At 48.6% G+C, this 62,721-nt stretch overlaps 2 protein-coding genes and 2 long non-coding RNA genes across 4 annotated transcripts in view; 1 reads left to right on the top strand and 3 right to left on the bottom strand.

Annotated features, from left to right (window-relative positions):
• Positions 1 to 19,741: 19,741 nt before the first annotated feature.
• On the bottom strand, positions 19,742 to 29,383 carry LOC144162871 (uncharacterized). The gene is made up of 3 exons (XR_013320786.1): positions 29,281 to 29,383; positions 26,748 to 26,840; positions 19,742 to 19,870 (listed from the first exon to the last, which is right to left on the bottom strand). It is a non-coding gene; the product is annotated as an uncharacterized LOC144162871 (long non-coding RNA).
• Positions 29,384 to 29,614: 231 nt separating this feature from the next.
• Positions 29,615 to 38,651, top strand: LOC144162038 (uncharacterized). The gene is made up of 3 exons (XR_013320582.1): positions 29,615 to 29,720; positions 32,150 to 32,242; positions 38,528 to 38,651. It is a non-coding gene; the product is annotated as an uncharacterized LOC144162038 (long non-coding RNA).
• A 4,052-nt stretch (positions 38,652 to 42,703) lies between these two features.
• LOC144161693 (neprilysin-1-like) lies at positions 42,704 to 52,226 on the bottom strand. The gene is made up of 3 exons (XM_077692316.1): positions 52,157 to 52,226; positions 46,617 to 48,411; positions 42,704 to 42,980 (listed from the first exon to the last, which is right to left on the bottom strand). The coding sequence occupies exons 1-3, from the start codon at positions 52,224 to 52,226 to the stop codon at positions 42,704 to 42,706; spliced, it is 2,142 nt and encodes a 713-aa protein (XP_077548442.1).
• Positions 52,227 to 58,962: 6,736 nt separating this feature from the next.
• LOC144161692 (neprilysin-1-like) overlaps positions 58,963 to 62,721 on the bottom strand; it is a 7,462-nt gene continuing 3,703 nt past the window's right edge. Inside the window, exons 2-3 of the mRNA XM_077692315.1 lie at positions 61,487 to 62,721; positions 58,963 to 59,236 (exon numbers count right to left, since the gene is read on the bottom strand). The exon at positions 61,487 to 62,721 is cut by the window's right edge and continues 584 nt beyond it. Coding sequence (XP_077548441.1) covers positions 58,963 to 59,236; positions 61,487 to 62,721 — 1,509 coding nt within the window. The remainder of the gene's footprint in view (positions 59,237 to 61,486) is intronic.

Below are 62,721 nucleotides of genomic sequence, written 5' to 3'. Positions count from 1 at the left end.
AAGAAGCGAAAGAGAACCAAAACATTGCATGATCCGCTATCAGCTGCGCAGCGGACATCCCGTAAGCGCCGCGGAGAAGCGGCGGCAGGCGGCGCAGCGATCACGAAGCTCGAGGCGTATACGCGGCTCCCTCAGTGCGCCTGTCATGTGCGCCACGCATTTTCGCGTCCAATGTATTAAGAAGCGATAAAAATAAAGTGCCTGCAACCGCTCTAGAACTTCAGTCGCGGCCAGCTGCCCGACGAGCAGACGAAATCCCGCCGCCTCCACCGCGGAGCGTCGGAGTAGAGTGTACTAGAAGTTTTAGAGTGGTCCGAGCGGCGGCCTCTCCCATTGCTCCGCCGGGTCGACTTTCGCGCAGAAAATAAAACCGGTATAGCGGCGGCGCTGCTGTCGTGAACAACTGAACAGCCGGCGCTCCCCGGCACTAGCTTATTTCGGATTTATTTCGGATTATGAGGTTTAACGCGCCGGCGCTACACAGGCAATGAGGCAAGCGGTACTGGAGGGCTCCGGATTAATTTTGACCACCTGGGGATTTTTAACGTGCGCCGAAATCTTGAAGACACGGGCGTTTTTCGCTTTATCCTCCATCACAAAAGCAGCTGCCGTGGCCGGGAATGGAACCTGCGCCTTTGGTCAGCTGATTTACAAAGTAGACGCAGAAACGTTATGACTCAGCTTGAGCAAACTTTAAACTAGTACGACCCACCATAAAATTACCGACCTCCCCCCTCCCCCCCCCCCCCCCCCCCCCATCCAACGATAGTTTCTCATTTTTATACGTTTTCTGAAAACGTTGATTGTTGATATACAGTAATATCTCGTAAACTCAAAGGCGAAAAATTAGCTGAAAATTTTTAGATAAGCGCGGAGTTTCGAGTTAAGTCAAATGCAGAAAATTTGTAGCCAGGTCCCTGAAATAACAGCTAGTGCTGCTAACAAAAGCACCATTGCACAGGGGAGATTTCGTAATAAAGGCGAAATAATTCGCAGGAAAAAGAAACGTTTTTTATTGCAGAAGAAACTACTGTGTTGCGCTCGGCTGTTTCGCGTTCGCATCTGCATCCCAGAAAAGCGTACCCGAGAATTCTCAACGCATCGCATGAATTGGTGGTCGCCACCGCTACATTCTACCTTGTTACAAAGCAGACGCAGCATGTATGTTGTTTCTGCCGTTGTATGCACTTCTGGAGGCTCCTCCTCGCCCGCATGATCAGTTGCGTCGTCCACAGCTATTTTAACGATGTACGCGCCAGACCAGGGCCGTACCCAGAGGGGGGTTTTGGGGGTTCGAACCCATCCCGAAATATTTTCCAGGCAGCACGTAAACAATATTTACTGTTGCTTTCAGCAAAACTACCCCCTTCCCAAAATTCATAACCCCCTCCCCCCCTCCGAAAAAAAATGCTGGGTACGGCCCTGCGCCAGACAGCATCAATTCCGGTAACGGGGACGCGTAGTCCGCGTAAACTTGCACTTCACGATCGCGTTCGGTGAGTAGTGGGGGTAATCATTCGAACGGGGACCTTATCAGCTGCCTGCAGCGGACTTTGCCTTGTGTCCTCTCTGCCAGTATTTCGACACATCCGTGGTCCTCCGAAAAAACGTTTGGAGATAAAGCAGGCTAATGCGTAGCGCCTATGGGAGATAAACATACGGCGAGAAAAAGTTTCGAGAAGATATTTTGAGATATAGCAGAGTTCGAGTTAAAGAGGGATTAATTTGACGGACAGGCACCAGGAATGTTCTTCCCTTCCCGTTCTTGACTCTGCGCATGAAGCAAAAGCGGAGGGGCGCACATTCTATGCTGCAAAAAGTTTACTGTTTTTTTTACGTTCCTACTTGGAACGAAAATACCAAAAACCTTCTTCTGGGATACCCCTACCGTTGATGCTTGTACTGTTGTTAGTGGGCTTTCTTATTTTATTAACCTGCTATGTCGCATGCAGGCACTTGGTAAGGAAGTGTGCACTGAAAACGAAGTGCCAAGTCTGCAGGACCAATCCTACATGCCAGGGGACGATGCCGCTGTGTTTACTACCTCTTGTAATTTGGGGGTAATTCTGAATCCTTCCGCTTATTTTTTAAAGTTTATTAGCGATCTCTAGGACGTTTTTACCATTTGCTTCAGCGGCAAGGAGCTTCACCATGACAGCGTTATGGATGTGCTGAAGCCCTTATTCACAACAAACACCTTAACGGCGTTGGTTGCGTCCAGCACGTGAGACCTTGACAGCAAATTTGGTTTGGTCTGTATACATTGTGACACGGATTCATTTCTACATAAAATGTTTAAAAGTTCCGTGATTACATGCGAAGGTGGGAGCAACACCTTAAACTTAGCCGTTGCTAATGATCGAGGGCGAGTTATGAAAATGCGTTGGCCAAGAATGTCAATTCAAATCTCCATGTTAGCGTTATTCCTAAACCTTTACATATGCAGACTTTGCGCATGATTTCCCGCGTTACATTTAATTTGCTGTGCTATTGAAAATGAAAACAAAATGTTTATTTGTTCCAGCTCTGTTTATTTGAACCTCCATGTTAGCGTTCTTGAATCTTTACCTCTATAGTAGACGTGTTATATTTCATTTTTGTCGCGGTCAGTATATTTTCTGATCTATGTTTTGCATTTCTTTTATGTGCGTGTAACTGTATCCTCAGCATACTTGTGAATTAAATTTGTTGATTTGATTCAACTCCTTCTTGATCGAATCAGGTGAAAGGTGGTGCGATTAACAGAACTTTGCGGGAATAGTTCTATGAAAGACGGTCATTGGTACAACTGAGCTAAACACTGGGCTATCCACTTTTTAGTTAAAAAGATAACTCGCTTGCACGTGTCATTTTCTGTTCGGCCACCACGGTGACCCGTAATTATCCCAAGCGGGCCACTGCTTAATACTGCTATAATAACAACTCACGTGATAAAAAAACAAACGCAACTTATGATATTAACCCACATAACTGCAGTCCGAGCGTAAATTGCAAGACAATAACTAAGAAATTCTTCTGAGAAGCTAACATCCCAGTCCTCATATTTTTTTTCGTGTCATGTCCATCAGGCAGCACAATAAGGACATAATCATAAAGCAACCATGAACTGGTTCATATTACGCAATTCAACGCAAAATACTTCTTATGGGAAATTTGAATAGCGAAAATGTCGCTGCAATTACTTGATTTATAATCCGTTACGAATGCTGCACCGAAGGAAAATCCGTAATTTTCCTTGTTGTCGAGCGAGAAAGGCAAAACTAACGCAAAATGAGCTGCAGCGTTTATTTTTCATTTTGTTACCCACAGTCCACTGTACCTACAGTACATTTCAGCAATTGGACGACCGGCAGAACAAATTTCCAGCGCTCCGCGCGTAAAGCGTTTCCTGGCCCGCCCGGCCACGCGTCTACGCGGCCGTGCGCGCGGCCAGCCGCCGCTTTCGCTTTCAATGGTCGTTGACTACAGCGCCGCCGCTATTTTCTGCGCGAAACGAGCACCTCTCCGAGCGCCCGGTCGGGCCACAGTCGGAGGGTTTGTAGCTCGCGAGTAGAAGCTCCGATCTCCCATCGGAGGCGGTGCGCCGGAGAGAAACCGTGACGTAGGGGTCACGTGGTGCGCACTCCTAGGAGCGAAGCGGATTGGCGGTGAGCGCGAACACAGGCGGCGCTGCGAAGCGCGCCTCCGTGACGTCAGCTTAGGGATTCTCGCATTTGTCGTCTGCTTCACTCAGGATCGCTCTCCCTGCTGTTTCTTTGCGCTCGGTCAACGTCGGATGCTTGTCCGCACCAGAATTGGCGTGTGGGTAACTTTTTATCATAATAACAGGCTTAAAATCGCATACACTAGCTCATGGTGTCAATTAAAGTATTGTTTTGGATACCGCTACGGCAGAAACATTGCCGGCGCCAACCCATTCAGTGCGAAGCCGGTCCTGTGCGGAGCGCGAAGAGTCCGAGCTAGGCGTCAGCTTCTCATGTAAGCATTCGAACAAAAGGAACAGTCAGCTGCTAATAACCGACAACAGCGAAAATGGAAGACCAAAACAAATTCTAGGCCTTCAGAGCTGTCGGCTTTGGCAGAAGGCATCACGATTCCCGGTAATCATATGTAAGGTAAAACAGTTTTTTGCGACCTTGCCGAACGCTCGAACGCGTTTTGTCAAATCACTTTACGTTGTCAAGGCATGAAAGTTTGCCGACATGCACTATACACTGCAAAAACTGTAGGTTGAGTTCCAAATAACCCAGTGTGTATATACGCGCGTGCTGATTCTATACCAGGCATCTAACCAGTATGGAGGTTCATTGTGCAAAACAAGTCACGTCTTCGTTAAATTTATAGTAACACATATATGTTTGTTAAGACCTGGACGGATATTTCAGAACATTTTGCACAGCTGTATCTTCCCGATATTCGGATATGCGTTATAGGAAAATTGCACTCAAGAGGAGGGGGAGGAGCAAGGGGAGGAGGAGAAAACTTTAACAATTAAATCGATCTGGTTAGTCGGCCGGGTCCTCAGTCCAGGACAAGAGAGTAAAAATAATTTCCTTCAAATCATAGAACGCCATCCCCAGTAGAATAGGATTTCTTTTCGCGCCTGGAAGGGTTGAAAAGCAATAAAGAGCTACTTGGAATTCTTCTTCGGTTTCGAGTCTTGTAATATATGCAGGTATACTATTTATTACGTTAGTTAGCGAGTATATCATGCCTTCAACACCGTAATCATGTCATCATTGTTCGAGTTGAGAGTCAGTTCGTTATGATAACGATATCGTTGCGATAGAAATTCGCAGTACAAAAGCCGCCTTCGAGTACTGTGGACCACGTTGTTTAGGGCGCGATCGCGGTGGCGTAGCACAAACCTTCTCATTGTATGTGCATATGAATAAACAAAGCACACTGCGGATATGCACCTTCTTGCACGCAGCGGTAATGAAAGCCAATTTGTGAAGAAGGGAATGTATGCCATACAAAATGATGGAAATATCCACACGACCTTTGTGAGGCTCCCAAACATCCCAAAACCTCCTAATAAGAAGTTGGTGGCGGCGCAGAAAAATTAATGCGTTGGGCAGAAAAAAAAAACCAAGAAATATTAATCCGACACAAGACAACAACGAAAGAAGCAGAAGAAAGCCGCTTTATTTCCTGCTGTGCGATGAGCGTGTAGAGGCCGCTGCTTGGTACGTAGTATTAGACTGTTGAGTCTTCATAGGAGCACCTCAAACATACTGCACGGAAGCCTACGTATTTTGAATACTTAACGTGAAGCTCTGATCGCTGATCCTCGCGAATAAGCTAGAAAGGACGAGTTACACACGATCTTCTGACCGATACTCTGAAGAAAGTTGTTCTCTATCTCTTCGTGTGTTGCAAACTTGTGGGGGATACAGCTTCAAATTATTCAGATGCGTCAGAAGCTGGCAAAATAACTGAGTCGCTAGAAATACGCTTTTTAACGCATTACAGCAACGAAGCGGGCGATTTCTAGCCCAGGCACTGTTGCCCCTCACAAGCGGAGTGTAGCAGACGACAGCGGCGCGAATCCCTAAGCCGACGTCAGAGCCAGGGGGCGCCACTCAAAGATCTCACCGCCAATCTCCGGTAGCGCGCTAGCGTGCCATGCATGCGCAATGGCGCTCCCGCTTGCTATCGAAGCGGAGCGGCCCGTCAGAAACGGTCAGCTAAAACTCTAGGACGCAGAAAGTGCCAAAAAGTTGCTTGATTTTAGCGACGTAAAAGTAAAAGATCTTCGCTGCATGGTCATCGACCCTAATAACCAGGTGCTGCGAGTTGAAGTGCACTGGGTTCTGTATGGTGTGCCCGACGACATGGTGCGAGCCGCGTTTGCGCCGTACGGCGTAGTGTCTGACGTCGCAAGAGACCGGTGGCATGTGTCTGGGTGCGGCGACAAGGGCTCGACGACGCGCCTTGTCTCGCTGAAACTCAAGGCTGGCGTCACACCCGACGACGTGCCCCCCCAGCTCCGAATCGCCGGGTACAACGCACTCATAGTCGTTCCGGGGCGTCTGCCGCTTTGCCTGCGGTGTCAGCGTTCTGGCCGCGTTCGACGGGAGTGTCGTGTTCCGCGCTGCACTCGCTGTCGCCGTTTTGGCCATGAGGCCTCACAGTGCGTGCAAACTTACGCCACTGTCGCCGGACCAGTGGGGTGTGACGACAAGTCTGAGCACCTCATGGTTGAAGCTGAAGCGGAAGAAGTCACCGCTGTAGGAGGGGGAGACGAGCCAGCGTCGACGCATGAGCTCAAGGACCCGCCGACGTGCACGTCACCGGCCCAGAGAAAAGAAAATTACCGGCCGCGCCTCAACACACATGAGGTGTCACTGCCACCAGTCAACCAAGCTGCCCAAGGAGGAGCCATCCTGGAAACCAACCAAGCGGACGGTGGGAAGGAGCCTGACGATGACACCATCGATGTGGACATGAGCAAGGACCTCGCTAGCAGCACCTACGGAAAGCGTGGACGCGAGAGCAACGCCGAAGTGACAGAAGGCGACAACGCGCCTTCCGACGAGCCACCTTGGAAAGCGGTGCCGGGGCGGCGTTCCACGCAGAAGCCCAAGCGTAGCGTTCCACCGGACAAGAGGGCGACAGCGCGATGCGCCGGCGAAGACGCCGACGCCGACGAGTGGTGTGCGCCGGCGTGCCATTGCACCAGTGTCGGTCATCGTTGTGTCTTTGCGACTCCTGTCCCGTAATGCAGTCGTTTATTAGATGCGACCGCATCTCATTCACTGCCTTGTCCCTGCATCCGGCGTTGTCGTCGTCGGCGTTTGCCCCTCCCCCATTCTCCTCGCCGCGCCAGCTGCGCTCTCCGCCGCTCACCCCCTCTCCTCTCCGATAGCTAACACTCTCTCGCGAGGGGCATTGGATTGGATTCGCTTGGATTGGCTTGGCTTGGATTAAAGTGGATTGTGTTGGATTGTGTTGCGTCATAGCCGCGGCAGACGCACTGGCGCCAGCGCGTCCCCTCACCGTTATGCGCGTTGTAAAACGCGGTGCCTGCGCCGCTCCGCTCCATCGTTACAGCGGCGTTCCTCTGCAACGTGAACCCCCAATGCGTCGCATCTACACAGGGGTTCCCGCGAGAGGAGGTGGGAGTTTTTCTGCGCTGCTTTTGAATCCACGCCCCGTACCCGTGGTGCTGTCAGTAGTGTATGTAGGGGCAGGACTACGTAAGCATATTGTCGTGGTCGGCACAGGTGCCATAAATTGGTATGGGGCGCATGACAGCTTCTATGTGATTTCGACGGTGCACTTGGCTGACTATAGCGGTTCGCTCCTCTTGCAGTCTCCTCCTGCAATCTCCTTTCAGCCCTAAAGGTGACAACAATTAACGTCAGGGGATTGTCGTCAAAAAGGAGACAGTACCAGCTTAACCGCCTTTTTCTGGAAGACGATATCGACATAATCGCCGTTCAAGAGACGAAAATTGAAAGTCAGGAGCAAACGGACCGGATGGTGCAAACTTTCAGAGCATGATATAACGTTTCTGTGTTCCACTCGGTAGGCGCGTCTGCTGGATGTGCGTTTTTTCTGCGTAATTCTGTAGGAATTTTTGAAAGTGTCGCTGTTTGCGAACGCGGTCGCTTTATTGTGTGCGATTTTTTGTACTCGGAAAAGGCATGAAGAGTGATTTGTGTATATGCGCCAAATAAGAAAGTGGATCGCCGCCTTTTTTTTTTTTCTTTGAAAGTTTGAAACTTCGAGAGGCACGTAATATTTCTTGGTGATTTCAACTGCGTCTCTTCAAGCGCTGATAGAGCAAGAAAACAGCCGACACATGATTTGGGTGCGATGGCTTTGAATAGCCTAGTGCATGAGTTTGGCCTGGAGGACGTCGCGTGTGTTCTGTCAAATATGAATGCACCACAGTACACACATTTTCAAAGTCACGCAAGATTGGACAGAGTTTACGTATCACTGGGTCTTGTGCCTCTGTGCGAGGCCTACAACGTGAAACCGCTGTCCTTCAGCGGCCACAGCATGGTGACTTTTACAATAGGTCAGAAGCAAAGAAAAAAATTACACCATCTTCCCGTGGGGAACCCTGATGAGGATGCGAAGCATCATGGGGGTTCCGTGTGGTCCCATTGTGTTGCCGTTATGTTGAGTGATCTGGTGTCTAGTAGCGCCAGAGGGAATTCCGCGTCCGGGTCCACACTCGCAAAGGCGCGGAAGTACTGTTGTTTCTTTTGAGTCCGACAAGTCGGATCCAACATGTTGGATCCGACTTGTCGGTCCGACACGCGAGTCTGTGTCGGGCGGCCATTTTCTTTTGCATTCGGGAGCCGGACGCCGCCAGCAGTGTCGGGCCAAACACGTCACTTGAATAGAATATTGTGATTGGTTCGTCCGACCTTATAGTACTTTTTGTTTACGCTCAAACAGCTATTGTGGTAATTTGAGAAAATTTGAGTTTATTTCCCTCAGCATGGCGCATATGTTGATCTCGCTAGACTTAATCAGCCAGCAGCCGTAACGTTTATGTAGACGCAAGCGCAATGGAGAGCACCGTGCATGCCCGGCGATGCTGCAGCTTGGCTCGGGTTATGAAGCGGCGACGGCGCAAAATATATTCTTCCCGTTTTTCCGAATATCATGCGGCAAGACTGTTCCTTGAAGCATAACCGCTCTCCCAGCGATGTAACATTCGTCCACGTACGTAGCAGCGCTCTATGATTACGCATAAACAAGCTTTCGATAGTTCAGCGCATGCATCGCATTCTGATACGGTGCGCACGGGCTGTCTATTTGCGTCGTTGCGGCAAATGTTAGCGCTTCTTTCGTCAACTGCAATGAGTGCTGGTATTTTAAATTCTGCGACGCAGGGTACAAAATTTTGGTATGGGAATATCGGCAGCATAGTTGTTACCTTAACATCATGTCCGCATCTCTTAAACACATATTTACGTACTCATTTTGCGATTACTCGCCTGTGGAACTACGGCAGCCAGCGATCGCATTTAGTCACTCGCAAAAACCGGAATAGTTCCACCGACCGGCGCCGCGGTGTTTTCTTTTCTTAGTTTTTTTTTTAATGGCGATGCCGGCTTTGATCTGTGTGTTCTACAACGAGATTACCTTTTCTGGACGACTGTACGAAGGCTCCCATCCAGGTCAACAGTTCTACTTAGTAAATAACTTCCACAGAAAACACAGCTAGGCACATTTAACGCTTTGCTGCATGTTTCAAGTACATTTGTTTACAGTTAATTATGCTGATTCCGACACTACAGATTTTGTTTGCAAATTAGCACAGGGTTAGAACCTGGTCCGGGGTTTGTAAAAACAGGCGTCCATACACGTCTGCATATGCTGGCCATATACCAGAACGCATGAGCGATTCATACAACAGAATGGAAGTTTTTTTTTTTATCCCTCACTGGAGCAGGCCAGTCCCACCACCTGCACTTACTGGGGGGTAACAGCCGTCTGGCCAAATTAATTTCAAAAAATTAATTCACATACTGCCTCCCACCCTCCCCGCTCCTTTCTTTCAGCCTGGGTTACTGCTTGTTCATCGGATTGGAGTGACTAGCTGACATTTTCCTCCTACTTCTAATGGTCCCCATGGTAGTGCCCTTGGTCTTTCCTTTAAATTTTCTGTAATGAATTATTTCCATTGTAAATGAGCCTAGACAGATTTCGCTATATATTGGCAATTTCACTATTTCTTATAATATCCCCTCCTGGAGTCATGTGTGGGCTACGGGGTTAAAACCGGATGACTGCAGTCTCCCTTCATATCGTCAACAAAAAGAATCCACTCACACTTTTTTACCCTTTTTCAGGAAAACTTGCCCGAAGCTCAGAAATGTACTCGTCTAGCTATTGTATAAACTAGCAACTTGAGCTGAAGTCATATAAAAAACAATCTTTCCTCATCTTGTCGTGAAGTCGGTTTAATAAAGCATAAACTCACCAATACTCCAGCAAAAGTTAGATTATTTTTGTACCCTACTTTAATTTGATAGAAACTTCAGTATGCCTGCACAGTCTCAGACCCCTATAGAGGAAATAATATCGAATTGGTTGAAAAGGCTCTAAGAAAGGCTGTTGACTTTATTTATTGTAAATATAATCGCACAAATTCTCTTTGTGAGATCATGTAAGCTTATGGGATTCGAACATTAGTCAAGGAGAAAGTTTTTGCATCTTACGTTTCTTCACTGTTCAGAATTCTAACTATGGTCGCACGGATTCTCTTAACGAGCTCATGCAAACTGGTGCGATTGAAGCACTAGGGAAAAAAGAAGTCTCAATGCCTTCAATTTTTTGTTGTTGTTTTGCTACAAACTTGGCCTAGATACAAGACCACGACATACTTCAAAATAATATTCATCATTACCATTTTCATTCTTTCACCCGTTATACACACCGGTTGAAATTTTTTTTTTCCCACATGTATTATCGACTGGAAAAATACACCTGAACATATGTCTTGATTAATTTGAATAAATAGAAGCAAATGTTTAGTTTATTTTAACCTTTTGTTCTTTCTCATTGCTGCCACGTGTAGTATCCTGAACTGCTGGTATCTCTGATCTTGTTCACACCTTTATGCCCCTCCTTCTTGGGCCTCTGGTTCGCAGTATGCACTTCAACAAAAATTTAAAAAATTAGTGACAAGGGCAGCTCGAGGTGCTGAAGAAAAATTGGCCCCACACTAATTGCAGAAGACTCACGGCAGAACACGACATGTATACCCCACACAAAATAAAACTCGCCGATCAAATTTTATTTCAAAACAAGACAGCTATGCACAAAAACAGATAGGCCCCAGAGATTTATAGATACATGAATTAATAAGCCTTAGTTATAAACAAAGCTGGCTACGTTTTGTTAAGAGCAGTGATGCCTCAATGAGTTACCAAGATCTAGTTCATTTCCGTAATTTCCGCTTATAACGCGGTCTTCTGTTTTGAAATGAAGCCTTTTTCGGCCAAAGTTAGGCAAGTAAAGGCACAGCAAAATGAGTTCCTTTGTTTAATGCTACCAAATGTACTAAGTATTACAGAATTGAAACACACAAGGTTAAGTGAACAACACTACATACAACAATAAGTTAAGTTTATGCAGACAAAAAAAAAAATCAGCACTATATGACGCTAAACTGCAGCACGGTTTATTGACATTTCATCGATAGACACACAACTCGTAATGATCAAATAGTCCCATGCATGTTGAACCCTTTCATTTCGCACCATTCATATTTTTCTTCTCCTGGGTTCCTTAAATATAAATTGATACTTGAGCATCATCACATACACTATGTTCTTGCAATCAGTAAAAATTCTATGCACTCAACACCAATACAATGGCTTAAGAGAGAGAGAGAGAATAACTTTAATGGAGACCAGCGATGTTAGCCGAGCCGTCGGGCTGGCTTGCTACCCTAAATGAGAGAAGAAAAACAAACAAACAAACAAAATAAAACGTGAAGACGAAAAGATGTCTTTTGATGCGGCCAAAATTTTCAATGACAAAACTTTGTCCAGTTCTGTGCTCCGAAGAAACTCCAAAGGAGCTTTGATTGCACGTGCAGCATGACTGGGACTCGACCATAAAGGCAAAAAGCAAAAATGCTCATGTCGAGATTTTGGCATATTTTAAAGATATTTAGGAGGTCAAAATAAATCCGGAGTACTTTAATACGGCGCGCCTCATAGTCCAAGTGTAGCTTTGGTGCATTAAACCCCATAATCAATCAAATCAATGTAACCAGTTGAGAGGTAGAAAACACAGTTCATTTGCAGTGCCTTGCTTTATCTTTTTGCAAAAACACATGCCCGCTGCCAATAAAGCTGCAAGTTACTATAATGCCAATACCATCAAAGTACTCCTCATAAAATCAAACGCTCTTACAATCACAGCTAAAACAGTCAGCTTCCGACCGTTCTAGTGCCCTTTTCCACTTCTCCCTACGCTTGGCGCCAGACAGAAGACAAAAGTGTTACACCCGTTCATTTGTGCCTCTGCACCTGGAATGGCAGGTCGACACACAGCCTAATCTAGGCATTCTCGAGCTCAGGACACCTGTCGGTTACTTTATGCACAAAGCGCAAGCACATGAGCTTAGTGCAACAGGGATGGTGTAGTGGAAGAACCACGTAAGGCAGACCGAGGCCATTGCTGCATGAAATGGGGCTGAAAGCTGTAATTGCGCGGGAGCCTTCCAGATGATGATAGTGATGTTAGATAAATGATTTGGGAAATGAATACTGAAGACATTAGCTCCACAAATGGCGTTGCTTGCTGCGTCAGATAGGGTGAACACAGTAAATGAAAAAAAAAATGTGGAAAGAGTACGTAGAAACAATGAATAAGAGGGAGAATGAAATAAATCAGGAACATTTGAAAAAATGGCAGTAGTAGGATAACAGATCTCAGGATCTCAAAGTTATAGAACGTCGACCAATCTAGAGCCTTTGTCCGTAGAGCAGTGTCAGCATGACTGCTACAGTTCACAAAAGTGATTCAGTTCTGAAAAGTTTTTTCGTAGCAATCGCACAAGAGTTCTTTTCGCTGTCTCGTGTTGGGTTGCATGCTGCGTGCAGTAGCACAAGAAATGACACATGTTCTCTTTCATAGAGTAAGGGCGTTCTGCATTCTGCAGCCCGTCCAGCCTCTGAATAAGCGTTTTGGAAGAGGGTGTTCACTTTGTGGAGTGATTTTTTTAGTTTATTTTTTGATCTTCTGCTGTTGAATGAAGCTGGACCCTCAAGCAGGTGGACAAAAGGCTGAAAGTTGGTACACATAAAAACTGAGTGGAAGAAAAATGAGAAGTGAGCAAATGGTGTGTTAAAGCCAGGGCCTTTGACACTTCTGAAACCTCTACCAGTTGGTATACAGTTGTTCATTTATTTTTAAGTGTGATAGTATGACCACATGTTAAGCTTTTTTGCACAACTTCAGCGTCATGCAAAAAGTCAACGAAAGAGGGCATGCCATGCAGTGAAGCTAGAAAATTTGAATGTCATGCGGCAAAGCCAACTTTTACTGCTCAATTATTCCCAAATTTTCAATACTCAAAAACATTCAGCACTTTGAATGAATAAAGTGCACTGCAAATCAAATAGCAAACAGCATTCGCAAAGTGTTTGAAATTTCAGAAATTTCCACGCCTCTATTGTATTTTTCTGCGTTTGGCGGGACCATCAAATAAATGGATGGACATTAGAAGAAGGCGCTTCCTTGGAAGCCAATGTCACTATACCACTTGATAAGGCACTTTCTAAACTCCCCAGAATTGTGTCAGGACTACTGACGCTGTGATCAAAAACTACGACCAGCTAGGGATAGCAAAACTTACGGACAGTACGAGTGAAGCTGATGCCGTTTACTACATGCTGCACTAGGCTGTTGCAGGTTACTCTCCCAAGCTTCAGGTGGTTTTTGACGTTTCATCGCACAGTAACTCACCGAAATATTTCAACAACTTTGAAAGTGGACTGAACCTGACCTCCGATTTAGTCAGTCTATCGGTGTATGCAATAGGCTTTCGAATGCGTGGTGGTGCTATTTGCTTAGCTGCACCGATGCCATCTGCACGGTTGCATTTCGCCGCATGGGCCGCGGCGTTCCTGATGTGAAATGTGGTTCGCAGTGTTGTGTTGGCAAGAACGTTCATGTGGACAGCGTTTTTTTTTTTCGAGCGATTTGTGGATTTGCGAATGCCTTGTTACAAGTAGTAGTCAGCATTGTTTTTGCGTCGAAATTCCAGACTGTGCTGTGCACGCTTGCTACAACCTAAGATCCGAAGCAGGTCGCATGGCAAAAGCAAGCGTGTCACTTTTTTTTTTTTTTTTGCTGCTTCGGAGCCAAGGATAGAGCAACGCTCGATGACAGTCCGCCTTCATGCGACGAATTTACAATGAAGTTATCGATAATGGGACTAATCAGTACTGAATCTGTTGCACCTGTTTCGTTCCAAGTGGAAACGACGGGTCTTGAAGCTTTCACCTCACACTTTGTCACATTTTTGAAACATTGTGCAGTGCTCTCTGCACCGCTGTCCGCACCTGTCTAACCGTTGGACAGGCGCTGATAACGTAGTCCGCTTTGCACTATCTCCGTGTGATCCCCATGCATTGATTTTCTTATTTTTGGGTTGCTTCAAAGGACCGTGTCTCGAGTTAGGAAAATTTTTCCACCCAAAGCTGCAACGAGGCACTGGCTTTACTGAGCCACCCAGGCATGCTGCGCGCTTCTTGGGGAGTGCGAGAGACGGTGAGGTGCTCTGGCAACAGTGTTATGGTGTGTTGAACGTATGACTGACGTCTACCTAAGCTCCCAATGATGGTGAGCAATTACGCAGAGGTTCTGGGTGGAAGCAATCGTGACATATGCATATAAAATTAGGTGCAGCCACGTCGACAAAGATTCGACCGATAGTTTTCAAGTGCTTTTTTTTTTATGTAGACGAGGTGGAAATTATAAGCAAAACAAGATTATGGAACACGCTTTGAATACTGCAAAAACAGCGCAGAGACAAGCGATAAACCATATTGCTCTAGTTTGCCAATCCATAAGTCGTCATCTCTGCGCTGTTCTTGAAGTAGTCAAATTGTATAGCCAACGTCAAGCTTTAGTGCATAAGCACAGAACGCGCTTGGTCATTAAAGAGCACTCGAAGACGACAAAAGAGTTGGATGCCCACAATTACCTGAAAAAAGGTTGCATTTCATGTACACGTATTCACCTAAAAACACTGGAAGTAGACAAGGCTGCGGCTGGATGCACAGTCGGGTTAGCCTCATTGATAAAGTATGCCGGCTACCTTAACACATCGTGTTACAAGCATGTGCAAGGTATGAGGTGAAAGCTTTGACGGCCGTCGTCTCCACCTGAAATAAAATGGGCACGCCTGATTTGGTACTGATTAAACCCATCATCGATAGCTTCTTTGCGAATTCGTTGCCTGAAGTCAGATCATCTTAAGTACTGCTCTAGCTACCGCTTCAAAACAGAAAAAAAAAAGCGAAACGCTTGCTTTTGTTGTGCGGCCTGCTTTCGGATCTGCGGTTGCAGAAGTGTGCACAGCACAGTCCGAAATTTCGAAACAAAAACAATGCTGACTACTCCTTGTGACAAGGCATTCGCAAACCCACGAATCACGCAGAAAAAAACACTGCCCACGCGAACGTTCTTACCAACACCACGCCGCAAACCACGTTTTGCATCGGGAAACATGCTGCCTGCACGGCAGAATGCAACTGTGGATATGGTGTCGGGGCCGTCGTGTAGGTAGCATTGCTGCACGGCCAAAAGCCCAGTGCATACACCCTATTGCTGAACTCCCGAAGACACCAAGTGGCGCAAGGGTCGGATATCAAACAAACATTTTTAAAGGTTGGCATAAAACCGGTGGACAAAGATGCATTGCGTTTCCTGTGGTTTCAAGCTATACCAAAACCGGGTGTACCACTTTCACCAGTTTTGACTTGCTGTATGACCCGCATCCCTTTCAGAGTGATGGCTAACCCATTTCTACTTCCCGAAATGCTTCAACACCACTTAAACAAAGAGCAGTACCCTCAAACTGTGAGACATACACGGATGACGTGCTCACAGGAGCTGGAAGCGAGAAAGCTGCCGTGAAGCTGTACAAAAATGCCACTGAAATGTTTGAAGCAGTAAAATGCTATTCCAGTGATTTCAACGTGACTCCCGGGCTACCATGCATCTCGGTTATTTGTCGGGTGTGCTGAAGGTTTTGCGACGTACGTGGGACCCGTGTGCCGACCACTTAACATTCTCTCTATGTATGGATTGTATTCATGGCATAGAACCATTCACAAATTGGCCCATGCTACAAACAACGGCGTGGATATGTGACCCACTAGGGCGCAACGTGAAAACTTGGAAGTGTTGGTAAGCATGTTGAACCCTAGCGTAAACGACATGACAAAGCAGCGCTTCGTGTGTCCTGTTGCTATCGTACTGCGTCTTGTCATTTGCGCTGAAGTTCAACATGAACCACTGGGAAGGGAGGGGGAGGGGGGGGCTTTCTTTTTTCATTGTCCATGCCAAGGTCCTGTTCCACGAAGTGTGGCGTAAAAACATCGACTTCAACACGCTACCTACCAACAGCACGGCGGCCTGGAAGGTAGCTAGACGGACTCCCTATCTCCCTGAGGTTCAAGTACCCCGGTACTACAGGTCGCAAACAAATGGAGGGAGGACGGACTGCTTTCACATTTCTCCTGATACCCGTCCAATGCCATATGAGGCAGTTGCCTACCTCACCCTGGAGGGTGAAAACGGTACAAGATCGACAACTCTGGTAAGCAAACAAAGGGTTGCACCAGGCAAGGAAATTACACTGGCGAGACTGGAACTGATGGCATGCCTGCTCGCTGGTCGATTGTGTGGCTATATTTTGGAAGCCCTCAAGCAACAGCCATCAAACATCTACCTGCGGACAGATTCAACAACAGCACTCTATTGGATTCATGAAGATGTTGGCCGCTGAGAGCAGTTCACACGCAACTGAGTCACTAAAATTCAACGCCTCGCGAACAAGTGCGTATGTAGACATTATCCGGGAAGAGAAAATCTAGCTCGCGACATCCCAGCCATGCAGCTGGCCAAAAACGCCCTGTAGCGGAGCAAAGCACTGTGGATTTGTCCCGCATGCATATTGGGAATGAGTGGTTCCGAAAGCGATATACGATGAAATCGAACTAGGGGAAAGGAAGAAAACAAGATCATTGCCAGCGGCAGCATCGCCACCTACTGAGTCGGGCGTGATCGATCTGGAACACTATGGCAAAATCTTAAAGCTAATCAGAGTCACAGCTCGGGTTTTTCAGTTTATCACTAGAACCAAACAACAAAGCAGCAAATTGGGACCCCTCATATCCGACGAGCTTAATCAAGCTGAACGATACTGGATATGTTGGGAGCAAAAAGGGATTCTCAAAAGAAGTCACGTGTGCCGCCCAAGGAACACGAATTACCCCCAACTCCGCTTTAAGAATGTTCACTGATGATTGACAGTGCTGGCATTTTAAGAGTTCAGGGAAGACCACAACATAGCCAACTTTGGTGTGGCTTAAAGCAAACAACTATAACAAAAGCGTAAATGGGCATTTGAAAAGGTTTATGATAGAAACCATTTTGTGAACCCGGTGTGTAAACACTACTCATAGGAATATGTCATGACTGCATGATTACATTACAATAACCATGTGCTTCATTAGTAAAGGTACTTTTTCGGATAGTGGTGCATGGAAGCTTTACCTAGCGCATATATGCGGCATATGTAAACAAGCAACAGCTGCAAGTGAAATGACCACGAAAACTAGTCCCAAACGGAAACAGCATCTCGCATGAAGCACACATCACGTAACCAGGCAGTGCTGAACGCGAAAAAAAAAGCACAGCCTGGACACACACTGCAGTTGCTGCACCAAGCACACTTGCCACCACATCACGCGGCCACTAGAATAGGCGAACTAGCGGAGCACTCACGACGCTGGTTTGGGAACGCCGCAGTCCACCAGCGGCACTAAAGCACTGGGAACACCCTCACATTTCAAAACGCACAAACACCGCCACACATCGCTACCAACTGCGCAGATATACAACGGGAAAGTTATGTAAAAGGTGCACCCCTCGGATGCGATGTGTTTCTTGCAGTATCGGAGCTAGCGGCGCCGCAGCTTCACAGACACACATTCAACTCCGGGAGAACTGCGACGCACCACACACGGCTGATCGCGAGAGCCGAACTTCGACACATCAAACAGATAACAGCACGGCGTACACACTTGATATGAAAAACTTGCACTGTACACAAGCGTTGACCGCCACTGCGCGTTGCTTTCACTCACAGTGACCATATTTTGAACGTTATCGATGATCCAAGCGCGGAGACAGACCTTGACAGCTCGGAGCGCGCGAGAGCGGGGCCACGATGAATTTGGACTTATCAATCGTCTCGCGCTAGCGATGAGCACGACGAGCGTATCTCTACACAGTTGATAAAGAACGAAAACACGGCGAACCACTCTGCAGACGCTGGTACTGGGGCATTTCCTGCCTCGGCTCCACACAAAGCACGAACATTTGAAAAGACGAACGATAAACGCGTATCGCAGTACCGACTCAGGACCGGGGTGGTCTGTCGTGACTTCTGCAAGTCGTTGTCGTTTTTGATATCACAATCAAGTTGTGCGACGTACACCGTCCCCGCAGCTCGCCGCCGCCATGTTGCCGAAGGCCGATGGGCGGAGCCAACTCCAGCCGGACGGCCCAGCCGGATTCGACCTCGGCGTCCAACTTGGCCCGACAGGGCCCCCCCGACGCGTATTCCGGTTTCGGCGATGCATCACCCACGAAAGGGAGAAAAGGAGGAGTGCGAGAGGGAAAGGCGAAGGGTTGCGGGGCTGTTCTGCCGGTGTGCACACTCCCCGCTCTTGGCCCGGCGGCCGGCCGGCAGTGAATACCGAAGCGTGCGCCCTTTTCACTTGCGCGAACCGGCAAGTGTTTCAATCGCGCGTTGGATTTCGCCTTGTGGGACGGCTGCGCTGTGATTCAACCACATTCCTAGATCTGGATATTTTAACGAAGTTAAAAGTGCTTCAACTGTGCCTGTGTTGGATTTCGCGTCCCCTTGTGGTGCCCGCCGCTGTGCATTTCGAAGTGCTTCAACCGGGTCGTTTGATTACGTTTAACGCTGCAACAGTGTTCTAGGTAATATTACCTAAATACTTTGACATCCGTGCTGTTTTGCAATCGCAGTGTAGCGTTCGCAAATCGTCGCGTGAACGGTTGCTACGCAAGCGTGCATCCCCAGTTCACCCTGTGATCAGCCGCCGCTGTGAAAGTCGTCAACCTTTATTATGAATGAATTCCTGGAGTGTGACAAATATAAATTTAGCCTAATGCCCCATAAAGTTGGCCCGAAGTCACGCTAGGAATACGCGATATGTATAATCACTTGTCGCCCACCTTGAACATGTTGTACTCAGATTTTCTGACGATTGCTTTCAACCTTGTCACGATGGTTGGCACTGTGCCCTGCTGCTTTTTATGCGATGGCACAAACCGGGTTGCTTGTTTTGTTTTTTTCTTTATCGTATATCTAGCGCTCCGCCCAGACGAAACGGCAGTTGGCACTAAAGTTTTGCCCAGGCACAATTAAAACTGTCAAATACTCCTGCTCTGATCTTCGCCTCTTAGATTTAGACACGCAGGACTACCTATTTGCACCGGCTCCTCTTCGCGATCGTGTGTTCACGGGTCTTTTTCTTTTTTGCTTGCAAGCCCCAATGGTGCTAGCACCCACATTTATTTACGAGTTGGACTATGAAGCCTCCACTGATGACTTACGTTTGTCCACACACACTGACCAAAACAAGCTACAAGGGGCTTTGGTATCCAGTATTCTTACGCTGGAGCATGCTTCAAGGCATGTGATCACGAAAGCACCTAAGTTTACAGCAAATACAGGTTCTCAAATTGCCTGAAAAACTGGAACATAACATTAAGCCTTATAAATATTTACCTAGTATGTGTGCGAGTTCTGCATCAATTGCTAAAAAAAAAAAAAAATCCCGCAACACATGCTAATGAACTGATCATGAAAAAGTGACGTAGTGAATAGTAAATCTGTCTGCTGAAAACAATTTTTTAATAAAACTACAGATTTGAATATAGATTACATGTTGCAATGTATGGGCATATGAAACAGCAGAAACCAAGTCCCAAAGCTCGAAAATTCTTTATTAAATGCTTTATAACCTCAAATATACATACAATATTTTACATGCCCATCACGGTTTAGGCCAGGAACATCTTGGCTCAAAACTTTCGACAATTTCTCAGTCAGCACCTGCAACACCAAAAGAAACAAATAAACGCTTCCTTTTACAACCACACCGCAAACGTCAAGTGAATCTAAATTCACAATTGATGGTGTATTTTGTCCCATATATGGCTACATTAATATGTACACAAAAGTTAGTTTAGTCTGCTTTTGAACTATTCTAACTGCTTATTCTGAATTTTTTTTCTACGTGACACCAGAGATCCTTTGCTGATGCAGTCTTGTGTCTAAAACCTGCTTTAGTCCCTTCACACCAAATGGTATTTGACTTTTTTGAGAATTTGTACAAGGCCAAATCATGGCTTACACTAGTAGGATTAAAGTTCTGAGCTAGACTGCTTTGATCTCTGATCTCGTTAACAAACTGCACTGCCTTTCCCAATAGCTAAGCAGGTGCTTACAGTGTATCTGACAGAACAGCTGTCACACAATGGCCATACAGGACAACTGGGTCGGTTTATCAGTCAGGAATTATACGAGGGGGCACTAGGCTGAGCCCAACTCATCGCACCACTGCTGCAAAAACAAATTGGAAAAAGATTCTATTTCGGGGGTTGTAGTTGCCGAGGCCACTCTTGGGCTTCATTATGAAGCGTGACACAGTGCTAGGTTCGATCCACGTTAATCCTGACATTTGGGTATCTTAACACGCACTGAAATCTCCACACACGGGTGTTTTCGATTTTTTTCTTTTTGCCTTCACTAAAAAAAAAAAAAAAAGGAAAAGAAAAAGTCCTTGGGCTCAGCTGCACAATGCTTTAGGAACTGCGGCTGCTGCTCAGGCACAAGTTGGAGCCATTACTTGACTAGGCACAAATCCTCAAGAGTTGAAAACTGATTTCAGCGCAAAGCGGCAAAACAGCACTTTATTAAAAACAAGAGAAGTGGGAAAGACCTTATAACAACACGCGCTAAAGAACAACCTTTTTGAATAAACACAGTGTCACTTTGTAAATCGTCAATGCCTGGATAGCATATCCTTCATGCACAAGTATACTTAGTTGCTCCTTTAGACCGACAACGATGGCCAGAAGAAGTCAGGCTGCTGCCTTGCACGCCTTGTACTTGCTGCTTCGCCTTAATATTACCATAAGTTAGGAGCCAAGTATCTGAAATACCCATCTGTTCGATGCTTTGAACGTGCCGTGTAGGTGTTGTCGTGCAGTAATCCTCATTGGACGACGAGAACGAATGCAAATTAAATGACTCGCGAGCGAAAAATGACGTTACCAAAGTTGATCAGTTCACAACTCTGGCACCGCTTTACCATTGAGCCAATGCTGTCGACTTGTTTGTAAACAACCTGTAATTTCTCCGCGCCACGTAACATCATTGATAGTGGTTGCGGACTGAAGTAGCGTAGAAAACCGGGCTAGTTGGTGCAGATTCATATTCGCAGCGCACAAATAACGGGACAAAAAGGAGGATAACAGTGGACAACCAACGAACCAAAACTGAATTTTTGTTCGTTGAGAGACAAACGCTCTCAAGTACTGCTCTCTTCAAGATACGCCAATTCTGCATCTAAAAGTGCTAAAGACGAGCGCTAACACACGAGTCAGACATTTTTTGAATTTTATGTGCTTCCACTATACTTCCCTCACCTTTTGTTCATCGTGCAAGAACAGTACCGTTGTATCATGAAGGAAAAGCGTGCAACCACAATCTTTGCAATGGGTGGGAAGAGGGCCAGAAGGCACTCAGTGAACTGGCCAACATCAAAGCGACCACCATTGAAAGGAATGCAATAAACCACATTTAATCTATAAGGAACAACCTGTTTCTCATGTTTCACACCACAGCTGTTTGCTCGGCCCTTATTACTAATATTCTTTTCGATGGCGGGACAGCTGCAGTTTAACTTAATTTTGGCTGAAAACACCACATTGATGTTATATCTGCTCCCCACTTCTTTCAAGCGGTGAGATACATCGTGCAGGTACGAGATTACAACTATCTCTTCCTTCACAACATCACAAGCAGGAGACAAGTTTTCTTCACCAAATCCAACAACTGAAGACAGGTCGACCCAATGACTCCGTCACCGTAGCCAGCATTTTTGGGTCCAACTAACTGTTCACCAAAGCTAGACTCAATTAGGTGAAAACAAGACTGAAAACAAAACAAGATGGCTGACCTGAGGCAGTTGACAACAATCCCATATTTTGCAATCCTAGAACGTGCTGATGAAGAGTTCAGTAAAGGCTTCTTCGATCGCGGGCTATAGAGCCAACATACATGATTCTGCTCGAATTTTAACAACAGGTCCAAAAACTGGATTGTTCTTTCGTTTAGCGCCTTGGACATAAAGGTCAGCCTAAATGCGTGACGTTTGAATGCTTTTAAAATGTCTACCACTTTTCTTGTAGGGTCATAGTTTCCACAAAGTACTACGTAATCGTCAACATACATGAAAATTTTATTTGCCAAACCCTCCAAGTCACGTTCCAATACACGGTCAACATGAGCCAAGAAAATGTCACTAACAAGGTGAGGAACTTTAGAACGTCTACAGATTCCAGATCTCTGCACAGACACCGTCACACCATCCTACAATAGTTGATGCTAAGTAGAAACGCAGAAGCTCCAAAAAGGATTCCACGGAAATCCCGCAACTTTGCATAAACTTAACCTCGCCGTTGTAGACAGTGATACACTCTTTCACAGAGACCAAAACTTGTTCATGTGGAAGGGAGTAGAAAAGGTTTCCAGCGTCAATGCTGAAAGCAGAGCACCAGCCTGGATTACTGCGCGCGCAGTAACCTCATTTGCGCGCTGTGAAGAGGAAGGGGCTTGCGCAGCGTGCCCTATCCTGGTCCTCTTGCACTGCAACATCTGCTACCTCAAACACGGAGCTGCGCAGTGGACGCCAGGTCGGCACAGAAATTTTGGCACTCCATGGAGCCCTCTGGCCGACTATGCCACTTATGGTCATCTCCCATCCCTGCGACCGCAGCACTTTCTGCGGCACTGACGTTGATGACTGGACAAGCACCTACAAGAGTGCGAGCACTCATAACAGATGGGATGCAACCTTGGGGCTGGCCAACGTAATATTTTACCTCAAGGGCCCAGCCAGACTATTGTTGGTTTGAGACACACGAAGCAGACCTGACAAGCTGGGAAACCTGCAAATTGACATTACGTGAGCTGTTCGGAAAGCTTGTTGGCCACCAACTAGCCGCGAAGGAACTTTCTTCCCATGCCAAAACCTCGATGGAGTCATCCGTCGCCTATATTCAGGATGGTGTTGCTCTGTGTCACAAGATAGATGCCGACACGTCAGAAACTGGCAAAGTAGGCCATGTGCAGAAAGGAATTGCTGATGGCGCTTTCAACCTGCTTGTTTATAAGGACTGCACCAGCACAGACGGCATCATTACAGAGTGCAGACCGTTTAAACATCTTGAAAAGGGCTTCGCAACCTCTGGAAAATGTTTCTTTGGTTATCAACGTAACTAGTTGATGCATTTCTTTTTGTTATTCCCCCCACTGTAATGCCAACAGGCGCTGTGGGTACCAAATAAAGTAAGAAAGAAACAAGCGAAAGCTCACTGTATTGCCCCACAGTTCACTCGACTGCCTAACACGGCTCCCACATCCTATTACGAGTATACCACTCCACTGGAATTTGCCCTTCTTTGTTCGACGACTTAATGAAAATAGTACGCCGTGAGCTGGAGGCTACGGCTATGGCTGGCCTACTAGCCCCGACCCGTGGATGAACGTCACCTTTTACTCCCTAATCCATGCGATATACAGCAAGAGCTCGCAAGCCACACCATTCCACGCATTTGCTCTGTAGCTCACCCGAAAAACGCTTTCACTGTTCCTCGTGTCTTAACTGGTCCCCACCAATATGCCCCACGCCATTTTCAGACACAAAATTCCGAAGAGTGGAGTACTCCTGAAAACAAGCCAATATGCTTCCACTGCTGTCAAAGTGGGCATGTGGCCCGCTACAGCTTTCGACATTGCCACGCTAAGCCTTCGCCTCACCAGAAGACTACCTAATCAATGCAGCTCAAGGAGGTAATACTGCATCTGTGACCTGGACGACAGATCCTCTATTAACCAAGGAGTCTAAGCCCAATTTACTAGACATTACTGTTGATGGTGTTGCAGCCCAGGCTCAAACTGACACAAATGCTCACATCTCTGTAATGAGCTTAACCCTCCGCTGGCATCTCCGCAAAGTTCTGACGCCACCCATGCAAACATTTGTTCGAGTTGCCAATGAGAGCACACCTTCAATTGCCGGAATGCGTACCGCCTGAATATGGATTGCCGACCACGATAGTGTCGTTCTCTTCACCGTCCTTGAAAAATGCCCCCATGACATTATCCTCAACGTCCATTTTTTTTCGAACCGCTCTCACTGACTGTTCTTGCGGGACTTCTCTCTTTTGAATTTTCTTCTGCCAAAAATGCTCAAAAGCACCGTTCTCGTTTCACAGATTATGTCCATTTGCTGTCAAATGCTGTAACATACATGCCCCTGTGATAAAGCCCACCCGTTTCTCACAGTTATTTCTCACCAGATTGTTCGACAAGCCGAGCGGAAGCTACTACAAGCACGTATCCTTGAGTGCCGCCAGAAGCTACGAGCTTTGGAGAAGCAAACCTTCTTTGCACGCCGGCAACTTGAGTATCTTATTCCTGAGGACTTCCCAGATGTGCAGCTGCACACAAACTTCACTGCTAGCATGGCAGAAGGCCGTCATAGAACGTCGCAAGAGAGGAAACTGCAAGCACTCCGGCCGGACGTGCCACAATGCACCCAAGAGGTCATCAACCTATCTCCGTACACACCGAACGAAGAGGAGGCTAAGGTTTTGTCCCGTGGTTTGAATTTTAACACAGAAGCACCCCCGGAGCCAGGAAAGGTGATTTGTGCGGTTGAACGCGCGGTCGGCCAGCGTCCCTCTGAAGTACGGCAAGAAGCGCGCACCCGTGCTATTGGTGTGCTCTCTGGTTTGCGAAGACATTGTGCAAGACTGCATTTATCGGTAGCGGAGAGGCAAGCCATCAGGAGCCTGCGGAATAACAGCAGTATCGCAATCCTTCCTTCTGACAAAGGCAATGCCACGGTCTTGCTAGATAGCAGTGACTACCACACGAAGATGTTGGCCCTTCTCGAAGACCAGCAGACATACGCTCCTCTAGCCCGTGACCCAACTAGCAGGTTACAGTCGAAGCTTCAAGAACTGCTAACCAGGCTTTTCAAGCTAGTCCCTCCGCACCACAAGGGCCTCTACTACAGGTTACTGTGCACGAACGGTTCAGCCCCGGCAATCTACGGTCTGCCTAAAATCCACAAGCCTGGCGTTCCTCTTTAGCCTGTCGTCGACTTCTCGAGGTCACCGCTCTACCGACTATCAGGCTACCTTCACCAAGTGTTGAGCCCTCTAGCCGGTAAGACGCCAACGCACGTCGGAAACTCGTCCTCTTTTGTTTCGAAGCTGAAGGACGTAACTCTAACTGAAGACGACGTCATGGTTTCGTTCGACGTCAAGTCTCTTTTCACTAGTGTCCCAGTGGATCTGGCAGTAGCCATGTGCGAAAAAGCACTAAACGCGGACATTAGTCTTCCCGATCGCACTCCCTTTGACGTCCCCGAGCTCTGTGAGTTGCTTATGTTTTGTCTGAGCAACACCTATTTTTCTTACGGGGGAAGCCCCTATCAGCAGACCCATGGCACGGCGATGGGTGCGTCCATATCAGTTACTACGGCCAATCTAGTTATGGAGGCTTTAGAGGGGAAGGTATTGGCAACCTTCACACCGGCACCAAGGTTTTTCTGCCGCTATGTCGACGACTGTTTTTGTATTTATAAAAATCAAGATGTCCCATGTCTCCTGACAGCCTCAACGCCCAGAATGTGCATATACAGTTCACCGTGGAGTTCGAGCAAGACAACATGCTTCCCTTTTTTGGATGTTCTTGTTCGCCGCGATGCGGGCGCTCTCTCCTTCACACACACGGGTCGTTACCCCAGTTTTGAATCTTGCCACCCTCTCGGCCACAAGACATCCGTTGTGTTGTCCTTGATAAAGCGCGCCGTACGCATCTGCTCAGATGACAGTGTACTGAAACGTGAATTAGGAACGATTCGCCGCAAACTAAGCGCCAATGGCTATCCTAAGCGACTTATTTGCCTGACCAAGTATAAGATACTACAGCCAAGAATGGCCAACAACAGGACATTACGAGCACGCGCAGCCATCCCCTACGTCCCAGGAATAAGCGAAGCATTGTCGCGCGTCTTTTCAAAATACGACATGCGCATTGCCCATGTACCGACCAGCAAGCTCCGCGACGACTGAAAGAGCACCAACGTGATGTAAGAAATCATAATCACATGACGAATGCCATTGCGGAGCACGCGCACAAACATTCCCACAAGATTGACTGGGAGAACACCGCAATTTTAGCTAAGGAAAAGAACACATCATCTTGGCGTCTGCTAGAGTCACTTTTTATCCAATCAACGCCAGCCGCAATGAACCGGACAGATGGGACTTTGCCTCCCGTCTACGCATGCTCTCTACGTCATGTGCTGCCTATGTAATTGACGACGACGGCTTGTCTTACGTAGTGAACAAGGGACCCGTATGTGGTTCTGAAACGTCAATATATTTTTACTCTTGGTCAGTGTTCGCTTTTCTTTTGCAAGTTATTATATGGTCTTCCCTATTACAGACGCGCTGCTTCTGTGAAACGTCACTCTGCCGCACATCATCATTACTGTGGTAGAGAACCAAACCTGCCTTCCCTTTCAGTTTTTCAACTTCAGTTTCACACCTCAAGTCTTTCCCAAGGGGATTTCGCTTGCAATGCTGTGAACTTTCTGCCATGAATGCTAGCACCCCTGCAGATTTACCTCCTGCAGTGCAGGCATCCCATCAATCAAGGCAGTGGCTGCTTCAGACCTCCCACCGGATCATACCGCCGATCTCCCTCGTCTTCTGGATTCCTGCAAGGACATCTTCGACTTAGACAACCATCCACCAACCCAAACTTCTGCAGTCACTCATCATATCAACACCAACGATGCTTCACTAGTGTACAGGTGGCCCTATTGCGTATCACTTGCTGAACGACTCGTCATCCAAAAGGTAAAAAAAAAATGCTCAGTAAGGATACAGTCGAACCATCTTCCAGTCTGTGGCTGTCTCCAGTCATGTTGGTCAGAGAAAAAGATGGGACGTAGTGCTTCTAGATGGATTATGCAAACTTAACTATTATGAAGGAAGGCCTCATACAGTGGGATGTCATTGATACAATTCTGCATAATACATTTTTCTTTTCATTCCAAGCCAAAATCCCTTAGAAATAATGCATTTTCGTGCATTTGATACGATCACATTTTTGCTAAAAATTGGGTAGCACGACCACGAAAGTGAACCTTGACCATTTTTAGAAACCTTACATTTATTCTTCGGTATACTAGCTCAAACCCCATGTCAACAACCCATGACCTGCATGGCAGCGCCAGTCCTGTGACAAAAACACTGCTGCCGGGTGTGGGCGCTCTGTTCAATGAGGATGATATGTGAGGCGAGGCACTGTGCCATCTAGTGAAACATATCATAATCACAGAGTTTCTCAGTTTGATCATAATCGAGGAAGAAAGTTTTAATGCTCTTGGCAGGCGGCGACTTCCCTCCCCAACTTCTCGCCATGCTCTGTGCTTCCCGTTCCGTTCTTTGTTCTCTTTCTGCGCTGTTCCTGTGTTCGGTGGTGTTGCTTATGAGGCCATTTTTGTTCTTGTTCTATTTGACTAGTCTTGTTCTCCTTAGGCTGCCTTGTTGCTGTGCGGGGTGTGCTGCCAGGTTAGTGGCAATGTCGAGGAAATGGAAGGCACTCAGTATAAAAAGAAAAAGTGGAAATTGTACAGAAATTGGAAGAAAACCCGAAGAGGAAATGCGTGGATTTGGCACACAAGCTCGGTTTGCCAGTGTCAACGCTCAACACTATTGCTGGTCAGCAAGAGGAACTTCAAAAGAATCTGCAAGTTTACGGCCCCGATGCGAAACAAGCACAAGGTGCGAAGCATGACCAAATGGAAGACATCCTGCTCACATGGTTGGAGGAAGTTAGAGCGGCAGGATGAACGCCGATAGGTCAGTACTACGCGAAAAAGTTGACAACACTGCGCTCTCCTTGGGCATTGAGGACTCCAAAGCGTCTGGTGGCTGGCTTCACCAATTCAAGGCACAACGTGAAGTGTCATACAGAACAGCGTCCGCCGAAGTGAAAAATACCAGCAGCTTTTTTTTTTTATTTTTACATTTCCGGAGAATTTTCTCCCAGACTTCGAAAAGAAAGTGCAGCACAAATTTACCAGCTACTCCACTGTTGCTCAATAAAATTGAGTTGCTGACGGAGAATGCAGATTTTTCTATTTTTTTTAACAAACTCTTTGGATAATACGATTTTCACATAATGCTTTTTATTTCCCGGTTCCCCTGAAAAACGTATCAACGAGATTTCACTGTACATGATACATAGACAAGATGTGGCAGGCAACTTGTGAAGGGAGGTAACTTCGGGCAACCAAAGCCTGATTAGTCATGCTAATTCCTCCTATATTTCAATATGGTCTAACACCAGCTACTCCACTTCGGCAGAGCCAGTGGGGAACATTTCAACACTACTGTCACTGTGCACTGCAGAACGAACATCCATCCCGCATTTAAAAACCCTGCACACGAAGCTGCATCGCGCAAAGTTGTTCTATGGCCACTGAATGTCCTCGCTGAATGTCAAGGAAGCGTCCTCACCGACGCGCTTTGGCGTCGTCTATCAGCGGATTCGTATGTATACAAGCGTTTACAGCAAGAACGGTAAATATATTACTACGCCCTTCAAGCACATGTCGGCAAAATGCGATTACTTCGCCGCGTTCGCAGGATTGAGCCGCACAGTAGAGAACACAGTCGTAGCATACTAGCAGGAATGAACGCATCGTACGGCTTCTTCCACGTTTCGTCACCCCGTGACTACAGTTTACCTCAACACCAATTTATAACGCACGCCCTTAAAGAGCTTACACTCTAAAAAGCGCTACAACCTTTCTGGTAACCTTGAGTGAATGTAAAAGCGTAGCCACCGCGCACATCACGTCGCAGCTAGCGCCGTCTTCAATGCGAACGCGGTCGTCGACGCGGCTACGTGAACGTGCCGCTGACAGACTCAAGGAAAGTGTATTTGGGGGCTCTAGAACAACGTATTTAAATTTAGCCCATGTTTGCGAATAACAAATGATTCCTTGAGTGCTTTAGTTACATTGTCATTCAGAATGTGCCTAGCCAGTTATGTCCAACATACGGAGAGCGCACGGCGTTTGCAGTACACGGACAGGTATATAATTACCCGTCCCTCTTGACATTAGCCCTTAAAAAATATCTTACCTTTCGTTTATGACGCAAAAAGATGCCGAGGAGAAAGCAGCAGGTTTCGTAATCTACAAGAAATCGATGCTGGCTTGCGCTACTTGCGCTTTGAAACTCGTACACAACAGGCAAGTGGCTTCGGCTTGACATGGCTTGACCAGTGTTGCTTTTGCCTTGCGCAAACTTAATTCAACTAAAATTCTCTGTTACGCGACTTTTATACTCTGTTACCTCCGCAAATAACAAATTACGAGCGGCTATATTTAGCCGGTCGTGTGACAGAGGTTTTTAGTTAAATTAAGTTTGCGCAAGGCAAAAGCAACACTGGTCAAGCCATGTCAAGCCGAAGCCACTTGCCTGTTGTGTACGAGTTTCAAAGCGCAAGCCAGCATCGATTTCTTGTAGATAACGAAAACTGCTGCTTTCTCCTCGGCATCTTTTTGCGTCATAAACGAAAGGTAAGATATTTTTTAAGCGCTGGTATCAAGAGGGACGGGTAATCATATACCTGTCCGTGTACTGCAAATGCCGTGCGCTCTCCGTATGTTGGACATAACTGGCTAGGCACATTCTGAATGACAATGTAACTAAAGCACTCAAGGAATCATTTGTTATTCGCAAACATGGGCTAAATTTAAATACGTTGTTCTAGAGCCCCCAAATACACTTTCCTTGAGGCTGTCAGCGGTACGTTCATGTAGCCGCGTCGACGACCGCATTCGCATTGAAGTCGGCGCTAGCTACGAGGTGATGTGCGCGGTGGCTACGCTTTTACATTCACTCAAGGTTACCAGAAAGGTTGTAGCGCTTTTTAGAGTGTAAGCTCTTTAAGCGCGTGCGTTATAAATTGGTGTTGAGGTAAACTGTAGTCACGGGGTGACGAAACGTGGAAGAAGCCGTACGATGCGTTCATTCCTGCTAGTATGCTACGACTGTGTTCTCTACTGTGCGGCTCAATCCTGCGAACGCGGCGAAGTAATCGCATTTTGCCGACATGTGCTTGAAGGGCGTAGTAATATATTTACCGTTCTTGCTGTAAACGCTTGTATACATACGAATCCGCTGATAGACGACGCCAAAGCGCGTCGGTGAGGACGCTTCCTTGACATTCAGCGAGGACATTCAGTGGCCATAGAACAACTTTGCGCGATGCAGCTTCGTATGCAGGGTTTTTAAATGCGGGATGGATGTTCGTTCTGCAGTAGACAGTGACAGTAGTGTTGAAATGTTCCCCACTGGCTCTGCCGAAGTGGGGTAGCTGGTGTTAGACCATATTGAAATATAGGAGGAATTAGCATGACTAATCAGGCTTTGGTTGCCCGAAGTTACCTCCCTTCACAAGTTGCCTGCCACATCTTGTCTATGTATCATGTACAGTGAAATCTCGTTGATACGTTTTTCAGGGGAACCGGGAAATAAAAAGCATTATGTGAAAATCGTATTATCCAAAGAGTTTGTTAAAAAAAATAGAAAAATCTGCATTCTCCGTCAGCAACTCAATTTTATTGAGCAACAGTGGAGTAGCTGGTAAATTTGTGCTGCACTTTCTTTTCGAAGTCTGGGAGAAAATTCTCCGGAAATGTAAAAATAAAAAAAAAGCTGCTGGTATTTTTCACTTGGGCGGACGCTGTTCTGCATGACACTTCACGTTGTGCCTTGAATTGGTGAAGCCAGCCACCAGACGCTTTGGAGTCCTCAATGCCCAAGGAGAGCGCAGTGTTGTCAACTTTTTCGCGTAGTACTGACCTATCGGCGTTCATCCTGCCGCTCTAACTTCCTCCAACCATGTAAGCAGGATGTCTTCCATTTGGTCATGCTTCGCACCTTGTGCTTGTTTCGCATCAAGGCCGGAAACTTGCAGATTCTTTTGAAGTTCCTCTTGCTGACCGGCAATAGTGTTGAGCGTTGACACTGGCAAACCGAGCTTGTGTGCCAAATCCACGCATTTCCTCTTCGGGTTTTCTTCCAATTTCTGTACAATTTCCACTTTTTCTTTTTATACTGAGTGCCTTCCGTTTCCTCGACATTGCCACAAGCCTGGCAGCACACCCCGCACAGCAACAAGGCAGCCTAAGGAGAACAAGACTAGTCAAATAGAACAAGAACAAAAATGGCCTCATAAGCAACACCACCGAACACAGGAACAGCGCAGAAAGAGAACAAAGAACGGAGCGGGAAGCACAGAGCATGGCGAGAAGTTGGGGAGGGAAGTCGCCGCCTGCCAAGAGCATTGAAACCTTCTTCCTCGATTATGATCAAACTGAGAAACTCTGTGATTATGATATGTTTCACTAGATGGCACAGTGCCTTGCCTCACATATCATCCTCATTGAACAGAGCGCCCACGCCCGGCAGCAGTGTTTTTGTCGCAGAACCGGCGCTGCCATGCAGGTCATGGGGTTTGAGCTAGTATACCGAAGAATAAATGTAAGGTTTCTAAAAATGGTCAAGGTTCACTTTCGTGGTCGTGCTATCCAATTTTTAGCAAAAATGTGATCGTATCAAATGCATGAAAATGCATTATTTCTAAGGGATTTTGGCTTGGAATGAAAAGAAAAACGTATTATGCAGAATTGTATCAATGAGATCCCACTCTATAAGGCCTTTCTTCATAGTAGTAAAGTTTGCATAATCCATCTAGAAGCACTACGTCCCATCTTTTTCTCTGACCAACACGACTGGAGACACCCACAGACTGGAAGATGGTTCGACTGTATCCTTACTGAGCATTTTTTTTTTTTTTACCTTTTGGATGACGAGTCGTTCAGCAAGTGATACGCAATAGGGCCACCTGTACACTAGTGAAGCATCGTTGGTGTTGATATGATGAGTGACTGCAGAAGTTTGGGTTGGTGGATGGTTGTCTAAGTCGAAGATGTCCTTGCAGGAATCCAGAAGACGAGGGAGATCGGCGGTATGATCCGGTGGGAGGTCTGAAGCAGCCACTGCCTTGATTGATGGGATGCCTGCACTGCAGGAGGTAAATCTGCAGGGGTGCTAGCATTCATGGCAGAAAGTTCACAGCATTGCAAGCGAAATCCCCTTGGGAAAGACTTGAGGTGTGAAACTGAAGTTGAAAAACTGAAAGGGAAGGCAGGTTTGGTTCTCTACCACAGTAATGATGATGTGCGGCAGAGTGACGTTTCACAGAAGCAGCGCGTCTGTAATAGGGAAGACCATATAATAACTTGCAAAAGAAAAGCGAACACTGACCAAGAATAAAAATATATTGACGTTTCGGAACCACATACGGGTTCCTTGTTCACTACGTAAGACAAGCCGTCGTCATCAATTATATAGGCAGCACATGACATAGAGAGCATGCGTAGACGGGAGGCAAAGTCCCATCCGTCCGGTTCATTGCGGCTGGCGTTGATTGGATAAAAAGTGACTCTAGCAGACGCCAAGATGATGTGTTCTTTTCCTTAGCTAAAATTGCGGTGTTCTCCCAGTCAATCTTGTGGGAATGATTGTGCGCGTACTCCGCAATGGCAATGGCATTCGTCATGTGATTATGATTTCTTACATCACGTTGGTGCTCTTTCAGTCGTCGCGGAGCTCGCTGGTCGGTACATGGGCAATGCGCATGTCGTATTTTGAAAAGACGTGCGACTATGCTTCGCTTATTCCTGGGACGTAGGGAATGGCTGCGCGTGCTCGTAATGTCCTGTTGTTGGCCATTCTTCGCTGTAGTACCTTATTCTTGGTTCGGCAAATAAGTCGCTTAGGATAGCCATTGGCGATTAGTTCGCGGCGAATCGTTCCTAATTCACGTTTCAGTGCACTGTCATCGGAGCAGATGCGTACGGCGCGCTTTATCAAGGACGACACAACGGATGTCTTGTGGCCGTGAGGGTGGCAAGATTCAAAACTGGGGTAACGACCCGTGTGTGTGGGCTTCCTGTACACTGAGAAGGAGAGAGCGCCCGCATCGCGGCGAACAAGAACATCCAAAAAAGGGAAGCATGTTGTCTTGCTCGAACTCCACGGTGAACTGTATATCCACATTCTGGGCGTTGAGGCTGTCCAGAAGACATGGGACATCTTGCTTTTTTAAAATACAAAAACAGTCGTCGACATAGCGGCAGAAAAACCTCGGTGCCGGTGTGAAGGTTGCCAATACCTTCCCCTCTAAAGCCTCCGTAGTAGCTGATATGGACGCACCCATCACCGTGCCATGGGTCTGCTGATAGGGGCTTCCCCCGTAAGAAAAATAGGTGTTGCTCAGACAAAACATAAGCAACTCACAGAGCTCGGGGACGTCAAAGGAAGTGCGATCGGGAAGACTAATGTCCGTGTTTAGTGCTTCTTCGCACATGGCTACTGCCAGATCCACTGGGACACTAGTGAAAAGAGACTTGACGTCGAACGAAACCATGATGTCGTCTTCAGTTAGAGTTACGTCCTTCAGCTTCGAAACAAAAGAGGACGAGTTTCCGACGTGCGTGGGCGTCTTACCGGCTAGAGGGCTCAACACTTGGTGAAGGTAGCCTGATAGTCGGTAGAGCGGTGACCTCGAGAAGTCGACGATAGGCCAAAGAGGAACGTCAGGCTTGTGGATTTTAGGCAGACCGTAGATTGCCGGTGCTGAACCGTTCGTGCACAGTAACCCGTAGTAGAGGCCCTTGTGGTGCGGAAGGACTAGCTTGAAAAGCCTGGTTAGCAGTTCTTGAAGCTTCGACTGTAACCTGCTAGTTGGGTCACGGGCTAGAGGAGCGTATGTCTGCTGGTCTTCGAGAAGGGCCAACATCTTCGTGTGGTAGTCACTGCTATCTAGCAAGACCGTGTCATTGCCTTTGTCAGAAGGAAGGATTGCGATACTGCTGTTATTTCGCAGGCTCCTGATGGCTTGCCTCTCCACTACCGATAAATGCAGTCTTGCACAATGTCTTCGCAAACCAGAGAGCACACCAATAGCACGGGTGCGCGCTTCTTGCCGTACTTCAGAGGGAAGCTGGCCGACCGCGCGTTCAACCGCACAAATCACCTTTCCTGGCTCCGGGGGTGCTTCTGTGTTAAAATTCACACCACGGGACAAAACCTTAGCCTCCTCTTCGTTCGGTGTGTACGGAGATAGGTTGATGACCTCTTGGGTGCATTGTGGCACGTCCGGCCGGAGTGCTTGCAGTTTCCTCTCTTGCGACGTTCTATGACGGCCTTCTGCCATGCTAGCAGTGAAGTTTGTGTGCAGCTGCACATCTGGGAAGTCCTCAGGAATAAGATACTCAAGTTGCCGGCGTGCAAAGAAGGTTTGCTTCTCCAAAGCTCGTAGCTTCTGGCGGCACTCAAGGATACGTGCTTGTAGTAGCTTCCGCTCGGCTTGTCGAACAATCTGGTGAGAAATAACTGTGAGAAACGGGTGGGCTATATCACAGGGGCATGTATGTTACAGCATTTGACAGCAAATGGACATAATCTGTGGAACGAGAACGGTGCTTTTGAGCATTTTTGGCAGAAGGAAATTCAAAAGAGAGAAGTCCCGCAGAACAGTCAATGAGAGCGGTTCGAGAAAAAATCAACGCCGAGGATAATGTCATGGGAGCATTTTTCAAGGACGGTGAAGAGAGCAACACTATCGTGGTCGGCAATCCATATTCAGGCGGTACGCATTCCGGCAATTGAAGGTGTGCTCTCTTTGGCAACTCGAACAAATGTTTGCATGGGTGGCGTCAGAACTTTGCGGAGATGCCAGCGGAGGGTTAAGCTGTTTACAGGGTGTGAGCATTTGTGTCAGTGAGAGCCTGGGCTGCAACACCATCAACAGTAACGTCTAGTAAATTGGGCTTAGACTCCTTGGTTAATAGAGGATCTGTCGTCCAGGTCACAGATGGAGTATTACCTCCTTGAGCTGCATTGATTAGTCTTGTGGTGAGGCGAAGGCTTAGCGTGGCAATGTCGAAAGCTGTAGCGGGCCACATGCCCACTTTGACAGCAGTGGAAGCATATTGGCTTGTTTTCAGGAGTACTCCACTCTTCGGAATTTTGTGTCTGAAAATGGCGTGGGGCATATTGGTGGGGACCAGTTAAGACACGAGGAACAGTGAAAGCGTTTTTCGGGTGAGCTACAGAGCAAATGCGTGGAATGGTGTGGCTTGCGAGCTCTTGCTGTATATCGCATGGATTAGGGAGATGGAAGGTGACGTTCATCCACGGGTCGGGGCTAGTAGGCTAGCCATAGCCGTAGCCTCCAGCTCACGGCGTACTATTTTCATTAAGTCGTCGAACAAAGAAGGGCAAATTCCAGTGGAGTGGTATCCTCGTAATAGGATGTGGGAGCCGTGTTAGGCAGTCGAGTGAACTGTGGGGCAATACAGTGAGCTTTCGCTTGTTTCTTTCTTACTTTATTTGGTACCCACAGCGCCTGTTGGCATTACAGTGGGGGGAATAACAAAAAGAAATGCATCAACTAGTTCCGTTGATAACCAAAGAAACATTTTCCAGAGGCTGCGAAGCCCTTTTCAAGATGTTTAAACGGTCTGCACTCTGTAATGATGCCGTCTGTGCTGGTGCAGTCCTTATAAACAAGCAGGTTTAAATGGCCTACTTTGCCAGTTTCTGACGTGTCGGCATCTATCTTGTGACACAGAGCAACACCATCCTGAATATAGGCGACAGATGACTCCATCGAGGTTTTGGCATGGGACTTAGCATCAACTATTGTAGGATGGTGTGACAGTGTCTTTGTGCAGAGATCTGGAATCTGTAGACATTCTAAAGTTCCTCACCTTGTTAGTGACATTTTCTTGGCTCATGTTGACCGTGTATTGGAACGTGACTTGGAGGGTTTGGCAAATAAAATTTTCATGTATGTTGACGATTACGTAGTACTTTGTGGAAACTATGACCCTACAAGAAAAGTGGTAGACATTTTAAAAGCATTCAAACGTCACGCATTTAGGCTGACCTTTATGTCCAAGGCGCTAAACGAAAGAACAATCCAGTTTTTGGACCTGTTGTTAAAATTCGAGCAGAATCATGTATGTTGGCTCTATAGCCCGCGATCGAAGAAGCCTTTACTGAACTCTTCATCAGCACGTTCTAGGATTGCAAAATATGGGATTGTTGTCAACTGCCTCAGGTCAGCCATCTTGTTTTGTTTTCAGTCTTGTTTTCACCTAATTGAGTCTAGCTTTGGTGAACAGTTAGTTGGACCCAAAAATGCTGGCTACGGTGACGGAGTCATTGGGTCGACCTGTCTTCAGTTGTTGGATTTGGTGAAGAAAACTTGTCTCCTGCTTGTGATGTTGTGAAGGAAGAGATAGTTGTAATCTCGTACCTGCACGATGTATCTCACCGCTTGAAAGAAGTGGGGAGCAGATATAACATCAATGTGGTGTTTTCAGCCAAAATTAAGTTAAACTGCAGCTGTCCCGCCATCGAAAAGAATATTAGTAATAAGGGCCGAGCAAACAGCTGTGGTGTGAAACATGAGAAACAGGTTGTTCCTTATAGATTAAATGTGGTTTATTGCATTCCTTTCAATGGTGGTCGCTTTGATGTTGGCCAGTTCACTGAGTGCCTTCTGGCCCTCTTCCCACCCATTGCAAAGATTGTGGTTGCACGCTTTTCCTTCATGATACAACGGTACTGTTCTTGCACGATGAACAAAAGGTGAGGGAAGTATAGTGGAAGCACATAAAATTCAAAAAATGTCTGACTCGTGTGTTAGCGCTCGTCTTTAGCACTTTTAGATGCAGAATTGGCGTATCTTGAAGAGAGCAGTACTTGAGAGCGTTTGTCTGTACAGTTGCTTATAGTGGGTTCATGTGTCATGTTTTTATCTGTTTTATACCTTCGATGGCTTTATATTTGTCTCTTCAATAAAAATTCGGTTTTGGTTCAGTGGTTGTCCACTGTTATCCTCCTTTTTGTCCCGTTAATTGTGCGCTGCGAAGATGAATCTACACCAAGTAGCCCGGTTTTCTACGCTACTTCAGTCCGCAACCACTATCAATGACGTTACGTGGCGCGGAGAAATTACAGGTTGTTTACAAACAAGTCCACAGCATTGGCTCAATGGTAAAGCGGTGCAAGAGTTGTGAACTGATCAACTTTGGTAACGTCATTTTTCGCTCGCGAGTCATTTAATTTGCATTGAGGATTACTGCACGACAACACCTTCACGGCACGTTCAAAGCATCGAACAGATGGGTATTTCAGATACTTGGCTCCTAACTTATGGTAATATTAAGGCGAAGCAGCAAGCACAAGGCGTGCAAGGCAGCAGCCTGACTTCTTCTGGCCATCGTTGTCGGTCTAAAGGAGCAACTAAGTATACTTGTGCATGAAGGATATGCTATCCAGGCATTGACGATTTACGAAGTGACACTGTGTTTATTCAAAAAGGTCGTTCTTTAGCGCGTGTTGTTATAAGGTCTTTCCCACTTCTCTTGTTTTTAATAAAGTGCTGTTTTGCCGCTTTGCGCTGAAATCAGTTTTCAACTCTTGAGGATTTGTGCCTAGTCAAGTAATGGCTCCAACTTGTGCCTGAGCAGCAGCCACAGTTCCTAAAGCATTGTGCAGCTGAGCCCAAGGACTTTTTCTTTTCCTTTTTTTTTTTTTTTTTTAGTGAAGGCAAAAAGAAAAAAATCGAAAACGCCCGTGTGTGGAGATTTCAGTGCGTGTTAAGATACCCAAATGTCAGGATTAACGTGGATCGAACCTAGCACTGTGTCACGCTTCATAATGAAGCCCAAGAGTGGCCTCGGCAACTACAACCCCCGAAATAGAATCTTTTTCCACTTTGTTTTTGCAGCAGTGGTGCGATGAGTTGGGCTCAGCCTAGTGCCCCCTCATATAATTCCTGACTGATAAACAGACCCAGTTGTCCTGTATGGCCATTGTGTGACAGCTGTTCTGTCAGATACACTGTAAGCACCTGCTTAGCTATTGGGAAAGGCAGTGCAGTTTGTTAACGAGATCAGAGATCAAAGCAGTCTAGCTCAGAACTTTAATCCTACTAGTGTAAGCCATGATTTGGCCTTGTACAAATTCTCAAAAAAGTCAAATACCATTTGGTGTGAAGGGACTAAAGCAGGTTTTAGACACAAGACTGCATCAGCAAAGGATCTCTGGTGTCACGTAGAAAAAAAATTCAGAATAAGCAGTTAGAATAGTTCAAAAGCAGACTAAACTAACTTTTGTGTACATATTAATGTAGCCATATATGGGACAAAATACACCATCAATTGTGAATTTAGATTCACTTGACGTTTGTGGTGTGGTTGTAAAAGGAAGCGTTTATTTGTTTCTTTTGGTGTTGCAGGTGCTGACTGAGAAATTGTGGAAAGTTTTGAGCCAAGATGTTCCTGGCCTAAACCGTGATGGGCACGTAAAATATTGTATGTATATTTGAGGTTATAAAGCATTTAATAAAGAATTTTCGAGCTTTGGGACTTGGTTTCTGCTGTTTCATATGCCCATACATTGCAACATGTAATCTATATTCAAATCTGTAGTTTTATTAAAAAATTGTTTTCAGCAGACAGATTTACTATTCACTACGTCACTTTTTCATGATCAGTTCATTAGCATGTGTTGCGGGTTTTTTTTTTTTTAGCAATTGATGCAGAACTAGCACACATACTAGGTAAATATTTATAAGGCTTAATGTTATGTTTCAGTTTTTCAGTCAATTTGAGAACCTGTATTTGCTGTAAACTTAAGTGCTTTCGTGATCACATGCCTTGAAGCATGCTCCAGCGTAAGAATACTGGATACCAAAGCCCCTTGTAGCTTGTTTTGGTCAGTGTGTGTGGACAAACGTAAGTCATCAGTGGAGGCTTCATAGTCCAACTCGCAAATAAATGTGGGTGCTAGCACCATTGGGGCTTGCAAGCAAAAAAGAAAAAGACCCATGAACACACGATCACGAAGAGGAGGCGGTGCAAAGGTAGTCCTGCGTGTCTAATCTAAGAGGCGAAGATCAGAGCAGGAGTATTTGACAGTTCTAATTCTGCCTGGGCAAAACTTTAGTGCCAACTGCCGTTTCGTCTGGGCGGAGCGCTAGATACGATAATGAAAAAAACAAAACAAGCAACCCAGTTGTTTGTGCGACCGCATAAAAAGCAGCAGGGCAGAAAGTGCAACCATCGTGACAAGGTTGAAAGCAATCGTCAGAAAATCTGAGTACCAAAATGTTCAAGGTGGGCTACAAGTGATTATACATATCGCGTATTCCTAGCGTGACTTCGGCCCAACTTTATGGGGCATTAGGCTAAATTTCTATTTGTCACACTCCAGGAATTCATTCATAATAAAGGTTGACTTTCACAGCGGCGGCCGATCACAGGGTGAACTGTGGATGCACGCTTGCGTAGCAACCGTTCACGCGACGATTTGCGAATGCTACACTGCGATTGCAAAACAGCACGGATGTCAAAGTATTTAGGTAATGTTACCTAGAACACTGTTGCAGCGTAAAACTTAATCAAACGACCCGGTTGAAGCACTTCGAAACGCACAGCGGTGGCACAGGCGGTGGGTATCACAAGCGGACGCGAAATCCAACACAGACACAGTTGAAGCACTTCTAACTTCGTTAAAATATACAGAACTAGGAGTGTGGTTGAATAACAGCGCAGCCGTCCCACAAGGCGAAATCCAACGCGCGAATGAAACACTTGCCGCTTCACATGGAGGAAAGAAATGGGTATTCACTGCCGGCCGGCCGCCGGGCCAAGAACGGGGAGTGTGTGCGCCGGCAGAACAGCCCCGCAACCCTTCGCCTTTCCCTCTCGCACTCCTCCTTTTCTCCCTTTCGTGGGTGATGCATCGCCGAAACCGGAATACGCCCCCCCGACAGAGCACGACAGGCCCAGCCGGACCATGTTGTGCTCTGTCGGACTCAAAAGAAAACGGGCTTTACGGTGAGTAGGCGGTGGTTCTCGAGGCGCCGAAACTCGTCGATCATGTTCTTGTCGATGTTGTCGTCTCTGTGGTAGAATCGGTAGCATCAAAAACTCGCTGTAGCTGGGATACCTGGAAATTAAATGTCAAACTACTGAATGATGAACCATTCACAACTGGTGTAAAGAAGAGATTAGAGCAGGCAATCTAAACAGAAAGTGGGTCACTTATCACTGTCAGGGAATAGCTAAAACGTGACGTTAAGATAAGTGCAATAGAAAGATCGTCCGTCGTACGTCATAAAGAAAAGGAGGGAGAAAAACAACTACAAAGCCAGTTGCACTTCTTGCTAGGCATTTAGGCTCAACAGCCTGGAACTTTTACAAAAGAAACTTTGAGGTCATTGACATCGAGAAGTACAGGGCTGCCATAGTACGCGCACGCGCATAGCGACTCTGGTTGGGCGAAACGCCAACCAAACGTTTCCTGAGTGACGAAAAGGGGTATGCGCAAAAGAATGACGTTAAAGCTATTCGATACAATAATGTGGTTTCTAGGGACTCCGAAGTCGTGGAGCGCACATTTTTTGAACATTATAAGGAACGGCTGGGAACTGAAAAGCAAGGCAGTCAAGATTACAAGCTAACTTTCTTGCCGTCAATGCCAAAGTTAAGTGATGATGACAGTGCAAGCATGGAGGCGCCGATCAGTTTGCAGGAGATAAAGCCATCGACAAATTATCCATAGGGAAGTAAGTCACCGGGGCCAGATGGATTGGGAACCGAGTTTTACAAGTTCTTTAAACACGATATAGCATTAATTTTGTACAGGGTAATAACGGAAGCGTATGAATCCAAGAGAACACCGCCTTCGTTCCGGAAAAGCCATATTGTGTTAATTCCTAAAACTGATGATCCTGAAAAGCTGTTGGCGGCAGAGTCGTATCGGCCAATCAGCCTAACGAATGTTGATTACATATTTACGTAATGTTTTGTTCTTGTTCAATAATGGTGACAAGTATGAACATTGTCCCCGGGAGAGGACGATTAGATTTGGCTGTGGGTATATCAACCTAATGTGCAGCTTCAGTTTCACTTTGGCCGTGTGGCTGAATCGCGTTACAAACCAAAATTATCGCGTTCAAGCAGCTCAAGAAAGACTATCGTCTTTAAGCGAGGTTCGGTAACAAATGCAGAAACGGCGCCGTTCATTCCGCGAGCTCAGAGTTTGAGCCCTATAATGTAGTGCTTGCGCTGGTGGAACGCGCTAACTGGTGCTAGTCCCAGTGCACTACAAGGGCAGTAGTATCCAAGCGGTCCGTTTATTCCATGACGTCAACTTTGCTGGTGCGCCCTTCTCAAATTACGCATAATTGAAACTTACGAAAGCAGAGTTGACTATTTGTCACTAAGTTGGCCCCGAATACAACGGACATTGCGCGAACATATTCAGCTCCCGGGCTGACTTCGCATACCGAGGGCGAAAGGTAAGCGATTTTTATTTTTAAGCAGGCTAACGTGGAAACATACTACTCACGTAGGTTGCCCCCCCCCCCCCCCCCCCCCCCCCCCATGCTCGACAACCCTTCCAAGCGGCCAAGACAAGCCGATCATAGTGGCCCGCGCCCTCCACGACATACACGTCATCAGGGATTTATTAACACACCCCCGAACACCCCCGAACACACCCCTGGAAAGATTTCACAACCACCGGCACCTCGCCCAGGGATTTATATACCCCTCAACAGGCCCCTAACACCTTTCCAGAAGGATTTCGACACCCATCCCCCTCCCCCCAAAAATAGAAATTCTGGATGAACCCCGGGGCTTCATTCCAGCAGGAAACGTGAAAAAGCTACTCTCAGGGCGTCCACATACGACCGGCAGCCGCACATCGATTACTGGGATGTTCTAGCAAGCTCATGTCAATCGCATACAGACACTCACCTTCCGATGTCTCATCCCTGTAGCCGATTACCAGAGAAGCCACGCCAAAAACAAAAAAAAGAATCGGAAGCAGCAGGAGTTCGGTTCGCAGCAGTTTCAAAGACCTCGCTCTTGAAAGTGGCAAGGCGAAGTACCGTTTTTGAGTGCAGTGACCGCCAGCGGCAGAAAGAGAGCTTGTCATACAGCGTTTCCTCCACTACACGGAAGAAGAGAATGGCAGACTCCAGTGCAGAAGTATAGCGAGGACTGGTTGCACGGGCAGAGGCAGCCCTGCAGTCGTCCATCCCGAGAGCTCCGGTCTAGGGGCTCATCGTGCAAATAAAGCTACTTGCTTCCCTAAATGCACTATTTTGTTGTTTGCGGGATGCAATTAGCTGAGAGCGGTTCAGAAGACGTTTCTGAGTTCACGTTTTATCTCAAAGATACACAATAATATTCAACAATCAGTCGGTGGTTCGGTATTTATATTGCGACGATCGGTTTTTAAATCCCCCGCGGTATTTTGGCAAGAAATTCACGCAGCAGAGTGGCAATGCACGAACGACGGAAGACGAGAACGGGGAGGAAATGAGAACGTATAAAGAAATGTCGCAGGAGAGACTTCTCCTCCGGTGCTCTGTTGTCCCAGAAAAAAAAAAAGCTTCGATTCAGGCGCAATGTTGTCCGCGTGCCGTCATGCGATCGCTGTCCGCACACTTGAAGGCTCGGGCAAACTCAGAGGAAAGCTTGAGCGGCATGTTACAGCGGGCGGGACGTGACACGACCGTTTCGGCCGAACCTGGGGCGTTGTCGCGACGGGTGGTCGCGACTCCGCAGTGCCGGAGGCAGAATCCGACGAAGAACTCCTGCTCGTCCGAGTGCACGTGTGGGAGGGCGCGCCGAGGTCCTGCGCTCGTACCCTGCTCCTTCCACGCCTCCCAAGCCCTGCGTGCACGAAGCTTGGTCACGTGCAGCCCGCGGTATGAGCGGACTTTAGAATAATACATTTCTTTTTCGCAGGAATAGGTGTGGTTGTAGGTGCATGCAACCCCACATAAAAATCCCATCATGCATAGGCTAAGGAAATTTCTTTTTCTCATAATTTTTCAAAATTTTCGCTTTCCGAATTATGGTACGGCGTATATCTGTCATAGTACCTGGAAGTTATCATCACATACATTATGAGCCAGGAAATTATGGTACAGGACAATACGGTGCCGGGAAAATATGGTCCGGGACTTAATGGTTGCAAATCAATTGTGCGTAAGGGGAAGAACATTTTCCAAAGCCGATACGGCGTACAAGATATTTCGGTACACAGAAATTGTTCTGGGTAACCTGTTCGCCCGCATGACTGGGAAACAAGGTGACCGTTCGAATACGGGGTCTACATTCATCAGTCATTTACTTTTTTGTGACAAGAAAGAGCACTATACATACACAACCTGAGAGGAGGCTACGCACTGCCAAGTTTGGGGGCGGGTATTCGCAACATCGTTACGAATCCGGTGTTCCCGAGGCCTCGACGTTCCCCGCACTGCCTCCCGCGATCCCTCCTGCCTCCACACTTGGGGCAGCTGCAGGATCGCTTCACTAGGGGGAGACGACCTCGAGCCCATACACTTCTCGTTCAAAACATGCGGGGGATCTTGAAGCGGCAGCAAAACACAAGAGATGCTGAGCGGCCACGACACATTAACCAAGCATGCTGCTTCACTAAAACATAAGCACTGTCACTACGCTGGGGGAACAACGCGCGGAATCCGCTAGGCACCCCAGAGCAAGCGGCTCCCGCTGAAGCCTGCAGAAGTACGGTACAGCACTTTTCGAAGGGAGATGCCCGCAATCTATTGTTCCATTAAGGATTTCCGCTACTTCCTCGAAGGTCGCGAGTTCTACATCTTGACAGACCACAAGCCCCTCACCTACGTATTCAACAACAACAGTTTCTCCTACTCACAATGGGAAATTCGTCAGCTCTGATTCATCTCTGAGTTTTCTACAGACATCCACCCCGTTCCCGTGGTCGAAAACGAATCAGCCGACGACTTGTCTCGCGTCAAGTCTGGACTTCGAGGCGATGGCTGCGGCTTAGCGGGAGGACACTGAGTTGACGAGACTGAAAGGTGGGGGATCTTCACTCGTGCTTTCGGAGGTTGCACTTCCCTACGTCCAGGGAACGATAACCTGCGATACCTCCCAGGCCGCGACCTTTCGTCCCACTGAATTTTCGCCGAGTGGTATTCAACACTTTCCACTCCATCAGCCACCCAGGTGTCCGCGCCACCCAGCGGCTGATAACAGAACGCTTCGTTTGGCCGGGAGTCAACGCGGACGCGCGCCGTTGGGCTCGGACATGTGAAACTTGTCAGCAAGTGAAGGTGACTCGCCACACTCGGGCTGCACTACAGGAATTTCGGACTCCTGAGTCGCGGTTTGAACACGTTCACCTCGACCTGGTGGGACCGCTACCGTCATGCCAAGGTTTCAGGTACCTGCTGACATGCATCGGCAGATACAGCCGATGGCCCGGAACTATACCAATTGCGGACATATCAGCTGAGACCGTCGCGCAGGCCTTTATTCAGACATGGGTGTCCCGCTTTGGCTGCCCCGCCCGCATAACAACTGACTGTGCACCATGGACGGCAATTCCAGAGCAACCTTCTTTCCCGCGCTTTCGACCCTCCTCGGCCCGAGGCTGCAGCATACAACCGCCTACCACCCCGCCAGCAACGGAATGGTTGAGCGCTTGCACAGGCACCTCAAACCTGCACTTACAGCGAAACTCTATCGCCAACACTAAAGCTACCGCTCGTTCTTCTTGGACTACGCTCAACAGTGAAGGAAGACCTCGGCTTCAGCGCAGCGTAAATGGTGTACGGCTCAACAGTGCGCCTCCCGGGAGAATTCTTCTCCGACCAGACACTTTCCGCCCCAGCAGCCTCCGACCACATCGAGAACATGCGCTCATGTCTTGCGATACTCAAGCCAACAGCACCTCGCATCGCCCGCAACAGAAAGGTTTTCACTTATCGCGACATGGACTCAGCTACGCATGTGTTCGCGCAAAATGACGCAATGAAGCCGCCGCTCACTCCGCCGTACGACGGCCCTTTCAAATTTTTGGGACGTAATAACAAGACCATCGCTATCGACGTGCGGGGCAAATGAGAAGTCGTCGCTGTCGACCGCGCCAAGCCTGCTCATACTGAGGTTTCTGTTCATGCAGCCTCTCACGTACGTTTTCACTGATAACCACTGAACTCTGACATTTCGCCATTCAGCCGGTAACTGCTGCCTTTCTTTAAAAGCTCCGCAATGTAGGGGGTATGGGGGGGGGGGAGCCTCTGTAGCAGAAGCCGCTCGGCACCCCAGCGCAAGCGGCTCCCGCGAGACGGGGCTTTTCCTTCCTCTCCGGTCTGCCGCCGGCTTGACGACAGTGCGCCTTGGTGAAAGACGCGTATTGGAGACGGCACCGCCTGCTTACTTCGGGGGTCATTCCCCCGCCCTCTTCAACAGTCACAGTCGGGGGAGGCATAACTTGTTGTCCGGCCGACTCCTGCCATTAGTCCTAGCACCGTTGCCGTCTGCTCGCTTGGGGGGCCTTTTTCCTCTCTCTTTTGAAGGGCGCGGGGGTTCCCCTTCTTTCCCTCGTCGGGGGACGCTCTCAGCGTACGCATCTTTTGAAAATAAACAGTCTTGTTTGAAACTGCAAACCAGCTCTACGTCCGTTTTCCCACCTCATTCAGCAGCCGCCATTCCGGGCTGCCACAACAGCAAGAACAGTCCTCGCCATCAGTAGGCGATCATCTACTAACACACTGTATTTCAATAGCGACTTTCAAAACCCAAAACTAGGGAAAACCAAATTGTTATTTGGACCATTTGCTCTGGGATTTGCAAAAGATCACCTCCCACACACACAAACATTTCGGAGAAAGTGCCCCGCAGGAAGCGACAGATGGTGAGAGCGTAAACATTCTTCTAGCGCCTCATCTCTGCGCACACCCTCTGTACCAAAAGAGACGTACATCTACGCTGCAACTCCTCATCTGTGCGCTCCCCTCGCGCAGCACCTGCACCCCACAATCCCACGAACCACCCGCCATCAGGTTACGGGACGGGCTGCATCAGGGTGAAGGTGAGAAGGACGCGTACAACGGCCACTCGTGTGTCCCATCATGTATACCCATTCGTGTCAAGCATTACAGGCAACGTTCGGAAAAAATACAGGGGAAGTAACCCAAGAACACCTGCGCATAAAGAATGCCTGACACTGATGCCCCATACGCAACCCCGCAAAACAGCTGTTGTACTAAATTGAAAGTTTCGAAACAGACCCAAACTGCGAACATTGCACACACAGCAGCTGCTGAGGTGCGGCCACGTATGTCCGTACAGCTACACTGACCTATTTAGTTTCACCCCACCATTGTAGCAGGAAAGCATTATTGCCCTACTTGGTGTGCAAACGTCCTGGCCGACCTTAAAGGCGGTTAGATTTACACCTACCCAAAAATAGCGCATCACTCGCGCATTATTTGGCCAGGTCGAATTAAGAAGAAAGGCAGTGCTCACTTGTACGCGACCCGGAGGCCAATGAGGCTGCTGAGTTGGCCGGCCGCCATTTCGACGTCTAGCAGCTCCTGTTCCCCCTCCAGGTATTGACGACGGACACAGTCGACAGCCTCCATATACTTGTCCTGGTAAGCCGGCGAAAAGGACAGCTTCGCCGGATTCCCGGACAGGCTCCGGGGCTCTGTGGCCTGCGCGAGGGCTTCAGCCACGGATGTGCCGAGGTGGCCGAAGCTGAAGGCGGATGGGCTGAGGCTCGCGCCAAAAGGTGGAAGCAGCTGGGCCGGCTGCACCCGTAGCGAGTACTCTGAGGCGTCGTAGAGGACGCCAAGATGAAGGTCCAGTCCGTCTGCGCGGACGGGAGGAATTCCCTTCGTCATCAGAGCCTCGACCTGCAGCTCTGCCTTGGTCTTCAGAGCGTGCCTCGCCCAAGTCACGAAAGAGCCTTTTGGAAATTTGAGTCTGGCGAACCGTGACTGGACGTCTTTGGCGGTGCTGTAGCCGGGATATAGTCCCCGGAAAATGGTGGTTCTCGCCAGCATGGTGGAAAGGTTCGCTCTGCTTGCCTCCTCCATCAGGGCGTAGGGCTTCACTTCAGGCAACTGCTCTAACAGGGTCGTGATCATCCTTTCAGAAACGGCAGAGCTGTTTTGACCCAACCACTTCTGGATGAACTGGTACTCCGTGAGTGGCGACAGAAGCCCCAGGGACAAGTCGGTGCATCGCAGCAAGCGGTAGCGGAACGCAGCTGCTGGCTTGGGAATATCGTAGATCTCTCCGAACGAAAACATCGACGCCACAAGGAGGGCCTCGCAGGCGAGGAAGCGTGCGCTGTATCCGAGCCACGCGGGGTGCGTGCTCTTCAGGAAGCCCGCCAGCTTTCTCAGCGCCAAGGCGTTGGTCGTAAATACAATATTGCCATAGCCAAAGGACTCGGACGACACCGCGCGGATGACACCCACGAATTCGTGAGGCTTCATTGTGGGCAGAAATCGATCGATGTTGTCAGCCACAATGGCTTGCGGGGCGCTGTGGTTGAGGTGGACCTCATCGAGGGCACCGGCTGCTCCGGTCATCACTTCCAGTATGACGTCGGAGTGACGCAGATAATCTCGCCAGTGACGAAACCCCCAGCGCTGCAAAATGATTTTGTGCAACGTCACTCTGGGCAGAGGCTTTCGTGCTTTCTCAGCTTCCAGTTGGAGCGCGTTCTCCCGCTGTCTGAATGTGTCGCGAACCACGCCCGCCCTTAGGAAGACAGGCGTCCCGAATTTGAGAGACAGGGCTACCAAAAAATAAACGTTTTTAAATAGATAGTTCCCATCGGGAATGTTGTTCAAGGTAGCGTTGAGTAGTCTGTCGTACTCTCGAATCGGTCCGAGGTCGTCCTCCTTGCGGTGAAACTCGTCCATGCACTTGCGGTACGCAACGAGCGGAATGTCTTCCACCTTATCCGAGAAGTCGACGACCAGCTCTCGGATCATTTCGCGGAAAGAGCGCCTGACGCGCTTGCCGACGGCGTCCGCATAGCTGGGCACCCTGCCGTACGCGGCCTCGTAGTTTCCGCAGACGAAGGCGAAGAAGTCGTCGCAAGGTCTCACGTCCTCTCTCATCATGAGTCGCAGGTCGGCGGAGAGGTTCATGCATCTGGGGTCGTTGCAGGCGGGGAAGTGGCCTCTCGTGAAGGCGGGCGCGAAGACGACCACGACGGTGCTCGCGAGCGTGGCCAGCACCACCAGTAGAAGGTTGTTTCTCGAAAGGATGTCTTCCAACGGAGACGCTGCCTCTTTTGTCTCGACTGCGAAGCGACCAAAGTGTACCTTCTGTATCACAAGGTGAAAAGTGTACGCACGACACTTGTCGCAGAAGCGAAGAATGCGTGCATTATACTTTTCAGTCAAGAGTTCGACGAAAGTTCGTCTGGTCAGGTATCATGATGAAGACGAAGATGCCGTCACTCAACAGGTCGAGGTGAAAACCGACGTTTGAGGACCTGTACGGGTTCCTTGATCACACTAAGCGGGCAAGAGCCGTAAGTCGCTTCTTAGTCTAAAATGTGACGCAATGAACCTTTCATTACGTGACATTTTAGAATAAGAAGCGACTATCATTACATCACTTCTTACTTTAAAATGTGACGTAAATACCTTTCATAAATTTTCATTGCGCCACATTTTAAAATGATAAGCGACTTTGTCACGTTTTAGAATAAAGCGACTTACAGCTCTTGCCTGCTTAGTGTGATGAAGGAAGCCGTACGGGTCCCGAAACGTCTGTGTGTTTTCACTTTGGCTTCGTAAGTGACCGCATCTTCGTCCTTCCTCGCTGTACATTTCAGTAGTGCTCGAATTTATTTAAAAAGAAAAGCCCAGTTCGTGTTTTAGCCTGTCGAACACTCGATGTACCGGCACGCACTTCGTGACTAATTATTCTCTCTTTGTGCACCGTTATTAGGGATATATGGCAGAGGGGAGAACCGGTCCCGGTACGGTACCCGGTAGGCGACCGGCGGTACTGAGCATTCTAAGAGAAGAAGAAAACTGGTTCTCCTCATGCGCAGAAGTACGGGGTACCGTACCGGCACCGATTCTCCGCTCTGCTATAACTATTACTGCAGCGGACGGCGCTGAGGTACCGTCATCTATGAGATACAAGTCGAGGAGATTTGTGGCGGTGATATATCCACAGTGGTAGGAATTTTTTGCAGCGAAGCCATCTTTCGATCCTGATCCCGGTTTCAAAAAAAATACCTGGCTTTCTGGCTAAAACATACATGGCTAAGAAAAGAAATACTTGGTGAAGAAATACCTGGCTAAAGAGCTTGGCTTTCTGGCTTTCGGTTATAAGTGCACTCGAAAACGACGAAGCTGCGTTAGCGTGTCATCATGCATGCCCATGAACTAACCCACGCGCACTAATGGCAAGATTTCTTTTCTGCAAGGTTTTGGGAATCCCTACCTATTAATGCCAGCGAGTTGATTGGTAGCAATCATACCAGGCCATAGACTGCTTCGCAGTTAAATTCAATAACCTGAAAGTCAGCTCTCTGTATCTTTTATCTCAACCGGCAAGACTACTGCACCACAGAACAAGCGCTGACTCACCAAGAAACGTAAAGGCAGAATAATTACGCAATTTTAGGCTTTCTAACGAACCCTCACATGTACTCAAAGACATATTTGACTACAGGGGTGAAATAACTGAGTCGTGTAAAGCATGAATCATATTTTAGAAACCCTCGAGTAAAAGGGAGGCGTTTGCCCTTTCGAGCACTCTGCACGCATTTTCTAGATTTATGAGGCTCATCTACATGCGCAGGTCCAACGAAAAAAAAATGCGATTCGAACTGTTGTCGTCTTTGTGCCAGAAGGGGCTGCAATAACATCGGTGTATCCGCAACCATGACAAAAGTTACATTCTTGAACGGGATCAGAAATGTCGTGGCAGTTGCAGGATTGGAGTGGTTTTTTTTTTTTTCATCCATACACAAGCAGCGAGACATGTGCGCAGCTGAAGGAGAAAAGCCTTTTGCCGGGAAAAATGCTTATAATGATATACAGCGCCACTAATCTTTGAAGCAGGTGTGTGCCTTCCCGCTGCCCTAGAGCAAATACCCAACCTTCGACATGCCCTTTATGCGGATGATATCACCTTGTGGACGGGCACCGATTCCCTCGGGGGCATTCAAGAAACTCTCCAACGTGCTGCGGACACAGTGAAAGCGTATGCCCAAGCCAATGGCCTCCGCTGGTCTCCTCAAAAGTCCGAATTAATTATAGTTCGTAAGCACAGCCTCAACTCTGACCCTGACCAAATCTCGATTACCCTCGACGGACACACTATCCAACCGGCTAGAGCCCTGAAGATCCTGGGTCTTACTATCCAAGCCAACACTAGAAACGACCAAACACTTTACAACCTCAGTAAAGCTACTGATCAGGTAATACATATGATTCGTCGCATCACCAACCGACACCAAGGCATGAAAGAAAAAGATACTCTTCGGCTCGTTCAGACCTTTGTCATCTCCCGCCTCACTTACCTCGCGCCATATATTGTCCCAACTCGAACCGACAGCGACAAACTCGATCGCCTCATTCGCAAAGCAACAAAACAAGCTTTGGGTCTCCCGATGAGCACGTCTACGGCCAAACTACTTAGCATGGGGCTCCACAATACCATAGAGGAGCTCATCGAAGGACACCTTTCTAGTAAACGCAATCGACTTGCCCAAACCAAAGCAGGCCGCGCGGTCCTTCGAAATATTCAATGGTCATGCCCTGACCACACTCACCTGGTCCCCGTCCCCGCCACTTGGCGCCAGTCCATTTTTGTGCGCCCCATTCCCAGAAATATGCACCCGGACCTCCACCCTGGTCGTAGAGAAGCCCGAAGCAAAGCCCACGAAAAACTTTACAGCAGCCTAACCGACGTAATGTACACAGATGCGGCCAGTTACCCAGATAACCAAACTATGGTGGCAGTGGTAACATCTAAGAACGCCCTCATGACCACCGCTTCAATCCGGACAACTTCCTCCCTGGACGCTGAAGAATTAGCTATTGCGCTCGCCCTTACCCAAACCACCTCCAAGATTATATTGACGGACTCGCAAGCGGCCTGCCGCAGGCTCTTGTCGGGACGGGTGGCCCCCGCCACAAACCGACTTTTGAATGAACATCCGCCTGCCCATCGGGTGGACATTGTGTGGACTCCCGCCCACTCTGCACTGACGGGCAACAATTTTGCTCATCAACAGGCTCGAGACCTCACTCACCGAGCCGCTGAGGCCGGGGCTGTTTCCGCACCTCTCCTCACCTACCAAGAAATCACCAAATACTACCGAACCACGAGACAGACCTTCCCTAGTCCTCACACATCTTTGACCAAAAGCCAAGAAATCACACTCAGACAAATTCAAGGAGGTATACTTTTCCCCACCCCATCCGTATGCATTTACTCTTTCCTACACAGTACTCTGATAAGTGTAAATTCTGCCACGAACCAGGAACTCTGACACACATATTATTCGACTGCACAAAAAACTCGACCTTCCGCCCCTGCACCCGTCCCCTTCCCCTGAGCAGTGGGAGATACTGCTGTCCAGCTGTCGACCTGAGGACCAGCTCCTGCTTGTGACCAGGGCTACGGCAGCCTGGACAGCACATGGGCTCCTGGACTGAGGAACCATGTGGTTGCTGCTTAACGAGATAGCGTTCCTAGGCTCATTTCCCGTGGGCATTAGGCGTCCACAACTCCGCAGCAACGACATCACGGCCAACCAGAAACCATGGCGGCGGCAGCGACGAGTAGCTGGAATCGGACGCAACGGCAGCTTGAGTGTGGAAAGGGGGCGCGCGACAGTGGGCTCGTCGATGATAGTACGGCCAGAGTTCTTCAATACTGTTTGAAGGGCTCTGGTATTGCGAACGAAGGAAGGATACACGATTATCAGCCCGTGCCACGCCAGTGCAGTGCCGGTCGGCGCTCGCGCCGATGACTCAGTTTTAGCACCCCGCATGCTCCGTGTTGTACGGGCGTACCGTGTTGGCAGGGACCCGTCTGGGCAATTGTGCATTGCCGTGGGCCATTCCGCGGGCTGGCCCACGACATGCCCGCGTGTTAGTTACGGTGGGGGGTCGTCCTCCTCTCTTTTCCATCGCCCGCGCAGGCGCTGTCGGTTAACGGTCAACACGGTAACTACAGAACAGACGGATCGTATGGACTGCTAAAACTATTATTTTCCTGTGCCGTGGCGTTTTAAACGAGAAGGCTCAGCTGCGAGTGCGACATTGCGATGTTTTTTTTTTTCGCTTTCAGAATTTTTAGGCCAACTTAAATTTTTAATGCTTTTTTTTACTCCGGTCTTTACTGTATCAAGATATCGACGCACAGGACTTCTAGAATGAGTTGAGTAACGCTTAATATCGGTTGTGTTCTGTGTCGTTGGGCTGGGTTAGATTAGGTTTGCTGCAGTTGGGCTGCATTTGGGTATGTTATGAAGCGTTCGGATAGGTTACGTTAGGTTCGATGAGGTTATATTATGCTAGGTTACGTTGGGACGTAATATTATTCAGCAAATTTTAGGCCAGCCAGCTTTTATGGAAACTGCCGTGGGAATTTCCCGGAGGTAATTCTCACGGCTGCCGCGAGATTAGTCGCAGCCCTGGAAAAAATTTCCGAGGGCATTAAAGCACCTACCCCCCCCCCCTATGGCCACGTCCCTGGTAGTGACCTGACCTAACGTTCTGATCTCAGCACTTTCAGGCCTTAATGCACACGTATACACGGTCGAAAAACGGAGGATGAACCGGTGGCGTCTTACCAAGAGCGTCGCCCATTGCGGCAAAAATAAGGATCCGGCGTACGGCGATATATCGTCGGCTTCGTTCGAGTCCCGGGGTCTCGTGCACACGGACTGCGTGGCTTCTTCTTCGGCTTCGTCTTCGCCCCAGTGGCGTGACCGTGCACGCTCCAGAGTCCAGGCACGTTGTTTTAGATGCAGAGCATCTGATTCACTCGCCTTGTCCCTCCGGCGTCGTCGTCGTTGTCGGCGTTGTCCGCCCCTACCCCATTCTCCTCGCCGCGCCAGCTGCGCTCTCCGCCGCTCACCCCGCCGCTCACCCCTTCTCATCTCCGATAGCGAACACTCTCTCGCGAGGGGCATTGGATTGGATTCGATTCGATTGGCTTGGATTGAATTGGATTGGATTGGCTTGGCTTGGCTTGGCTTGGTTTGGATTTGGATTGGATTGGATTAAAGTGGATTGTGTTGGATTGTGTTGCGTCATAGCCGCGGCACGTTGCGTCATAGCCGCGGCAGACGCGCTGGGGCCGGCGCATGTGCAGTACTCTCTCTTCCGCGGTTTCCTCTCCTTCGGGCGCGCTCCGCATATAACCGGTGTGCCGTTCTCCGGCGAAGCAACATCCACGCTTGGCTCAAACACCTAGAGTCCACGCCGCTTTACAAGTACACCAACGTCGTCATCGACTGGGACCGGCTTACGCAGTCCCCTCAACGTTATGCGCGCTATAAAACGCGGTCCCTTCGCCGCTCCGCCTATGCGTCGCATCTACACAGGGGTTCCCGCGAGGGGAGGTGGGAGTTTTTGTTTCGGCAATGGCGACCCGCTGGCTCCGTGCCCTGCGACGCGCGAAAGTAGCGCAAATCGACGAGCATGCAGTCTCAAAGTCTGTAGGCCCATTCAACAGTGGCTGGATCATGCGCGTGGCCGACCAGGTTAGCTGCATTAGCCGGCGTTTGTTATTTGCGTTCAAATTAAAAATAAAAATTGTTCGCACGCCACGTGCAAACTAAACTAAAATTGCTTGCACAGGGTGCGCGAATGAAGACACTTCCGTCGCCATCTGAAGACGCTTTCGTAAAGATGAAACAAGTTGAGATGGTGCCGTAATCTGACACCGGCGTTTTGGTGTCAGGTGACGCCAATGACGTCATCTGACACCATCCTTACAACGTTGTCTGACACGTTCAAGTGAAACACGGTGCCCAACTATGGCAGCGTGGTCGGCCGAAGCAAAAAAAAAAAAATACCGTACCTTGCACTGGTAGTGCAAGGGCGGAGAAGCTAGCATGTCACAGAAAAAAAAGTATTTTGTGCCTAAAGCTTTTCGTGCCTGCCCTAAGCAGCGCTAGTATTAAACCAAAAGTATAAAACACAGGTATATTAGTCATTTTTGGTAAGATGACATGTCATCACCCCACTGCAAAGGGGAAACCAATAGCAATCAATCGATCAATCAAGGATGTAGGGCCCCTCTCCCTTCGTCGGAGACCGGCCTGTTGCACCTCACATGGGGCGCTGAAAGTTCTCCATGACTGGCAGGCCAGGATGCGTATTTCCAAACGCTTCGCTGCACAGAGCACCCACGTGACATGTCTGTTCGCGCGATGGAGAACGGCAATTTAACGTGGTCATACGATGTGCCCCAAACCTAAAGCGACCTAAAACATACGAAATCACCATTATTAAAAAAAACAGTGCGTAGATTTGAGTTTAAAAAAAATAGAGAAAATTAAGCAATGAAAAAGAAATAAACCTGCTGGGGCTCGAACCCAAGCCGTCAGCAACAGTGCACAGTACTCTACGCCTAGACCACCGAGCCTGTTTTTTTTTTTTCTTTAATGCATGGAAATTTTAGAAAACTTCAACAGACAAGACACTTAACACACAATATAAACACTAATAGACAGCAAAGGGCAAGGACATCAGTCGAACAAAGATCAAAACTCAGGCAAGCAAACACACGCATCCAAAAGAGGCAGCCACTCTGGTGGATCACTCTGCGCAGCATAAACGCTCCGCACCAACGCCGCCTGTTCCCGAAAAATGCACTCGGTCGGCCTAGGGGGTGTTGGGCTCATGCATTTGTTTGTGCACCAACTTGTGTCTCGTTTTTTCTTCTACAAATTGGTTGATCACCCACTTTTACTAACTGTACTTCAGCAGCGCATAAGTTTCCATTTGCCTTTTTTGCTTGTATGTACGGGCGAAGTCAATACGAAGCCTCCATGGGGATTTCTCGAAGAGGTTGTGGAGTCATTTAACTTTCTTACCGCGCGGTTTTCCTTGGAATATCTGTTCAGCATGTCAAGGAAAACTATGACGAACACTCTTATTGAAAGTCTATTCCCGATGCCTGCTTATCGCCAGCCTTACTTAGGCCACCAGAAAAGCATTGTTTTAAAACTAGACCGCCGAGCCTGAACAGCGGGTGCGTATTAGCAGGAGCTCAGAAGAATAGCGCATGCAGTGACATCACACATGTCACGTGGGTGCTCGGTGGAGCGAATCGTTTGGAAACACGCGGCCCCCGGATCGTTTCGTCCGCAGGCTTTCACATCTCTCCGAAAGCGGACCGCGTTAACACGCGCTAGGACCCGCGGTACCATACCCGCGGCAACCGGGTTCGCGAACTCGGCGTCTCTAGCGCGAACTCGGGTCTGTGCCCCCACTTGAGCCCAGAACGCCCGGGAACTGGCGAGTAGAAGAGCACGCGAGAGGTGATGCGTCCACGAACGCTGGGCGCTCGTCACGAGGCGCACGCTCACGTGCGCTTGGTCTTTTAGATGCGGAGCATCTCATGCTCGGGGCTGTGTCCCTCCCTCCCTTGGCCGCCGTCCGCACTCTACTGCGCATGCGCATCTCTTCAGCCCCGTCAGCACTTGGGCTGACGTCAGCGCAGTCAAAAAGAAATCGTTAGGCGGCGCCCGGTTTCGATCCCACGACTCTCTGGCCGCAACGGGAGGTACGTGGAGCTCTTCCCACCGCTCTAAAAACCGAGACGGTAGCTTGTGCTACGAACGCGCCTTATGTCCTTCACTCATTCAAACTACGCCAAGAAGCTACTGATACAACGAAGGCACGCGAAGCTGAACGTCAACGGAAACGACGAACTGAAAACTAATGGGAACTTCAGTCGAGCCCATGGCTGCTTCGCATACTACTCAGGGTTCCCCTACGGGAAGATGGTGCAATTTTTCTTGGTATATTTCCTACTAAAAGCTTAAACAGCGCTGCTATGGTGGCTAACTCTGCTGTTAATAACTGCGCTATGCCAGTTCGCGCAGGTTCACGCAAAATCACCTCGACGAACCTTTTCTAGATGGCGTTAGTTCGCGTGCATCCCGCGCTTTTTTCTAGATACCAGAGGTGGCACCGCACTAGATCCTCGAAATAAACTACGTGACGTTCTTGTTATGGCAAATAGACCACGAAATGCGACCTTAGTGTAAAGTTCAAGAGCAAACGGGGGAACGGTTCACGCAGAAATTCTTTATTTAATCACGGGCATTTATAAATGTAACACCCTGTATCTGCGCATATTGGCGGTGAGCGCGACCAGGGGCAGCGCTGTGAGCGCATCTATGTCATGCCTATTCTTCCTTCTAATAATCTTCTTCCTCTAGTTTCAGTTTGAAGCGACGGCTAGGGTGCAGAACTTGTGCCAACCAATACAAAGGGATAGCCACATCTTTATTATCGCCAAATCATCATCATCACCATGACGTCGGCTAGCATTTTGGCTGCTTTACTCGGGCTCGCTCTCTCTGCAGGCAGTTTCTTTTCGCTGGGTTGACATTTGATGCTTGTCAGCACCAGGTTTTGCGTGTGAGTAACTTTTGATCATAAAAATTTCACCATCTTTCCGTAGGAGAACCCTGAGTAGTATGCGAAGCAGCCATGGGGTCGACTCAAGTTCCCATTACTTTTCAGTTCGATTGCGGCGTTGGGGGTGCAGAATGAGGGGAGCGGAACGCGCGCGCGCGTCATTTATACCGCGGAGCTACAGTGGCGCCCCCAGCGGAGTATGCAGCGGCTACCGTCGCGTCTCTAACCCTAAGCTGCTTCGCATCATCGCGCGTGGAGCCGCAGGTGTTGCCATTCGTTGCGCAATCCCGGAGAGGAGGAGAGTAGGAATGCCGGAGAGGAGAGGAGTGTCGGTTAGGAGAGGAGGAATGCCTCGCATACTACTCAGGGTTCCCCTACGGGAAGATGACGGTGGTTGAACGCGAAGCTATCTCGTGTTGGATTCTTTGGTTGGCCAATCCCTAGGGGCATCCCGCCACAATCATCATCAGCGGTGCCTTGCCAGGCATGCGCAGTGGGTGGGCGGACGGCGGACAACGACGACGAGGGAGGGAGGGACACAGCCCCGAGCATGAGATGCTCCGCATCTAGTAAAGGACTCAAAGGCGTAATTTAAAGTGCAGTTTTTGATACCGCTCCGGAAGAAACAGTGCCGGCGTCACCCCATTCCTTGCGATGCCGGTCCTGTGACGGCGCATAGAGTCCGAACTAGGCTTCAGCTTCTGTATCGAGCAATCTTTCGAACAAAGGGAACAGCTAGCTGCTAATAACCGGCAACAGCGAAAACGCAAGACGAAAACAAATTCCAGGGCTTTTTGGGTTGTCGGCGTGGGCAAAGGCATTACGGTTACCGGTAAGTGTACGAGATGGTAAAACGGTTTTTTAACCTCATCACTTTACGAGGTCATAGCATTGGAGCATACCGGCATGCACTATTGGGCGAAAGAAATGTATTTTATACCTCATGGATTGATTTAGGGTTTAACGCGCCGATGCACTGCAGGCAATGAGGCGCGCCATAGTAGAGGGCTCCGGATTAGTTTTGACCACCTGGGAATCTTTAACGTGCGCCGAAATCTCGTACACACGGGCGTTCTTGCTTTTCGCCTCCATCAGAAAAGCGGCCGCCGCGGCCGGGAATCGAACCGACGTCCCGGTGCTCACCAGCACATCGCCTTAGCCACTGAGGCACCACGGTGGTTCTCGTTTTATACCTAGGCTTCTAACCAGTATGGAGGCTTATTGAGCAAAACATTAGCAATTGAGCACGATACCAATAGCGTGGTCGCTTCAAGCTCGAAGGCTGTGCTCTTATACAGGGCAAGGCGCCTTAACCACTTCATCCAAAAGCAATTGTGGTTTCAACCTCGTGTGATATTTGTAGGTGTAAACCAAATCACAGAGAATAAGGAATGACACGCTCATTTTTCATTACTACTTTTCTGTCCTTATAAAATGCCAGTACACGGAAAAAGTCAGTACGTAAAGGAGCTATGTGCTGTATTCGTTCTCCATACTTTGTGCAGGTGTGCCGTCGGAACATGTTCCCGCCATATCACGCACGCGCACGCGCACACGAACCCACACACACACACACACACACACACACACACCCACACACACACGCGCGCACACACACACGCAATCATGCTCAGCTGTAGATTTCGCTGCACATTTCACTTTCGTGTTTTGCTGATTCCTATGAGAGAGGACTCAACCAGTTTTTTTTATTACAGTGACCGCCAACGGCAGCAAGAGAGCCTGTCATGCAGCGTTTCCGCTACTTCACGGAAGAGGAGGATGGCCGACTCCAGTGCAGAAGTACAGCGAGGACTGGTTGCACGCGCAGTGGCAGCCCTGAAGTCGTCCATCCCGGGAGCTCCGGTCTGGGGATTCATCGCATGCAAATAACGCTACTTGCTTCCCTAAATGCATTACTTTGTTGCTTGCTGGACGCAATCAGCTGAGAGAGGTTCAGAAGACGTTTCTGCGTACACGTTTTATCTCAACGATACACGATAATATTGAACAAACAGTCGGTGGTTCAGTTTATATTGCGACGATTGGTTTTAGAATCACCCCCAGTAATTAGGTAAGAAATTCACGCAGCAGCGTGGCAATTCGCGAGCGAAGGGAGATGCGAAGAAGCGAGAGAAGATGAGCGCAACGTATTATAGAAAATGTCGCAGAAAAAAGCGTCGACTCCTGCGCACTGTTGTCCCAGAAAAAGTTTCGACTCAGGCACACTGTTGTCCGCGCGCCGTCATGGGATCGCTGGCCGCACACTTGAAGGCTCGGGCGAACTCGTGGGAGAGCTTCAGTGGCATATTGCAGCGGGCGGGACGCGACACGACCGCTGCGGCCGAACCGCTGGCGTTGTCGTGTACGGTCGCGACTCCGCAGTGCCGGAGGCAGAAGCCGACGAAGAACTCCTGCTCGTCCGAGTGCACGTGTGGGAGGGAACGCCGAGGACCGGCGCTCGTGCCCTGCTCCTTCCACGCCTCCCAAGCCCTGCGTGCGCGAAGCTTGGTCAAGTGCAGCCCGCGGTATGAGCGGAGAGTAGAATAAAAGAAAAAATGCCTTTCGAGAATACGAGTTGTTGCCGCAGCCAACGGCACAGCATTTTGGCATTCTGTTATTCTGCGAATTGCGTTGTAGCACGAAATGTTAGAAAAACAAATACATAAATCTCCCACCTCCCCTCGCGGGAACCCTTGTGTAGATGCGACGCATAGGGGGTTCACGTTGCAGCGTTGGACAGCGGAGGAACGGCGCTAAAACGATGGAGCGGAGCGGCGCAGGCACCGCGTTTTAGAGCGCGCATAACGGTGAGGGGACGCGCCGGCGCCAGTGCGTCTGCCGCGGCTATGACGCAACAAAATCCAACACATTCTACTTTAATCCAAATCCAATCCAAGCCAAGCCAATCCAAGCCAATCCATTCGAATCCAATCCAATGCCCCTCGCGAGAGAGTGTTCGTTATTGGAGAGGAGAGGGGGTGAGCGGCGGAGACCGCAGCTCACGCGGCGAGGAGAATGGGGGAGGGGCGGACGCCGACAACTCCGACGCCGGATGCAGGGACAAGGCGAGTGAATGAGATGCAGTCGCATCTAAAATTACATTTCTTAACTGCAGGAATTGGCGAGGTTGAACGTGCACACAACCCCACATTAAAATCTCCTCACGCACAGGCTAATAAACTGTTTCTCAGAATTTTTCAAATTGTTTGCCTTCCGGCTAATGGTACGGCATGGTATGGTACGGTATAGTACTCGGACGTTATAATCCCGGGAAATATGGTACAGGATATTACGGTACCGGGAAAATATGTCCCCAGACATAATGGTTGCATATCAATCGGGCCCAAGGGAAAGAACAAAATTTTACAAAGCCAATTGCACGGCATACAATTAATTTCGATACACAGAACTCGTTTTGGATAACCTGTTCACCCGCATGACTCCGAAACATGGCGACAGTCTACATATAATATGGACTGCCACGTTGAAAAGTTTAAGGACCAGAAAAATGGTACTGAACTAATGAGAACTATAACGCACATAGTACTCCGGGCTGTGGTGCGGCAGAGAAATAACTCGAAATTGCTGCTTTCGTGGTCCGTAAACTTCTTCTTTGAGGTGCACATTCATCAGGCAGGTACAGTCACCTTCTTATTTGCGACAAGAGACCACGACATACGCAACCTGAGAGGCAAGCCCAGTGCCAAGTTGTCGGTCGCAGCAGAGTCGCACATAGCCGCAGAAAAGGGTACTTGAGGACGCTCTACGAAAGGAATGTTTGCTGCCTCCACGTGATGCTTAAATGGTGTCAGCATCGCCAAACCGTCTGTCATTTTATGGGGGAAACCCCTTCGGGGCTGGGGATGTTGGCGTATACTGTCGTCGTCGTCGTAATCGTCGTCTCATGTAGTCACGGTACTAAAACACCAGGGAAATTCATTTACGCCTCGCGCTAGAGCGTAACGCGTACTAAAAAAAATTCCCCGCATTTCCCCGAGGGGAAGAATGTGAAAGTGCGAATGCACGAGTTGAATTTGCGCGGTTCGGTAATGTTCGCGAAAGAGAGATCACACACACACACACACACACACACAACTACAAAGAAAGAAAGATGCATTTATTCACAGACACCTATTTGTGTTGTCGTTGTACTTGATTGCTAGAGCGGATCTCAGCTTTGAAATTTCGTGTCAGTACTCCTTTAAGCGGGTGCATTAGCCCTTCTCACGCCCGATTCTTGGCCAATCCCCCACGTGGGTATGTGCCATGTCAGCGGCCAGGCAGCGCGCGCCCATCTCCCCCCGTTGCTAGGGAAGACGAGAGCGCGCGCACCCGCAGCTGTTGCTATGCGGACTACGGCGGCGGACGATTCAGGCTCGCTTAAGAAGTGCATTCGCACTTAAAACAGCGGGACACTCGTTTACGCCTCGCGCTGGAGAGCTTCGTGCTTCGAAGACAAGAGACTTTTGCAGCAAAGCTGTATACCTCTACCCCTTTATGATTTCATCTACATTGACAAAAACGCCAAGGCCCCAAGAATACACTGCATGATTCGCCCCCTCCAGGTTTCACCCTAGTGGAGATGGCCCTGGATTTTTTATAAACCCACCAGGTTTGCAAACACCGGTCACACTACCCGTACCCAACCTTAAAGCTTGTCAGATTTATACCTACCCAAAAATGGTGCATCACTCGCTCACTACTTGGCCAAATTCGACTAAGGAGAAAGGCAGCGCTCACTTGTACGCGACCCGGAGGCCAATGAGGCTGCTGAGTTGGCCGACCGCCGTTTCGACGTCTACCAGCTCCTCCTCTCCCTCCAGGTATTGACGCCGGACACAGTCGACAGCCTCCATGTACTTGACCCCGTAAGCCTGCGAAAAGGAAAGCTTCGCCGGATGCCCGGACAATCCCCGGGGCTCTGTGGCCTGCGCGAGGGCTTCAGCCACGGATGTGCCGAGGTGGCCGAAGCTGAAGGCGGATGGGCTGAGGCTCGCGCCAAAAGGTGGAAGCAGCTGGGCCGGCAGCACCCGCAGCGAGTCCTCTGAGGCGTCGTAAAGGACGCCAAGACGAAGGTCCAGTCCGTCTGTCCGGACGGGAGGAATTCCCTTCGTCATCAGAGCCTCGACCTGCAGCTCTGCCTTGGTCTTCAGAGCGTGCCTCGCCCAAGTCACGAAAGAGCCCTTTGGAAATTTGAGTCTGGCGAACCGTGACTGGACGTCTTTGGCGGTGCTGTAGCCGGGATATAGTCCCCGGAAAATGGTGGTTCTCGCCAGCGTGGTGGAAAGGTTCGCTCTGCTTGCCTCCTCCATCAGGGCGTAGGGCTTCACCTCAGGCAACTGCTCTAACAGGATCGTGATCATCCTTTCCGAAACCGCCGAGCTGTTTTGACCCAACCACTTCTGGATGAACTGGTACTCCGTGAGTGGCGACAGAAGCCCCAGGGACAAGTCGGTGCATCGCAGCAAGCGGTAGCGGAACGCAACCGTTGGCTTGGGAATATCGTAGATCTCTCCGAACGAAAACATTGACGCCATCAGGAGAGCCTCGCAAGCGAGGAAGCGTGCGCTGTACGCGAGCCGTACGGGGTGCGTGCTCTTGAGGAAACCCGCCAGCTTTCTCAGCGCCAAGGCGTTGAACGTAAATACAATATTGCCATAGCCAAAGGACTCGGACGACACCGCGCGCATGACTCCCAGGAATTCGTGAGGCTTCATTGTGGGCAGAAATCGATCGATGTCGTCAGCCACAATGGCTTGCGGGGCGCTGTCGTTGAGGTGGACCTCACCGAGGGCACCTGCCGCTCCGGTCATCACTTCCAGAATGACGTCGGAGTGACGCAGATAATCTCGCCAGTGCTGGAATCCCCAGCGCTGCAGAATGATTTTGTGCAACGTCACCCTGGGCAGAGGCTTTCTTGCTTTTTCAGCTTCCAGTTGGAGCGCATTCTCCCGCTGTGTGAATGTGTTGCGAAC

This window comes from Haemaphysalis longicornis, unplaced genomic scaffold (genome assembly GCF_048455015.1).
Source record: "Haemaphysalis longicornis isolate Haplotype H1 unplaced genomic scaffold, Haemaphysalis longicornis Haplotype H1 scaffold_12, whole genome shotgun sequence".
Classification (NCBI taxonomy): domain Eukaryota; kingdom Metazoa; phylum Arthropoda; class Arachnida; order Ixodida; family Ixodidae; genus Haemaphysalis; species Haemaphysalis longicornis.
This window is presented reverse-complemented; position numbering and strand designations above follow the sequence as displayed.

What these genes read in the sequence shown, in the direction of transcription:
- LOC144161693 (XM_077692316.1), bottom strand. Translation starts at nt 52,226, where the DNA reads ATGTCGTGGGCCAGCCCGCGGAATGGCCCACGGCAATGCACAATTGCC. An exon ending in GACGGGTCCCTGCCAACACG is followed by an intron (nt 48,412 to 52,156) that starts GTACGCCCGTAC and finishes GTCGCTTCGCAG; the next exon opens with TCGAGACAAAAGAGGCAGCG. An exon ending in GGCCTCCGGGTCGCGTACAA is followed by an intron (nt 42,981 to 46,616) that starts GTGAGCACTGCC and finishes TCGTGCACGCAG; the next exon opens with GGCTTGGGAGGCGTGGAAGG.